This window comes from Mesoplodon densirostris, chromosome 6 (assembly GCF_025265405.1).
Source record: "Mesoplodon densirostris isolate mMesDen1 chromosome 6, mMesDen1 primary haplotype, whole genome shotgun sequence".
Taxonomy (NCBI): domain Eukaryota; kingdom Metazoa; phylum Chordata; class Mammalia; order Artiodactyla; family Ziphiidae; genus Mesoplodon; species Mesoplodon densirostris.
In genome coordinates, this window is record NC_082666.1 from 121,384,028 (window position 1) to 121,456,116 (window position 72,089).

Sequence of the window (72,089 nt, forward strand, 5' to 3'; positions counted from 1 at the left end):
ACATGACATTTACTATGCATATTAATTTGTGGGAAGTAGGATAATGATAAAAAAAACCCTCCAAACTTGTCATTATTCTATCAAGTCAAAACTTCTACTTACAGTGAAGAGGTCTTGGAAAAGGAGAAAAAAATTCAGTAAAAGCATGGAAACATAGCATCCTGATGTAAAAAAAAAAAATCTTAAGAGATCAAATAATCTGATATTCCCAATTTATAAATAAGGCACTGGGGCCCAGAAAATAAGTGATTTGGCAGAGGTAGCAGAATTAGTCACAGGTGAACATAGAGTTCCTGATTTTGAATCTAGTGTTTTCAATGCACTTAAAACACAATTAATGGGCTGAAACTAGCTTCTACAAAAAGAATTGCAAGTTCCCCTTAATTAGTGTGGTTTTGGAGTACTTTATAATGATATTTCTTTTAAAGTCAGACAGAAAATGCTAACCTTTATTCCAGTATTTCTGTGTGAAGTTTTTTGCCATTTCTATTGTAATTTGAATAAGATTTTTTTTCACTTCATTCTCTTTATTCACTTGAATTTACTGACCCTTTTCTTCATGTTTCTCTTGGCAAAGGACATACAAGAATAAGCATTTTGAGTCTGCAGAGTGTGCCGCCTCTCGTTTCTGACTTAGAATATATTCTTTATCATCTGTCGTGCTTCCTGGGCCTCCACTATTGTGAATTCACTCTGTTAAGTCCTTAAGGAGGGGTGAGGGATTGCTCTCTAAGTTGCTGGCTAGGAGAGAGGGAGCAGGACTGAGGGAAAGAAAGAGAGAAGGAAGCTCAGGAGGGCAAGTCTGCAGGGGTACCTGGATTGTGAGGGAGGTCACAGGGAGAAAGTGGACCTGCGCTTCACAAAGCTGGGAGGCCCCCAAGACACGTACTCCTGCTTCACCGCTTGTTAAAGGGGGATCCTAGTAATGATAAGGACTGGACACAAGAATAGAATCTACAACCTCCAAACCCCTCCCTGAAACCAAGATGGCATTAGATTGGAGAACCTCCTCTGAGAGGTTGCTTCACTAATTTGCAGCTAAGATATGAGGGGACAGAACATTCTCATATTTGCCTCATTTTTAAAATCTGCTTTTGTCTGATAAGCAGACTTCCCAGAGCCACTTTGACTGAAATCTGCTTCAAGGATCATTGTTTGTTTGTTTCGAAAGCTTTATATACTTTAGTGATGATGTTAAGTTAAACACAGAAAGTTGTGACCTGAGAGTGAGAATAAATTAGAAACTAGTTATATTATAATATTGCACTATTCCACTCTAGTCACTTGATAGAGTTTTACGAGAAAAAATAAAGTTTCTTTTCCCCTCAAAAAAAGCACGAGTGTATAAAAAGAACACAGAGCCAAGCAGAACTTTTATTTTAGTGTCTGCTTTTCACTTATTGATTATGGGTCATGAGTAAGTTCCAAAAATTTTTCTTCTTTGAAAGTTCCTGGCTGTTTCACCTGGATTAGCCATGGATAGTGTAATATCTCCAATCTTATAGACATGCTAGAAAGTTAGCTCAGCCATAACTAAAGGCATCAGACAAATGCCTTTAAGCCTTATCATTTAACATGACACCATAAATAATTGGGATTTCACAATTGGTATTTTAAACATTGTTTATTCTAGTTTCCACAATTTAGACTGTAATAAAGGCAAGCTCAATATAGTTCCAACCCATCACCCAATTTAAAACGCTCTATTTAACTGTCACTGTGAATGAAGCTGCTAAGTTCCATTTGATATGTGGATGAGTATTTGTTTGGTGATGGGTCAGATATACTGAGTACGCCCATCAGTCTTCAACTATCTATTGTAATAACCTGAAAGATTATCAGAAACTCTACTGGTAGAGATGATCATTTGGATTAAAGTTGTTTCAATTACGTTCAAAAGAAAAAGAAAGAGAAAAAGCCACTAGTTTGGTTGAGAACCACCTTGTTAGTGACTGTATATAACATTCCAAGAATCGAGCCCTGGGGATCTGAGGTATTTAGATACTGGGGAGGGAAGGATGATGCAACAAATGAGACTAAGAAGAAGCAGTGAATAAGCATGGAGGAGATCCACAAATGAGCTAAACTCTTCAAAAGGTGAAAGTCATCAACAGTGTCAAAGGTTGTAAAAGGTCAAGTTAGTGAAGATTGAGAATTGACCACTGGATTTGGCAAAGGTGCAGATCATCGGTAACATTGACAAGAAGTGTTTCATTGAGTAAAGGATAAAAAGTATGTTTGGAGTAATTTCAAGAGCAAATGAGGAGAGAGGAACTGTACATTCATCTTCCAAGAAACTGTGCTATTAAAAGAAGTCAGAAATGGAGTAGTAGCTGGGTGGAAGGTAGGGTGATGTAAAAGAAGAAATGCTTTTTGAAAAGATATAAAAATGGCAGCATATTTGTATATATACTAATTGAGAGTATTCAGTCTCGAGAAAGAACTTGCCAGAATGATGATATTGGGGCTAGGGGACAAGAAGAAACAGAATCCAATATATTAATGGTGGGTAGACCTTAGAGGAATGGGCAGTACATGTATAGAAACAAGAGAGAACTAGTCTGTTCTCTCTCTACATCTTGACAGTAATGTAGATGTGATCACTGAAAAAGGTGAGATTTTTTTCATCTGATGGCTTCTTTTTTCTCAGCTAAATAGAAAGAAAGCATGGTGATCAGCTGATACTAAGGGGAGATTTAGAGATTTGAGGTGAGAAGAAAGAGTATAAAATAGTCAGCTAAGAACTGGAGAATGAATAAACCAGGGAATGTAAGGTTGCCTGTCAGCACAGATTCATCTAACACACACACACCATCCCTATGAGGTACATGTTATTGATAATATTATACCTATTTTACAGATGAGAAAAAACAGCAGTAGAGAAATGTTTCCTGTTTTGCCCAAAGCCACAGAGTTAAAAGGTGGCAGGCAATTTACCTTCTGAGGCTTTAAAGCCAAGTGAGTCTTAATCCTAGCACCAATAAAAAAAAAAATGACACAATCAGATTTGCATTTTGAAAAGATCACGCTTGTTGGAATATAGCCAAAGACAGTCTAGGATATCCTGGACTAGGATGGAGACAGAAAAGTTGGAGAAAAGTGGATGGGATTTTTTAGAAAGTAAAATAAACATAGTGATGGGCTGATTAAAAGGGATATCCACAATGACTACTGGGCTTCAGACTTGCAGTGAGGAATGGATGATGACATCATGAACTAAGAGAACAGGCTGGGGGAGCCGCACTTTAAGTTTTGTATCTATTGAGTTTGTAGGGGTTTTGCACACTTCCGGTGAAGGTGTTGAGTAGAGAGTTGGCTGTAAAGGTCTATCGCTCAGATGACTGGAAATAGAAAGTGTGAGGCATATCGTAGAGAATTAAACCATAACTGAAGATGAGATGGATTTGGAACAAGTGTACAGTTAAGGGAAAAGAAGATAGGATAATACCTTGAGGAACTCCATAATTTAAAGGTTGGGTAAAAGATACAGCCCTCAAGTTGCCAGAGAGCTAGAAAGAAATTAAGAAGAGTATGTGTCAAGGTACTTCAATAGAATATTTCAAGGGGGAGGGTATGGTCAACAATACTGAGAGGGCAAGTAGATGAGGAACCAAAGTATCCATTGGCTATAGAAATTGTGAAATCATCAGAGATATTAGCTATATCAGTAGAATAATAAAGGCAGTGCAAGTGGGATGTGTTAGGATGAGTTGGAGGTGAGGAAATTGGCACAAGAAATATAGATCAACTTTGTGAGAAGTTTAACTTAAAAGGTAATGAAAGAGGGTGATGGTGGCGGTCTGTGGACTATAGGATTGAGGGTAGGATTTTGTGAAAGGGAGAGATTTTAGATTATTTAAATATCAAAAGATATTTAAAAGAAAGCTTCCCATGGTAGATTGGTTCCATTCATGGGAATATTATAGGGATAATCAATAATGTGAGATAGGGGAGGGGATAAAATCCCAGATAAGGGATTGTATTGCAAAGGGATCTCTCTTCTAATATAACAAGAGAACACATGCATATAGATAGGTTTGTACAGGTCTTCTGCACATTTTCCCATTAATGTTTTCTTTTTGTATTGATTTGAAAGAGCTCTATATTATAAGGATATGTGCCCTTACATTTTATTATATATGTTGCATACATTTCTGGAGTTTTTATTTGTCTTTTAATTGTAATTAATTTGTGATTTATGGCATAAATCAGTTTTCATAAATAAGTTTGGATGAAAGTGGTCAAAAGGTGCAAACTCCCAGTTATAATATAAATAAGTACTAGGGATGGAATGTACAACATGATGACTGTAGTGAACAGGGTTGTCTGGTATATCTGAAAGTTGTTAAGACAGCAGATCTTAAGAGCTCTCATCACAAGGAAAAATATTTTTTTTTGGTATCTGTATGAGATGAATCATTTCATAACATATGATGTCAAATTATTTAATGTACACCTTAATCTTATACAGTGCTGTAGTCAATTACACCTCAATAAAACTTGGAAGAAAAAAAAGGAAGTTATTTCCCTTCATTTCCCCCTCTTGCCCCAGTGACTCTCTGGGTTCTTTTATCGGGATGGGGGGTGAAATATTCATTTCGATTGTGTTTCATTCAGTACTCTAAAGACCATTATCCTCATGTTCCTGGCCCAGGCCTTTATTTAGCTAGGAAAAAAAGTTCTCAATACTTCTGTCTAGTTTTTGTATCAAATCTTCCTTAACAGTTCTTACAAGTGGCTTTCAGCATAGAAAGACCTTCTTCAATGAAAGTTTATATAAAGATTCTTCAATAATTTTTTCCAAGTCATAGGTGATTTTTTTCACTTTTGAATTTTTAATACATCTGGAATCATATTTATATTAGGCATAAAGTAGGGATCTCTGCCCAGCCCACCTCCTCCACCACCACCATCTCAGTGGTTGCCTTTAATTAGTACATGACGTCCACTTTCTAGGTTTTAGCCTCAAGCACCTCACAAATTGTGTAACATGATCAAGGAACACTTCCTTGTGCTGGATCAAAACTGCCTGTCTATCTGCTAGGGTCTTCATCCTCACTGCGGAAGCAAGGACCTGTGCATGTCTCTTCTCAAGCACATGTGCCCCACTTTTGCCAGAATCATTCAGAATGTTTCCCGGGAGTTTATTCTTCACGATTTTACTCATTTCTCAGATTAAAGGTATGTCATAATCTTTTTATGAGGGTTTTCTTATGATGCTATGAGGTAATGTCTCTCTCATCATTACGTTTAAATTGTAAATGATAAAAACATTAATATCCATTGATGACTTTGCTGAGAACATAGCATAGGATTTGGACTAGATTATGGCTAATCTTGAGATTCTACATGTTTATGAAATGCAGTATCACTCTTAAATACTCTGATGGACCGTGAGAAGGAGGAAGGAGTGGATTTTACTGAATATCTGCAAGGCAGCAGACACTTTTAGCCATCAGCCTCTTTGTATATTAACATGCTCAAAATTCTATGTTATTATCTCCACTTCACAGGTAAAGAAATTGAGACTAATATCTACAGATCAGGAAGATTAGATATGCTACTTATGGTCATACTGCTAATAAACTAGTAAAACTTTGGTTCAGATAAGAGCAGATTCCAAAATCCTATACTCTCTTCTCTACACCTCTCTGTAGTGGGGTTGACAGGGCTCACCTGACAGATGACTACCAATTTGATAGGTAAAGCATAGAAGATTATCTCAGTATCTAAAATCCCTTTCACAGGGGAAGGCCTTATATTAGCTATGAGAACTGTCGCTCAGAAAATTTCCTCCTCCTCCTTCCTAGTCAACTTCTCTCAAAACCTGTTCACAGAGGTTTCACTCATCATAGATTATTCTGTCCATTCTGGAAGTTTTTATAAATAGAGTTACACTGCATGTACCCTTTGTGTAAGGCTTCTTTATTTTAGCATTCCATAAAGAGATTCATTCATGTAGTTCATGTAGCAGAAGTGTGGTTCTTTTACTTTCTAAGTACTATTCCATGATGTGTATGTGTATATGTGTGTGTGTGTGTGTGTGTGTGTGTCTGTGTATATATACATATATATATATGTGTATATATACACAGACACACACACACACACACACACACATATATATACACATTACCATTTTTTTATCCATTCTATTGATGGAGACCTTGGCTGTTTCCAGTGTTTGGCTATCATGAGTAAAGCCTGAATGAGCATTCTTGTATATAGTCCTTTTATAAATATACGTTTTCATTTCTCCTTGGTGAACACCAAGGAGTGAAGTTTCTGGATCATAGGGTATGTATATGTTTAGTTTTATAAAAAAATTGTCAGATCATTTTCCAAAATACTGCGAACAATGTATGAGAATTCTAGTTGCTCCAAATCCTCTTTGTCGTTTTGTGTTCTCACCTCTTTTTAATTTTAGTTATACTGGTGGGTTTGTGGTGATATTTCATTTTGGATAAGTTTTCAGTTCCCTGTTGAAAACTTTTTAATGTGATTATTGACCATTTGTATATCTTTTGTAAAGTGCCTGTTTAAATATTTACCCATTTTTAATTGGGTTAATTGTCCTTTACTGAGTTGAAGATCTTCATATAATTTGGAGATTAGCCCTTTGTCAGATATATTTCTTGTTAACTGTTTTCTCCATCCTGTTACTTTTTATATTCATTTTCTTAATATTCTTTTAAAAAGTAAAATTTATAATTTTGAAGAAATTTCGATTTACTAAATTTTCTAACGTTTTCATGGTTTTGGCTTTTAGTTTTGGTCTATCATCTTGAATTTGTGTGTGTGTGTGTGTGTGTGTGTGTGTGTGTGTGTGTGTGTGTGTAATTTGAAGGTGGGTCAAGGTTCTTGGTTTTGCATATACATAGCCAGCCTCTTTTGTTGAATTGCCTTTCTTTGGATTGGATAGCTTTTGCACCTTTGACCAAAAGCAAATGACTATTTCTGAGCTCTCTATTTTATCCTGTTCACCTACTTTTCAATCCCCAAGCTATGACCACATTGTCTTGATTACTGCAGCTTTAAAGTAAGTCTAAAAGCCAGTGTGGGTAACTTCTACAATTTTGTTCTTCTTTTGCAGAATTAAAAAAAATTCTAGATCCTTAGCATTTCTCTATAAAATTTAGAAATCACTTGTTAATTTTTATTTTTTAAAGAGCCTGCTAGAATTTTGGTTGTGATTTTACTGAATTTATATATGAATTTGAAAGAACTGATATATCAACAATATTGAGTCTTCGTGTTGCATCTCTATATTAATTTAGATCTTCTTTAATTTCTATCAACAATGTTTTGTAGCTTATAGTGTACAGCTCTCATATGTCTTTGGTTAGATGTATTTCTACCTATTTAATGCCTGCAATGCTCTTGTAAGCAGAATTGATTTTATTATTTCATTTTTCTATTGGGATGTCTTAATCTATGGATTTATCTATTGTTTCATAGATTAGAGATTTTCATCAGCAAATATTGGCAGTTGTATATCTTTCTTTCTAGTCATTATTCCTTTTATTTCTATGCTTTATTGTAATGGCTAGGAACTCCAGTACAATCTGAGTAGAAATAGAAGAGTTGGCAATCTTACAGTATCCCTGATCTTAAGGGAAAAGTGATAAATATTGAATGATTAATATTATATTGCCAGTAGACTTGTCATTTGTGTACTTTATGAGATTAAGATAGCTCCCTGAGAAGCTCACTGAAAGCATTTCATCTGCATCCATTGAAATGTCCATATGGTAATTTACACTGATTGATATTTGAATGTTAAACCATACTTGCATCCCTGTGATAAAACCCTCTTTGCTGTTTACAGTTCACAAAGATTTTCTTAAGGATTTTGACACCATGTTAACGACAGATATTATTCTGCATTTTTAGTTTTGTGTGTGTGTGATGTCTTTGTCACATATTTAATATTAAGAGGTGAATTGGGAAGTGTTCTCTCTTCCTATATTTTCTGAAGAATTTTATTTTTAGATTGTTGAATAGAATTCATGAATGAAACTACCTGTGGCTTGAGGGGTTTTTTGTGTGCATGTGTGGGAAGGAGGTTTTATGATTACAAATTCAATTTTATTGAGAGGGTTATTCAGATTTTCTATTTCATTTTATGTCAGTTTTAAATTGTAATTTACAAGGAAAATGTATATTTCATGTAAGTTGTCAAATTTTTGGTATAAAGTGTTTCATAATATTCTCTGATTATTCTTTTAATATCTGTGGTACCTTTAACGATAACCTTTTTATAATTTCTAATATTGGTAATCTGAGTTCTCCCTCTTTTTTTTCTTGACAAATCTAAAGAGGTTTATCAATTTGTTGATCTTTTCAAATAACCAACATTTGAATTTGTTTATTATTGCTATTGTCTGTTTATTTCACTGAATCCATTTATTATCTTTATTATTTAATTTATTCTACTTATTTAGTATTTACTTTTTTATGAAAACATTTGATTTTTTTGTCATAGTATTTAAAATATTTAAAACCATGACATTTCCTTCAAGCATTAATTTAGATGCATTTCAAACACCCTGACATCTTTTATTTTTATTATCATTCCTTTCAAAATATTGTCTAATTTCTTTTAAGATTTCTTCTTTGATTCATGAATTATTTAAGAGTGGGTTATTTAATTTCCAATATTTGGTAGTTTTTACATACCCTTTCTCAAGCTTTGTATGATATCATTTTTAAAAACATGTATTGTAATTTGTTTTATGGCCAAACCTATGTTCTAATTTGTGAAACATACCTTGAAAAGAACATGTATTTTGCAGTTACTGGGTGAAGTGCTCTATAAACAACAATTAGGACAAAGTGGTTGATAGGAGTATTTAGATCTTCTATTTTTACTTATATTACTTGTTTATTTGTTCTGTCAACTGCTGAGGGAGGAATGTCTAAACATTCAATTATGATCTGGAATTGTTTATCTTTTCAATTTTTAAAATATTTTCTTCATGTTTTGGAAGCTTAGCTATTAGGTTATACACATGTACTATTATTTTTTCTTTATGGTGAATTTACTCTTTTATCATTATGTCATTATGGAATGCCCATCTTTTTGGGAACTGTATTCTACCTGATATCAGTACAGCTTAGCTCCGCATTCACATATTTACTGTTTCCATAATATACTATTTTTCATGCCAGCCTACCTGTGTCTTAATATTTAAAATGTGTCTCTTGTAAGATGGCAAGTAGTTGGGTTCTGCCTTTTTAGTAGATTCTGACAATCTGATTTCTAATTGGAAAGTTTAATCCATTAACATTTAATGTTATGAATGATATGGTTGTATTTAATATTGAATTTCTGTTTGCCTCTGATTTTGTTCCTCTGGATTTCTCTTCCTGCCCTTCTTTGGATCTTTGAATTATTTGATTTCTTTTTTACTCTTATCTACTGGCTTTTTGTTTATTTATTGTTTTTATAGCAATATTTCTCTGCTTTAGTTTAAAGCTTTTTTTTAGAGGTTACAATATTTACAGTTAATATTGTATAATTTCATGTAAAATGTAAAAACTTTGCAATCATTAAATTCTTACCTATGTATATATGATACATATATATTAATACATATTAACCCAACAGCTGTATATTTAGATAAAATATATACAGTATATATATTTATATATGATACATATACATTACAATTTTTTTGCATTAATTTTCGTGCTTAAGGCAAGAAGATTTTTACTTAGATAATATTTTCTCTAGGTTCTTCTCAAAATGATGCCTTGCTAAAACTGCCAGAATCTTTTACCATCTTTGCCAAACCAAGAAATCGAGGTAGAAAGGCTTTTCATGTGACTGGGATTGATTTTGCTTATTTGCTTTTAGCATAAGAGGATCTTGCTGAGAAGTGAAAGCAGCCTAGAGCCTTCACTCTCACATAATAGGTTTTATCTGCTAACTTTTTAGAATAAGTGAATCTCACTACCTCTCTGCCCGCTTTTCCAGGCAGTTCATAGCCTCAGATTACAGTGAGACATACTACTCCACAAAAGGAGAGCAGATAGGTCACCAAGCATCCTCAGATCACGGTATCTTATGGGACCTTCCTATGTCTCTTCTCTGAAACTATTGTTTCCTCGTATGATTTTTAAACCCCATCCTAGCTGTACAAGCAGCTTCAGAAAGTGTTACATCAGAAATTACTCCTGCATTGACTACTATCACTGAATGATTCTAGAACAGAAACTATGACACTCTGACATCTAAAGGAGATTGATCACTGCCTAACAAGCAAATCAATGACTGCTAATGTATTTTCATTTACCACACTGACTTCTATGTACCCCAAATTGGGTTAAGTCTGGAGGAAGGGTAAAGCAGGACACCAGAGAAGTATAAGGTACCATGATGGAATAGTAATTAATCTAAAGGATAAAACTTAAAGACATGAAACAAGTTTAAAACTTCCATCTAACTGACCCTTATGGGAGTCAAATCCTCTTGCCCTGTCCTTCTGATGCACCAACACTGCGTCCTCTCCTTCATTCTCCAAATGAATCTTTGTTCATTAATCATGAATATTATTCCAGTGGATATGAGTTCTATTTTTATATTAATTCCCCTTTGCAGAACATGCCACTGCAGCCTTCTAGCCAAGGATGACTTTATTCTCTTCTACTAAATGTATACTTTTAAACCATATTGCCTGTTTAAGGCAGCTGTCAACTATGAAATCTCAGTCATCATGCAATCTTTGTAAAATAGAACAGTAAGAAAACTGGGTAACATTCTTTTATACAATGAGTGGTTGTTCATCTGTGAGAGTCTGAGGTGCAGGACCATGGAAAGTGACACACATAGGCAGGAGTTGAACCTAAGGAACTGATGGAAAGAGAAATTATTTGGCGGAATCACCATGGATGGAACACCCAGTAGGGAGTAATAAAGATACCAACTTGATCGAAGCAGAGAGACAGGAGACAAAGGCACGAGGGGACCTGGTTGGAGAGTGAGACCTAATTTCTGTGATCATCAAAAATTTCGACTTTATTTCATAGGCAACTGGAGAAAATTTATAATAATAGCACAGGAGGGGTAGTTTGATAGGATTTTAAGATGGATTAAAAGAGTAATATTTCAAAGGAGAAGGGTTACATTTCTGAGGTTAGCATCAACTAATAGACTCTTAAATTTGTGAAAGAAGAATTCATACACTGCTTCAGACAAAGTAATCATGCAATTAAAATAAAAGGCTTCTAAAGTAGCTTCGAAATTTTCCGATGAAAGAATGCAATGAATGAATGAATGCATGAATGAATGCATAAACGAACATAAGGATAGTTTGTGAAAATGAAATAATGATGTATTATGAACATAAAATATCTAGATATTAATATTTCTATAATATCAATACATGCACTTATATCATTAGCCTCTTCATCTATTTTAGGATCACTGTTTTTACCAAGGATCCATCATACATGAATTTGATTCTGCTGCCAGTATCAGCACATGTAATGGTCTGAGGTATGTACCGTATCTTTCTACCTTTATGAGTTTTCCTATGAATTTTCAAAGACATTCACTTTTCTTTTCTTAAGACCTTTAAATAGAAAAATTAATGGAAAAAAGCTACTGTATATTTTCAGCATGAGGATCCACTCCAGCCCATTGTTTATGTTCATTTTTGACAAAAAGATGTAAAACGCAGCCCTAAGCAAGACAAGTTTTTCAGTATATGATCAAGGGACTCAGAGTTGGAAGGTGACTGGAGCTCATCCAGCCTGTCCTCTCATGTTACAGATCAGGATACTGACATCAGAGACTTGCTCCTGAACATTCATTTTGCTGGTGGTTGAACTCCATCCAAAAACCAGTCCTCCTAATTTCTAGGCCTGTGAATTCCCACTGCATCACACCACAACGCTTCACAGCTTTTTACTAAATTAGGCAGTGTTTCCAGACTCTGGAAAGTAAAAAATGTCAGAAGTAAAGCCTATATAAGTTGTCTCTAGACCTTGGGCTCAAGGACAAAGGAAGAAGATGTGGGGAGGCAGAGAGTAGGAGAGCAAGAAACCTGTATCTTCATTTTTGAGGATTTTACTTGAGTAGGTCCCAGAATTTTAAAGAATGAGAAACCCTTTAATGACACAATTACCACATAATAGTGTCTGTACCTTCATATATTTACTCTGTAATTAATGAGTGATGGACATGAATATTCACAAAATTTTTGCAAGAACTAAGACTTGCCAGAGGTCCTCAACCCCGGGTGGGAATTGTTACTCTACCTATGCTTCAAAGGAGAGATTGGGCTGTTAAACTTCTGAAAATCCAGATGAGTTGACTCTTAGAAAAGTTATTGAGTCAAAGGTTACATGCCATCTCCCCTCTTTGTCTCTCAGAATACCTGGCTACATGCTTACATGAGGCCTTGACCCTGCAGTTTCCCTTTCTTAAAAAGGCAAACTCCGTAAAGTGGAACAGAGAAGTATTGTGTAAGTAATGTAGTAGGAAAATGAAAGAGATCTTAAAGAGACACTGTATTCCCAACTTCCACAGGGGGTTCTTCAGGGTGAGTGACCAAAGGTACCTCATTGAACCAGTGAAATATTCAGATGAAGGAGAACATCTGGTGTTCAAATATAAACCTCAGGTGCAGCAACCTGCCAATTATTCTTGTACAGAGTTCAATTTTACCAGGACAGCTGTTCCAAATGACAATACTAAATCCATGGAAGACTCCAAAATGGAAGTGAGTGCCTTATTTTTAAATTATCTTTATCCCAAGTCAAATGCCTCTTACTTTCTTACTGATCCCAAGAGAGAGATTATGAGCCCAATTAATGAAGTGTACAGGCTGCCTGAATCTGACTCTTCATTGTTTGAAATCCAAAATGTCAAACTTTTGTTTTTGTTATCTACACAGAAAGTGTTCATTCCCTACAGCAAATCTCAGTTTATCTCATCAGTTTCTAAGAAGGGGGATATCTACAACCCTACATATAGATTTATAGTATTAGGGCTATAAGTGGTTGGAAAGAATGAAATTTACATCTTGAAATCTCTCTTAGATATTGTCTTTTCTTTCCTGGTCTTTCCTGCCACTTTTTTGGGAGGAGTTGTTGATGATAAGCCAGGTTATCCCCCTTTCATCACGCCAAATATTCTAATTGTTAAGGTGGAATTTCTAGTAGAATGAAGGCACAATGATAGTCCTCCATATTTTAGGCTTTTCTCTACTTGTTCATATCAACTTAAATCCCCTCTACATGTTAGCCTTTAAGATCTGTGAGTGTTTATCTTCTTCATATATCCATGGTGTAGACTGTGTCTGAAACTTACTAGATGCCTAATAGATGGGTTTTTTTGATTGAATATATCAATAAATAAATGATTACTTAGTTCAGAAAAGAATGACAGTCAAATATTTGAACAATATGCCTCTGGTTTATATTCAAGAGCATATGCATGTACCTCAATGCATGACACTGAAAGCTGAAAACTTAGAATTTCTTAGTATTGTGTTTTATAAAATAAAAGATCTATAATTAACAACTTTTATGTTTCCTTGGAATTGACACTCCCACAAAGGGAGATCGGGAGACAGAAGAGGAGTAGAAGGAATACAGTCACTCCTGTTGGCCAGTTATATGTCTTGCTCTCAACTGTAAATGGTCCTTTTATATGAGCTTACTTAGTAAGCATTTACTTTGTAAATTAAAAAAAAAACCCTAATTGTTAAAAACTGGATTCATGATTCTTTATTTATAATCCTTATTTTACCTGAAAGACTAAACAAAAAAATAAAAGGAAAATAAAATATGGAATGTTGTTTCAGGTTTACTAGAATCTGATGCATAGAACCACATGTTTTAATAATATAGTGGGTTTTATTTACCTACATTTCTAGAATTATTAGATATACTCCTGCATGTCAACTTCCAATAATACTAACATGTCTTACCTTGAAAATTTTAGCTTAAAATGTTAAGACAGGAGACATTGACCGTATTTCATTCAATTTTCCATAAATTTCCACAGTATGGAAAAAGAAAAGTATATTGAACTGTTCATTGTTGCTGATGATAACATGGTAAGTTTTCAGATAAACATTTGCTCCCCATTCATTCTTATAAAACTATAGTTGTGATTTTTAACAAAGAGAAAGTAGTATTTTAATCAGAATTCCATTCCAGGTTCAATGTTCTGTTTTTAGCTTCCCCAAACAGACATATATAAGAGATGATAATGTCCTTTGGCAGTATAGCAGACTAAGCCAAAATAGAACCTCCCTCCACATTATGAACATATGGAAATGATGAACAACTTCAAAAAATTGAAAATATGTCCACAATCTATAGTTGAGCTAAAAAAACACAGAAAATCTCCAAGTGCTAAAAATGAGGCAGAGAATCTCTATCAAAACAGTAACTAAAATTCAAAGGCATGGTGATACAACACACAGTATATAGAATATATTGCCTAAGGCCCAGAGCCACAAAGTGCTGTCCCATCTCTGAAAGGGAACTGGAAAAGCTCTCTAGTGAAACTGCAAAGAGAAAGGAAACGTTTTGTTTGTCTACCTGTAGCAATGGGCAGGGAAAATATTATGCATGGGAAAACAAAATCCTACGCCTGTGTCCTGCACTGATGTGGGGTATGACATACTTTTCTTTAGATACAGAAATGCCACGCCAAGCTTTCAACAAAAAAACTGATTAGAAATTCGGTAAACTGCTAGACTCCAAGTCAAAAATGCCCTATAATCATAATCCAAGGTAAAACTAATCACACGAGGAAGAGTCAACCAACATAATGAAAAGAAGAATGAGCTCTCCAAGAACTGCAAATCATCCAACGATATTTCAGATTATACACCTTACAGCAGAGTATAAAAAGATATACAACAACAACAAAAAAAAACATGGTTACAGGGTAAGAAGGGTTGTTTTTACTTCTCTATTAGAGAATTTTAGGATAAGCAGGGAAAAAATTCAACAAAAATAGAAAAGATTTGAACCACATAAATATAGGTTTGATCTAATCAATTGATGGATGTACACTGCAACCAGAAAAAAGACAATATGTAATCATTTCAAGTTCAAACAAAACATTTTCAAGAATTAAACTGACATTTTGCCACAAAGGAAGCAAAACAGATAGGAAAGGTATATACGGAGAAGATCACTGCTTTTTTTAAACCACAACCAAATTGGAAGGTATAACAAAAAAAATTGTTAAACTAGACTACAAAATGAAAATTGATTTGGAAACTAAAAGAAAAATACACTGCCAAATATTAATTGACTAAACAAGTCAAATCTGAAAGTATGAAATATTTATAATAGCAAAAAGAAAACATTAGTTGAGATAAATTTTTCCAGATGCAGGTGGCATAACCGTAATTAGAAGGACATTTGTAGACAAACATTTATATTAAAAAAGAATTTAATGAATTAAGAGTCTAACTGGAAAAGTTAGAACATAAACACAGAATAAAACCAAAAAAGAGAAGGAAAAATAATTTTAATAATGAGTAAAATTGATAAAAAGCACAAGACGAAAAGAAACAAAGTCAAATGCTAGTCCCTTGGAAAGATAAATGAAATAGAGGAACTTCTGACAATACTTATTAAGACAAAAATAGAAGTACAAATAAAATTAGAAATGAAAGAAAAACATAACTATAAATATAAGAAAGGTTATATATCATTAAAAAATATATGTACAACCTTGTGCCAACAAATTTATGAGCAGAAGAATGTAGTACAATGTTAAGAAGCTGACTTGAGAAGAAACAGGAAACTCCAAAAAGAATATAAGAAAGTTTTAAAGTTAAATAAGTAGTCCACAATCTATTGACAAATAACTAGGCTCAGATGAGTTTTAAGACAAATTACATCGAAATTTATTGTAACAGAAAACCCCATCTTTTATACACTGTTTTCAAGAATAGGAAACATTCTTCACACATTTCATAGTTATTGTAACGTTCATATTAGTTATCTACTGCTGTGTAACAAACTACCCAAAACTTAGTGTGGGTCATTTATACAGTTGCAGTAATCTGGTGGTTCCACTGGGCTGGCTGGCTGGTGTAACCTGGCCTTAGCCACTTGTCTGGTATCTAGTGTTGGGTTTGGCCCATGTGTCCCCAGTAGGCAAGCCTGTTCTTCTGGTATTATAGCTGGGCATCAAAACATCATGAGAGAGACCAGGCTTCAATGTACAAGAGCTTTTCAAGCTTCTGCTTATAGGACACTTATTAATGTCTTATTAACTAAAGTCATATGGCCAAGTCTAGAATCAATGGTTGAGGGAACCACACATCGGTGCAGATACCCAGAAGAGTGATTCCTTAAGGGTCATTACCATAACAACCTATGATGACACTGATAACAAATCCAGACAAGAAAGTAAAATTACAAGCCAATTTCACTCACAAATATGACTGCAAATACCCTAAAAATATTTGCAAACCCAATCCAGCACATATCAAAAGAAAAAGTGTGCAAAACAATGAAGGTTTATTCTAGTAATGCAATGGATTTGATAATTAAGAGGAAATTTATGGGCCTATCAGGAATAGTTTCAGTAGAATAGTGGCATTTAAATCAATGAGTAGTAGGTTGAGGAGTGGGTAGGAAATGAAAATTAAAGGGATTCTAATGTAATATCTTTGGGGTATTCAGATATTTAAGATAACAGGCGAGCAATGGAATGTTAACTATAGGATAATTGCAGCATTCAGAAAAGGCATTTTATTTTATTATACAAGAAGCTTGACCATTTGCATTTATCTCTACGGGATACCTTATGTTATTATTAAGTGTATTTTATTAGGTCTAAATTGATAATGTTGAGAACAAGTACAAATAGGGAATCCATTTGTAAGAAGAGAACAACATACAAAATAAGCTGAAGCAGGAAACTGCTTTGTCTTCTTAGCCTTTTCCTGGAGAGAAAGAAGGGGGAAACCACAATTTCTTGCCCCTCTCCATCATATCCCTGGCTCCAGGATGATCCTTGATTATATGCTCCTTAGTTTGTAGCCACCATGGATGTAGGAGTGCTGACAAAGTTGTTTTTTGCAATATAATGGTTGCTGTGGAGCTTTAATAAGTTTTGTTATGAATATGGACTCTCAAGAATACTTATCAATTGGTTTAATAAATCAACATAATGTAATATGTCTAATGTGAAGAGGGAACAGAGTTATAAAGAAAACCTTAAAGTAGTGCCAAGGTGAAGCATGACTTTTGAAACTGCTATATCCTATTATTTTATATAAAACATGTATTTCTGCATAAGTTGCCCAGATTTTTTAGCTCTCTGGACGGAAAGCCAATGAACTTTTTTCTTTGAAATATCTCATGATGTTGAATTTTTATTCAACTCCTATGATTAATGAGTATTGATCTGATGTCTATATTTCCAGTATCACAGGAATAATCACCCTAACAAACTGAGGAATCAAGTTTGGGGAATGGCCAATTTTGTCAACATGGTAAGATTTGATACAGTCTGAATAAAGCCAAAAACACAAATGGAAAGAAACTTTTAGGACAGATCTCTGATGGATTTTTGTAGTAATACTGATATTCAGACAGCACAAAACATAACAGTTCACCAAGTAGTCTAGCAAAATTCCACTGAAAAACAAATCACAGCAACAAATGGATCATAGCTCTAAGTTTTTGGTTTTCTAAGTAAATGACACTTAATATTTACATAAGTTTCAAATATTGGTCACTATCACAAAATTTATAAAGCAATGTACAAAGATTTGAATACCCATCATGAGTAAATCAAATCCACTATGTTAAATCACTCTTCCACGACCTTTGCATAGCAAAAAGTCTTTCAAGCTATAATTTATTGCCCATGTTTAGACAGAGAAATCAGGGGAAATATTTCTGTAAAATTCACTAAAATGATGAATTCGTCTAACATGAAATGAACTAGAATGCTGTCAAAGAAGCAAGACTGTGAATTATACACATCTTTTAAAGCTGACTCCTTCGGACCAGCTCCATTACCAGGATAAAGAGGCCCCAAAGAAAGACATTGTAAGAAATCGCTCCTTTAGATCAGTGTTTTTTTGTTTGTTTGTTTGTTTGTTTTTTGTGGTACGCAGGCTTCTCACTGCCGTGGCCTCTCCCGTTGCAGAGCACAGGCTCCGGATGCGCAGGCTCAGCGGCCATAGCGCATGGACCCAGCCACTCTGCGGCATGTGGGATCTTCCCAAACCGGGGCACGAACCCGTGTCCCCTGCATCGGCAGGCGGACTCTCAACCACTGCGCCACCAGGGAAGCCCTAGATCAGTGGTTTTTGCATTCACCAGTTGAAGGACATTTGATCTTTTTCTAGTTTTTTACTAGAATGTTTGGGGCCTGAATCAGACCTGAGTGCACTGAATGAGGCCACCAGTTTTGCTCCGCAGATGTGGGAAGCCACAGGCTGAACTCTGTTCAAGTTCCACAGTTGAATGGGCTATGTAGCGTCTCACAGTGAGGGTCCCTGGTCAGACAGGCTGAAGTCTATATTTATTAATGAGTGGGGCTGCAAATTAAATTCCCTGCTTGGGCACAGCAGGAGAAGCAGCCCTGAAACTGGTAAAGTTCTTTGTTTGTTGCCTTAACTCAAGCTGACCCCAGGTTTCCCAGCTGAATAGGATTACTGGCTTTGCTCACAAACTACTGGCTCTGTCTGCCCCTCTCTCAGCTTGAGCACCACTGGGATGCACATCTTTCAGGTGTTCTCACCAGCCCTTCGGGTCAGATGGGGCTGGAAAACACTCTCCACAGCGCGCGGGGCTGTCTCAGCCCCCTAGCGTGGGCAGGATGTGGAGGAATTGCTTCAGGGTACTCTCAATTTCCCAAACAGGATTGGAGGGGCTGAGAGCTACCATTAGCCCTGGATATAAATTAATCCCTTTCCTGGGCATAGTGGGGAGCTCCCACACCCAGTACTGGCTTTGCTCTGGGGGTGATCTCAAGGGCTGCTTCTCCTGTTTCTTATATCTTGCAATTGTCTTTATTACTCCTCTAACACTGACCCAAATATAAGACTCTCTCTCTCTCTTCTTGGGGCCCCATCTCCAAAATTGTTGCACATTGCTGAACTTTTACTAAAGATTTTCAGTTCAGACTGGGGGCTCATACCACAAACAATTTAAAGTAGCATAGTCTAAAAGTCCTTGACTCTTCCTGTCATATCTCTTCTTACTGGCCCTTTATCCTCCACACTCATTATTTCACTGCATCCTTTCTCACTTTACTTTCATGCCTTCACCTCTTTTGTCTCAGAAATTCCAAAGTTCTTCCTCTGCTAAGAAGAGTGAACCAACTCTCTCAACAACCTTCCAAATATGTATATCCAAACCCATCCAAGCATTCTGTAGATAAAATATGGCTTTATTTTATAGGATATTTTCTCACCAGAAGAGAATACATCCATAGAATAACAAATATGGTTCCCATTTGCACTTGAATCCAGTTTTATGGACCTAAAGCCCACCCATGAATGTAGAGAATCCAAAGGATAAAAAAATTATCTTGCTTGGTGGGACCTAATTCATAAGGTTTATTCCACAATACGATCAGAGCCAGAAGGAATGGACATCTAGTTAGGTCTGAGATCATGATTTAACTAAAGGTCTAACTTTATAAGAGTTTATGAGAACCATAGTTCTCACGGTTATGAAATGACTATGGGTCATGGTTATCATGTTGGCACATGAAATTCAATATATTCATATTATGCTGGTTAAGAAAAGTGAAAAATGAATACAAAGTTATTGTTATAGCAATGATGTGAATATTAAACTTCTTAATAATCAGTTACATTCTCTATTAATATTGTTGCGTTGACCTCTATTTCTGTTCCTAACTTAGTGTTCATAGTTTATCATTCATTCTTTCTTTCAACCAACTTTGTACTGGCTGTTATGAAATATAAAATTGATATAATACATAGTTCTTCATCTCAAAAGCATCATAATATTTCCTTAAACTCTTAACCTCTTTTGTCCTGGCATCAAAGTACCTATCAACTAGGTGTTTACAAAAGCAGATGGGAATAGGGGTGAGAAGCCTTGGGCTACAACTATTTCTGTCTGTTTTGAGGCTTTGAGCAATCCCCAATAAGATTTCTTACACAACAAAGTAGTTCCAAAAATCAAACATGGGGAACAAACATGAAAGCTAAGCTATGGGTTTTTGAAAACAATATCAACTTTCTAATCTGCTACAGAACAAACTCATAACCTCAGTAGAGAGACGAACAAAGAACATTCATTCCATTATGTGCCACTGTTCATAAATGCATATTTTCAGGTCAGGTATAATCTCAGAGCTTCAGTAAATTATTTATTTTAGACATATCCTGAGTCCAGCGTATGTAAGGATTATAATAGTTCAAGGAGAATCAGGTGTTTTTGGTCAAGTTTCTTTGCTAGTCATGGCAATTCACCCAGTATTCTGGACGATTCAGCTCTACATTCTGTTTCAATACAACTGTTTGTGAAATGAGGTCTGAACTTTTGCTTATGTACTTCACACATTAAAATTACTTTTTTTAGTGTGAAGGAATATAGTCATGATAAAGGATCCTTCTGCAACCTGACATTGTGAAAAATTATTTCTCCTTCGAACAGATTTATAAAACCTTGGACATTCAAGTGACATTAGTTGGCCTTGAAATATGGACAAATGGAGACAAAATAGGTATAGATTCTAAAACAGAAACTACCTTATTACGTTTTTCGGCTTGGCAAGAAATAATCCTTAAAAAATGGAAGAATTTTGATCATGTTACGTTACTCAGGTATGTCGCTGCTTTATTTTCCTGCATATCTTAGGTGGATTATTAAAAAAGAAAACAAAACAAATAAACCAAAATACTTTTTAAAGCAGCTGATTTTTGGATAAAAGTCACAGGGACAAAAATGTTATGTGTAGCTATATAGAAAATTTCCAGATGAACTTGTAAATAACCTTTCTTCCTAATAATGATTAATATCAGAAATGAAAACTTTGAAACATTCATGTTGCCAGGCAGAGTTGAAAATGTCATTAGGTAAGCAAAGCACCCTTAGAATCCATTTACTTATCAGCATCCGGTTTTAACTCTCTTCAGCCTTCCATGCCATGCCATTTCAACACTGCACTTAAACCCACCTTTCTGAGAAAGCACTTAATTTTCTGGACATTTTCCCTCAACAGAGTGTGTGCATCCAGACCAGCTCTTCAAGGGCATCTATACTTAAGATAATAGATAATTAACCTGATAAATTAAACCTGCCACAGCTTTAATGTTCCTAAGTAAAGGGTTGGATTTTTCTGTAATACTAGGTCATTAATTCCTTAAAAGAGGGGCTATTTTTACCGTTTTGTCATTCAAAATATCTAGTACACTACTCAGCCCATAGGAAAATGATAAATTATGGTGGAACTGATCTGACTTCAACTTTGTGTTTCACATAGTCCTGTCATCATAAGGAATGTTAAATTAGGGAAGAACAACTTTGAAGCAGTGGAGTCTTTTAGCATCTCTTTTGATGTCCTTAAAGCTACTATGTAAGAGTGGTACCCGCTTTAACTATTTCATCTACCTATATCACCAGTATTTCTCCTAAAGTCTACAAACATAGCCTGCAAATATGCTTTCTATCATTATCTAAATGTTAACTTTCAGTCTGAACTCAGGACTGTGAAGCTTCCAATGCCCATAGTCAGAGGTCAGGTTCAGCCCTTTGGCAGATGGATGAGTGAACCAGACCTCCAAATATCATTTCTGATTTTCATATCTAGGATGGTCCATAATACATATCTCCAGGGGAATAGTGGTTGGGTTCAGATATTCATGTACTACTGTGCCCCAAAATTATGGAGGTAAAGTAAAATAGTATCATGACCTTCACAGCAGGCAAGATTAGCTCTTTTGCCTATTCCTTGGATGTATGTCTTAAAATACTTAATAAATTAGCCTAGGAAAATTAATTTGGTATAAGTAGACAATCTTTTACTTCCATGTGCGTCTCTTACTCTGAGCAGTAGCTTCACACACCAATAGCATGTCTACAAATAGAGATGTGAGGGAGTGCTACTAAATGACTAACTGGGCATCATATTTAGAACTTCTTATGTTGGTTTCTTACATGTCTTCCCTCTATATTCACATAGATCTAGAAGTGATTGGATACTGTATATGATATCATGGTGTGACTTTTGGTTTTCAGTGACCATAAGCACAGTCAGAATCCAGATTGTGCTTTCTCTGGTGCTTCATCTCCATAGCTGATATTCTCCCAAGATCTCCAGAGTCTGGGAAGACCAGAATTCTAAGTTCTTCCAATATGCATAGTCAAATACTAAGACTTTAAAATGTAGGGACAGAAACGTATCAGTAGTGAAGAAAGAAATATAGCATATCTTCTTGATCAGAAAAGTTAAACACAGAAAGGGGTCTTCTAGCCTGACTAGCTTTCTTGTATTTGAACCATCTCTATTATACTCTACATATGGTCCTTCAGCCTATGATAGTTCTTTTTAAAGTGGTCCAAGTCTAAATGTTCTTCTTGAAAGCATATCAAATTTGGCTCCCTTTAATATACACATCTACATCTGTCTTTTTAGATAATCCAGGAATAGACCTATTTTCACATGACAAGTGTTTTAAATGTTTGATTCTACTTATCAAATCCTCTATGAGTTTCAATGGTTGATTAATTTTTTGTTTTAATTTTCAACCACGGCAAATTAATCGTGGTGTTGAGTCCATTCACTATGTTGCATTTTACCCTCTGAACACTTTAAACTTTTTTGGTCTTTTAAGTGGTTTTATCCAAAGTTGAGTGTAGGGCAAATTAAAGTCAAGTCAAATGGACTCTGACCTTATTATTATTTGGGGGGGGGAAAGTACTCTTTTATGATTTCAACTCAAGACTACATTGACTTTCTCAATGCCTATAAAATAACACAGGTTTAAAATGAGCTTCATATCAACCAAGGTCATCCTCAATTCCAGAACTCCAGTGCCAAGGCACTAGCATTGGGAGGGTTCACTGCACTTCAGTGTTTGTGTTAACTGAACTACGAGTTTATTTATATCTCGTTTATAGTGGAAAGTGGCTCTATGCACATGCACAAGGAACTTCCTATCCAGGGGGTATATGCCTGCCCTATTATTCCTCCAGTGTCATTAAGATGGGCTGTGTTTTATTTATGTTATATTACTTAACCAAAATGCTTACCTTAGATTTCTGTACTCTTCTGTGTCCTATTGAAAGGGACCATGTATGCATCCTGTCATACATTCCCACCAAAATGTCACAATGAAACTGTTATGTTTCCGTTATTAAATGGGAAATGTTTTATTAAAAACTATAGATAAGTAATGAAGATAAACCAGTGTTTTCCAGAGTTTGTATGAACGTCATACACGAATTAACCTACAAAGATTAGGAAAGCTCTTTTGCATATTAAATATAGTTATTTGTAAGGACATGTGATGTACATAAAACTTGATGGCTGGTTTAGCAAGTAAGGATAATTGTTCTTATGTGGAAAATATCATATCTAGATGGCTTTACCATTCACTTTCAGAAAGCCTAAAACCTACATACTGCTGACTCCCTTTGTTTATCTGATCCCTTACCAAGTCACTACACTTCTAGTAAATGCTGCCCAAATAACACTATCTAAGGCATTCTTTAAGATATCAAGGTTTGGGTTGATTTCCTGTAGTGTCTCTGCCTAATTGTTGTTATGCTTAAGCGAGTCTTGTAAGACCTTGAACTTAAAAGCCAGTACTTATTAAAATGACTACTTGATTTATTATTCCTATGGTTCTTTTTATGATTATGCCTTTGCCCATGGTAGTTTAGAAACAAAATTTTGCATAATAGAGTCAAATTAATCTAATATAGGCTGTCCACTTCAATTATGACATTATAACCCATCCAGGACACATTTTTTTTTTTTTTTTGCGGTACGCAGGCCTCTCACCGCTGTGGCCCCTCCCGCTGCGGAGCACAGGCTCCGGACACGCAGGCTCAGCGGCCATGGCTCATGGGCCCAGCCGCTCTGCAGCATGTGGGATCCTCCCGGACCGGGTCACGAACCCGTATCCCCTGCATCGGCAGGCGGACTCCCAACCACTGCGCCACCAGGGAAGCCCCAGGACACATTTTAAATGTCATATGAGTAAGATGAAATCACCAAATTAGGGGTGTTTTACTTTTACAGTAACCTGATATCCCACCCCTCTTTGGAAATTTAATTTTTTCATTAATATAGAGATTAAAGCATGAAATAGAACTAAGAACAGAGATAACTATCAACTCTGTGTTGGATTTTACATTACTGATCTTCTGACATTTTTCATAGTAGTAACTGCCTCTTCATGATTGTATAACATTATTGCCTAATGTGAGACTATAAATTGGAAACCCGAAACTCACATATTTTTATTTTTACTCCCTTTGAATATCTAGTAATATAAGACAATCAATAATGTTTATTTTATTGTGTAGGACTTTAATTAATAAATTTGAGCTGTTTGTAAAAATGAGTCTATATAAAACCAACAATGACTATTACTGCACCAAAAAAAAAAAAAAATTTCCAAGTGTTAGTGTTAGAGACATCCAAAAGGTTACTTGTCCAACCTCATTATATAACTGAAGAAACTAAGGTGCAAGAACGGAAGATAACTAAGTCCACGACCTCTTAGATAAAATACTAGTTAACCAGAAGCTAGAAACCAGCTCTCAACCACTAGTTCAAAGCTTTATATACTGTAGTGTACTATCTTATAGAAATTTCTAATGCACATCTTTTTTGGCATCAGGATCTTTTACCTGACCTAAATGCAATTGCAAGCAAAATGGCACATCAGTTGGGGCATAACCTTGGGATGCGGCATGATGATTACCCATGTACCTGTACTTTGGGAAAATGCGTGATGGATAGTGATGGAAGGTGAGGCTTAAACAACATAGAGAATATATTTCAATGTTGGGGGAGTGGCTTTGAGTAAAACTCAATATTGTAGGGACATATTGTTATTATCTGGAATTTTCCTAATATCTCCTGGGTAAGAACTCAGTAACTGATATCTAATTTTACATCATTATCTACATAATTAGTAATATTTTGGGGGGACCACAACATTCCACTCAAACGTCTCCAAGACTTTAAAAGTCCATCTGTATCCAATCATTGTATCAATAATAATGACATGGGAGTCAAAACAAAAGGAAGATGGAAGGGAGGCAAGTTTCAGCTTAAAAAGAAATATATCACATTCCTAAGATGTGTAAGAGTGTACTAAATATTAATACTTTGTTTCAGAAAATGTTTATAGAGAACTACTTTGTGCCAGGCACTGTGTTAACTAGTGCTTATTTTTAAAAACTTTGAACACAAGTCAGTCCCTGTACTGAGAAGCTTGTATTCTTGCATGGATGGTAGGCAAATATATAGATTATTTCAAGTGGGACAAATAAAAAGTGATATGGGAGCAGCAGGCACAATTGGTCTAAACCATGGGCTTCAGGAAGGATATTCTGGAGGATATATAGTCTGAGTATTTTCACTAAAATAGTATGTGTTGGCTGTGTTTCAATAAGACATTTTCTATAATAAAGAGCCCAGCTACTACTCTGCTGTAACAGTAAGACAAGAGTAAAAAAGGTAAATGGACCTTGAGTCTATCATTTACATATTTTTTGTTCTAAATTCTTCATAGAACTTTCATAGCTGTTCTACCACTATGCATTGATACGATTCATCTTTATTTTGAACTCATCCTATCTCTAGCATTCCTGCACTAAAATTCAGTAAATGCAGCAAAACCCAGCACCAGCAATATCTCAAGGATTATAAGCCGATGTGCATGTTCAATATTCCATTTTCTTATAAGTTAAGTGATTATCCATATGGTGGAAACAAGAGGTTGGATGATGGAGAAGAGTGTGATTGTGGCCCTGTTCAGGTATTTGCAAATGATGTTGCCTTTACGTTTACAAAGTGTAACCTCAGCTAGAACCTAGACAGGGATGTAGCCATTAATCAACCACGGCAATTCTTGTAAAGCTTTAAAAACTGTGCTTTAAAAAAAAAAAGGAAACAAGTTGTTGGTGCAGCCTCAATGCAAGGCTTCTTACCAAGTCATGTCATGATCTTGCTGGAGATTCAGAGCATCACATTAGCCTGGTTTACACAGTAATTGGCTCTTCTTGTGAGAAGGGCTCATAGGTGTCATTAAGTCTGATCTCTCATGCACAGTAGGAGTCTGTTCTACAAAATCCCTCACCGTCAGTCCATCGAGTTTTACTCAGGGTCTTATGAGGCTAGTCTATATCCCTGTTGACCAGTTCACATTATTAGAGAAGTTAATTGAGCAGAAACCTTCTAAACTTACACATATTTATGGCAGTCTCTGGTACATTTAGAATAAGCCTTGGAGGCATATTTTAAATTAATTCTTATTCTGCTTTTCTCTAACATAGGAGCTTTTTCTTTCAAGAGCTCATCATATAGGTATGTGTCCTAGATAATGACTTCTCACATTATCAAGTGCTCATAAATCACCTGGGCATATTGTTAAAATGTGGATTCTGATTCAGTAGGTCTGGAGTGGAACTGAGATCCTATTCCTACCCATCTGCAAGGCCGTCTAAGGCTGCCGGTCCAAGAACCACATTTTAAGTAGCTATGCTCTAGACAATGCACAATTCAAAATTCATTCTGGCCATGAAGAGACTCCAAGATCAGAGCTGAGGCAGCGAAGGTCCAGAGGTTACAGCTTCTATTTTTCAAATGTCTCAGATTAAATGGAAAGAGAATCCTAACTTTGGAAAGTGATGTTTTTGCCTATGTGCATTTTTTGGAATGGTTCTACAGTTTCATTCCAACACTTGAAGTACCTTACATGACAGGATGCAGACAGTATTTTGCAGTTTTAACTTTGTTTCAGCAGATAGGGTCTAAGTGTCCATCCTGTTATTATGATCTAACAATGCATTTTGTTAAAAGTTCAGCCCGAAATATTTAGCATCTTGAGGAAAATATAAAATCGGAAGTTGTATTATCTCACACCCAACATTTAGCATGAGAAGCAGCAGGACTCTTCCAGAGAACAGAAGTCATCAGGAGAATGGAAGGTCACAAACTTTGGGCTTTGTATGCTACCAGTGAGAATCATTAGCTGTGGAGTACTGAACAGCACAAGAGAAGGAAACAAAGTAAAAGTCCCAAACACCAGTTGCAAGCAGTAGTCTTTGTATACATTTCATAGCCAAGGACCATATATTTGGATTTAACTCTGAAAAACAATTATGGCTAAATTGCACAGAAGCACCACAGATTAACTCTTCAAACAGGAGCCAAACTACAAACCGCTTCTAATTTTTCATTTTTGATTATTGCCAGGAGCGCACTAATCCTTGTTGTGATGCACACAAATGTATGTTGAAGCCAGGATTTCGTTGTGCAGAAGGAGAATGCTGTGAATCTTGTCAGGTAAGATCCTTTGTTAGGACTGGGTTTCTCTGTTTTCAGTTTATTAAGTATACATAGAACCAAAGAGTCGTCTGGCCACTGGATGACCTTCCACCACTAATCCCAGATTGGAGCTAAGATTGCTCGTACCCAATATAGCCTCTTCTGAGATGCTCAGACTTCTAAATACTAAGCAGTGTTATGGTCTGGGGAGTGGAGAAGCAGGTAAGCAGTGCTTGGACTTTTAGGAGCGGAGTTATACGACTAACATGATTCTTGCTTTTTTTGTCGATCGTTACCAACCTATTTCACCTCAGCTGAGGGGGAAAATGGCATCCCAACAACAGTGAACTGAAAGGGAAAAGGGTTATCCTGGAATTGGAAAGTGACAGTGACTAGTAGCTGGAGATATATTCCTAGGAAAGATGACCAAAAGTCCAAACGCCTCTGTCTAAGGGTTTATTGACACTTCTTTCAGGCCACTGGATTGCGAACTGACAAAGGAAAGGAAGTGTGTTTTATTCATCTTCAAATCTTTCCAAAACCCAGCACAAATTAAATGCATATTGAATGGCTGAATGAGAGAGAATATTTCCATGTTGTGCCCTCCAGCAGTGAGAGCCTGGGTATTTTTTTAGTTCATCTGAAAAGATCTGATTTATTGGGAGTGGTGATTCCTCATTAGAGTCAGGCGTTCCCAGTTGTGCATATACGGTGGGGTGGGGTGTGAGAAAGGGATGTACTAAAGGGGTGAAGGAGGCAAGATGAACAGAACATATGCTTCATTTCTCCATTTTATGTCCATTCCAACTCTTCTCAGTGCTGCTCTAATACCAAATTTCAAAAACACCAACTTGTCGTTCCTAAAATTACATAAAAACCAAGAACGCTAATAATTCTCAGTGGAATGGAGAGGGAAGTCATGATCCATCCTTAAAACTTTTTTAGATAAATTAAATGGGTCAACCTCCTTACTTCCTCCTACTTACTGAACCTTTCCTAACCTATGGGTGTCCAAGATTCAATCTATTCGTTTTTCTTCAACAGTTGAAAAAAGCAGCGTCTATATGCAGACCAGCAAAAGATGAGTGTGATTTTCCTGAGATGTGTACTGGCCACTCTTCCGGGTGTCCTAAGGACCAATTCCAAATAAATGGATTTCCTTGCAAGAATGCAAAAGGCTACTGCTTCATGGGGAATTGTCCCACCCAGGATGATCAGTGCTCTGAATTGTTTGATAAAGGTGAGAGACAATTACAGTGAATGATTGATAAAGATAATAGCCGTTATTTCTGTTACTGTCCTTTAGGAATCTGGGGACAAGACTGGAGATAATGCCATTTGTGGCAGATAGTACCTGGCACCTTTCTGAATAATACCTTTCATATTCATTGACTTTACCGCTAATATTAATTGACTAGCTCAGTATGTGGGTTAAGGTATGTTTGTTTCTTTTTTATATCCATATTCCTTCCTAAAATATGCTCCCAAGCAATAGGATAGTTTTTAAGTTATTTATTTGTCCCATTCTGCTTCACTGTGACATGACACTGAAATTTCAATTATATTAGAAAAGTAAGGCATTTTATGATTTGTCATATTCATGCTTTCATTGTTTTACTTTTATCATACTCTTTTTGGGTCCCAGAGGCAAAAGACAGTTCTGATATCTGCTACAAGATGAATAAAATTGGAAATAAATTTGGATACTGCAAAAACAAGAAACACGTATTATTTCCTTGTGAAGAAAAGTAAGTGCCTTGTAAAGAAAAGTACGTGCCCTCTCAGAGTGTTTTGCAAAATCAGAACAGCTCTTGTTCTGACAGCTGCCAGCCTGTTTTTACTGAGGAGATTAGGAAGAAAGGGAAGCAAGAAGGGAGAGAGCACACATCCCTGATGGAATTAAACGGCATTTATGCTCTGTATTTTGTAACTGAAAGTCATGGAATACAAGGAGGAAAGATGGGAAAGATTTAAGATTCTTAGGAAGGAAGGGAGGAAAAGAAGTTACAAAAAAAGAGAGAAAGAAGCAAACAGAACGAGGGTGAAAATAAGTAGAAAAGGGGAGAAGAGGAAAAAAGAAGGAAAGCCATCAGAAGAAAGAAAGGTACACGCTGAAGTTGAAGACAGAATGGGACAATTGGATGTTAGATCTGACTTTTAAAAAGCATGTGCTGACCCCCACTTCTGGGTTTGTTTCTGACACTTGGCAAGGCTTTCTGTGTGCCCCCAAACAGGATTTGGACTGAAAACAACAATAATAAAAACCTAGAATCAAGTTCAACTTTGCTTCTAAATATAATCCTGAAAATGGGCAGTAGCTTAACTTCTCTCACTTCCAATTGCTGCCTAATCTGTAAAGAGGGGGTTATAATAATAGAAACTTCATAGATTTGTTGTGAGAATCAACTGATGTGCTCCACGCAAGAAAGAGTAAGAAGGAAATCTTAATATCCTGATTAAAGTTATGCTAATTCAAATTACTAATAAGAAATCTTCTCTTGTAAACTTGAGCTAATATTGCTTTCTGAGAATTACATAGATATCATAAAGAAATACAATCATTTTACATCTTTGTCTACTCTTCTCAGTTTCCAGGGTCAGGAAACAGGGTCCAACAGTTTACCCAGCCTCTCCTGGCCTCTGACAAGCCTGGTTTAGAAAAAAGTGACCGGGCCACTTCACTTCCAACCTAGTCTCTAAAGTTCTATTTTATTTCTGGTCCCAAGTGTGAGAATACTCTTCCTTTCCTTCAGAGATATCAAATGTGGAAAGATATGCTGCACAGGTGGGCAGCATTCTTCTGTCCTTGGAGAAGAAAAGATCTATCACCTTAAGAAGCCTCTGAGGCAAAATGCCACTGAATGCAAAACTTTTTTTTTTATACCACGATTCTAAGGATTTTGGCCTGGTTGCTCCTGGAACAAAATGTGGAGATGGACTGGTAAGATGAACGCCCTTTGTTTTATTACAACTGCTTGTCCAGTCACTTAAAACCTCATTGGATCCTATAAATGGTTCCAGAGGGCTTATATATGGGAATACAGAAAAAAACTCTGCAGTATTTTTTTAATTGAGCAGAGTAGCAAAAACACTATAGTAAATATTCATTTTGCTTAACAGTTGATATACAAATTATGAAAATATTATAAATGTGCTTAATTAGTGTCTAATAGTAGATGCTCAATAAAATTACAGACTGAATTTTTTAAAATTTATTTGACTATGAAGTAGCCATAGAATCTTCATTTCTTTTATTCATTCAGACGTATTTACTGGGTACATACTATAGTGCCAGTGTCTGTGCAGGACACACTTGATGTAAAGATGAGTGTACTTGAGAATTTCATAGATTAAATTAAGTGTATCACTACAATCCAACTCAACTGTTTTCATGGCGATGTGCACGAGTCCAAAGGAAGTGACTGACTTCACTTGTAGAACACAGAGTGGCATCTTCTGATGCCATTAAATGAGCGACATTTCAGCTCTGACTTTATGAACAACATTTTTCAACACACAGAAGATGAGAAAAGACTTTTTAAAAAGAAATATACCTTCATGATATGCAAAGGTACAAGTCTATGGCATAGACAGGTAGCTGACAATTTCAGAGTGACTGGCGCTCCGAGTGAAATGGCAAAAAATTAAATTGAACAGGTAGAGTGAAGCCTGATTGGAAAGGCTTTATCACTCCAAGATGAAAACGTGAGAATGTAAACTAAAACCAGTAGCCATCTCATCAAGGTTTATAAACACAAGAATATTTGAAAAAATATAACGCTGTAGAGAAAATCAGCAATTTTGCAGTTGAGCAGTTTCTGTGCTATGCACCACCCCCTGACACTGCCATCCACAAGCATTACAGTATCATTCATATAATGAGATAGATAAATGAATTGGAAAGTAAAAATTCAGCATGTAAAAGCAGAATCAGAATTTAATAATTTCACAGAGACCTCTCTTTCAAGTCCATAGATTTAATTATACAGTTTCCCATTAAAAGGACTAAATAAACATAAAAATGGCAAGGAGTTAATATAATAGCTGTGAAAATTTGGGTATGTGTAACAACCACAAACTAGAAAGTTCAAGGACATTCAGTAAGATAGAGTGTATGAGGCACTGGTTTGAAGAAAATACCGAATAATTTTCTACTCAATTCAGGTAAGGAAAATCAGCCAGAGGTAGAAAGCAAACGTATGACATCCCTTTCATAGAATGGCAGGAATTAAGCCAAGGAATTGATAGGGGAGCAGTTGTTAAGGAACACTTCGTGATTGTGCAAACACATCATGACCACGTACCACCACATAGAGTGCCTAATTCCTTCTAGAGAAATCTTAGTACAGAAGTGCACCACTCACAATGGTACCAATTCTTGAACCAATTCCTACTGAGGGAATCTATGCATAGCAAACGCTAGTCTGTAGAGGTATCACAAAGACACTACTGACAGAATTTGTCATTTTCATATTTATTCTGAGATACTATTTTTTAGACTTGAGGAACATTAAATGCCTAAAAACATTCTAGTTTCTCTTAGTAGTTATTCTTTCTGGGTAAATTTTAATTTGGCACAGGAAAAGAGGACAAACATATCCCATTACCCCTGGGTGCCCTTTTCCTTAGTTATACTGTAGAACTTACAACATAGATAAGAAAAAAAGATGAAAAATAAAAGATGAGAAATGGTAAGAGAGAAAGATAGTAGACTGCAGAGAGAATGAGAGTAGAGAAGAGAAGAAAGAGAGGAAATTAGCTAATTCTTTCATTCTCTACCAGACAAGAATTGCTCAAAAACTGTCTCTGTAGTTATCTCTTTATGAAACATACAGAACAGCAAAATCAAAATAAAATACATCTCAGTATTTTCCTTTAGTTGAGCCTGAAATACTTGAAGTGAGGTCTACATGGGTTTTAAAACAATGTTTCTCAGTGTTTAATCGTGTATATAGAAAACCCATTCTATAAGCATAGGGAAAGAAGATAAACAACAGACATAAGAGAATTCAGTACAGTGAACAAAGGAGACCAGTCTGAGATATCAAAGATGATAGTCTCTTATGAAACAGATGCATTTTTAAAAAGAGGAAAACCCTTTAGAAATAAGTTAAATTTATATTTTATACTTTAGAAGGATATTATATCTATAAAATGATATAATTTGAAATCAAGAAGCACTGACTTCAAAGTGCAAAATGAATCATGATTGCCTGTTTATATGCAATTTATGCAGTAAGCCATGGAATAGAAACTCCAGGAAAAAAAAAAAAAGGAAATTGGAAGCTAAACTTCTTAACACAGAAAAATAAGATAAGGAAAATTTTAAAAATAAAAGAAAATGAATAAAAGCAAGAGAAACAGTGCTAAGAAACCTGATACAGTGTTAACAGGAATTCTAGATAAAGGAAACAGAATAGAGGTAAAAAAAATGTAATTAAGGAAATAATACTCAAAAATGTCCCTGAGCTTAGGAATGCATAAAGTAAAAACTCAGTACTGGGAAAAAATCATAAAAATAAATGAGCATTTAGACTTACCTTCATACCATGAAGTCAACAATAAAGAAAATGTTCAAAGAGCACAAAAGAAGGCAAGTATTATTTTTCAATAGGAAAAATTATCAAGTTACCATCATATTTATCTCCAACAAAAAATGCTGGAAGATAATGCAGCGAAATCCACAGTTTTGGGAAACAGAAATATGGTGACCCTAAAACCATACATATAACCAAGCTATTATTCAGAGTGTAAAGTAATAGAACAACACCCTCACAACCTTATGATTAAGACAATTACAGTAAAATTAGACAGCATTTATTTTCTGAAAAGAAAAATAGTCAAGTACTCCAGCCAAATGGAAAATGAATTTAAATTGAAGTGATATCTGCACTTTCGTATTCACTGAAACATTATTCACAATAGCCAATGGAAACAATTTAAATGTCCTTGGACAGGTGAATGAAAATGTGATTATATATGTAAATATATATATACACATATATGTGACTATATATGAATATTATTTAGCCTTAAAAAATAGAAATCGTTTTTAACAACATGGATGAACTTGGATATTTCACTTATGCTAAGCAAAATAAGCCAGACACAGAAAGACAAATACTGTATGATCTCACTTATATGTGGAATCTAAAAACATTAAAGTCACAGAAGCAGGAAGGAGAATGATGGTTGCTGCGGATGGGGGTAGGGAAAGCAGAGAGACATTGGTTAAAGGATACAAACTCTCTGTTATAAAATGAATAAATTCTGGAGATCTAATGTAAAGCATGGTGACTATAGTTAATAATACCGTAATGTGTACTTGAAATTTTCTGAGAAGTAGATCTTAGGTGTTATCACAAAAAAAGTAACTATTTGAGGTGATGGGTGTGTTAATTAGGTTGTTTGTGGTCATCTCACAATGTATAAGAGTACCTAAAGTCATCATGATATACACTTTAAATATATACAATTTTTAATTGTTAATTATACCTCAATAGAGTTGGAAAAACATTTCCAGATGTAAGTTTCTTTTCTAAAAAAACAGGTAAAAATAAAAATCACAGTTGACAAATAAATGAGCTAAGATAAGCCAGGCAATAACCACAAGCAACAAAACAACAGTAATTTGGTCATAAAACTTACCCCCCAGGGGCTCCCCTGGTGGCGCAGTGGTTGAGAATCTGCCTGCCAGTGCAGGGCACAGGGGTTCGAGCCCTGGTCTGGGAGGATCCCACATGCCGCGGAGCAACTAGGCCCATGAGCCACAATTACTGAGCCTGCGCGTCTGGAGCCTGTGCTCCGCAACAAGAGAGGCCGCAATAGTGAGAGGCCCGCGCACCGCGATGAAGAGTGGCCCCCGCTCGCCACAACTAGAGAAAGCCCTCACACAGAAACAAAGACCCAACACAGCCAAAAATAAATAAAGGAGTTCCTTTAAACAAAAACAACAACAAAAAAAAACAATTACCCCCCAAAACGAGCATAATTTAAAACAAAAGTAATAAGTATAAATAAGAAGATTAATTGATTTCGACAAAATGCTCAACCAGCAACTGTGAAATAAACAATCATGGATCCTTATCAAACCAGAAGAAAACCTAATAGAAGTAATAGAAGAACTTGCTGCAATTACAGTGGTGGAATCTTTGATAGATTAACATTTGAAGAATTAATAAGGACATAGACATTATAATAATTAATGTTTGTATACAACAGTATTTGAACTGCAGTACACATTTCAAATAACCATCGAATATTTATAGAGGATTTCTTCTTCCACAGAAGATTCTACATGTGGTTTTTCACAATAGAACAAATGACGCAAATTCTAAGAGCAAGTAATTCTAATTCACCTTGGTGACTTCATTTCTAGGCGTGCAGCAAGGGTGAATGTGTGACTACTGCACAGGCCTACAATTCAACCGACTGCTCCTCTCAGCGCAATGAAAATTCTGTAAGGTTTGACTCCTTTTAAAATTAGTGCCTTACCAGTCATTTATTTACACAAGACTTCATTCCTGAGCCCATGTATAAGTGCAGGTGTACGCATGAGCGTGTATGTACGTATGTATATATGTATGTATAGTGATCTTTAAATCAAATATGCATTGGGGATCCATTTTTTTCATGTATCATCAATAATATTGATCCAAGGGCCTCCCTGGTGGCGCAGTGGTTAAGAGTCCGCCTGCCGACGCAGGGGATACGGGTTCGTGCCCCGGTCTGGGAGGATCCCATATGCCGCGGAGCGGCTGGGCCCGTGAGCCATGGCCGCTGGGCCTGCGCATCCGGAGCCTGTGCTCCGCAACGGGAGAGGCCACAACAGTGAGAGGCCCGCATACCGCAAAAAGAAAAAAAAAAAAAAAAAAAAAAAAAAAAAAAAAATAATATTGATCCAAAAGCCAAACCAAGTATTATACATAGATAATGCTGGTATCGCAAGTATATGTCTTATCATTGGACTGGTAATCTAGAAACCCAGGAGCTTACATACGAATGAAGTTTAAACCTGAAGTTTAACATTGGATCTATCATAATTTCACTTACAGTTAAATTACACCAATATCAACATTAGCCTAAAGCTTCTGAGAAAAACAATAAAAGCAATTTTTTTCATTCATTTAACACTGTCCAATACTAGCAGTACCTAGCAGTTTGCATGTGTGGGTAATATCTTTCCTAAGCCAAATTTATCAGTAACACGTATATAGAGTTATACTCTTTCAACTATTTTACATATATATTAAATAGTAAAAGCTTCAAAACAACATCAAAAGGTAAGTACTATTTCTATGCCCACTTTTAGAGACGGCGAACCAGTCACACTGATGGTACGTGCAAGGAAAAGCTGAGAATTCAATACAGAAAGAGTGTGTGTTCTTAACCATTACACAACGCTCTTTGATGGACTAAACATTATACCATCACTTTTCTCCCACGTTAATATTATCTCACTGTTACTAAGCCTAGTTAGAGTCTCCTCTTTGGCTATGACACATCCAGCTCTAGCTGGGCTGTTCATCTAATAAGATTTATGGCTTCTGGAAAAATAAGTCAAACTATCTGGCTCATCTGGTTTTGAATTTGTTGGGATCATTCTCTTCTTCCAAGGCCATCTTCAAAGATAGCTGCTCCTTGTATTTTGTTTGCTTATTCTTCCCAACGCTGATTTTGGTATGCAGTTTAGTTAATTAATCGATAAAAAGTTCATGAGTGTGTGGGTGTGTGTATTTTGGGGGGGGTGTGTTTGATGTAGAGCTGGCACTAAGCTAAATGAGCGGCGAAACACGACTTACATCAGCCATTTGATGAATTATGAGTTATGGCTCTTCCAGGTGGATGACGGTGAACTTGAGTGCCAGTGTGAGGCAGTACAGGCATCTGCGGAATGGGAGGAAACCTTAAATGTCACCAGTGAGCATATCCTAGATTAACAGAATATCTTTCATGTATCAAAAGCCTCGCCCGTGAGAATGCTTTTTGCTTATATTCTAAGTCTACTACACATTTGTTGTATTTCTGTATGGATCTGTATGGTCTTCTTGGTACGCTGGATATTTAAATACCCAAGTTTGAATTTACTAAAATTTCTTTTTAAAATGAACGTATCGCCTTCTAGTTAAATTTGGATGAGTTCTTCTAAGAACCCGTAACACAGTAAGGCCTTTTCTATAGTCAATAACTGATAATCCAACTTTTCCTGCTGACTGTGATTCCCTTAAACACAATGGAATCTTGGGGGGAGTGTTCATTGTTAATACAGATAATAATTTGTGCAATGTTTTGGCCTTTTACTTTATTTAAAAAAATAACCCGGGGGATTCCCTGGTGGCGCACTGGTTGAGAATCTGCCTGCTAATGCAGGGGACACGGGTTCGAGCCCTGGTCTGGGATCCCACATGCCGCGGAGCAACTAGGCCCGTGAACCACAACTACTGAGCCTGCGCGTCTGGAGCCTGTGCTCCACAACAAGAGAGGCCACGACAGTGAGAGGCCCGCGCACCATGATGAAGAGTGGCCCCCGGTTGCCACAACTAGAGAAAGCCCTCGCACAGAAACGAAGACCCAACACAGCAAAAATAAATTAATTAATTAATAAACTCCTACCCCCAACATCTTCAAAAAAAGAAAAGAAAAGAAAAAAAAAGAAATAGCAGAAAATTTCAAATTAGGCATGAGCATGAATTTAAAATAAATAAATAAATAAATAACCGGGGCTTCCCTGGTGGCGCAGTGGTTGAGAGTCCGCCTGCCGATGCAGGGGACGTGGGTTCGTGCCCTGGTCCAGGAAGATCCCACATGCCGCAGAGCAGCTGGGCCCATGGGCCATGGCTGCTTAGCCTGCATGTCTGGAGCCTGTGCTCCGCAACGGGAGAGGCCACAACAGTGAGAGGCCCGCGTACCGCAACAACAACAACAAAAAAAACGGTGGAGGGAGAATTACAGCCCTTTAAGGAAGGAAGAAGCAGAATTGTAACAGCTCAGTTAAATGTTAATATTCCATTGTCCTAAAGCTGATGTCCTGGCTGAAGTTCATGTGTTTTAATGTTACAGATATCTCCACCCTGGTGGTTGTGCTCATCCTGGTTATTACTGGTGCTGTGGTTGTCATAGTATTAATTCGTTACAAAAAATGTATTAAGTTGAAGCAAGTTCAAAGGTATGTCTGTATTCTCTGTGTGTTGAAGGGGACCATGACTGAGACTATGTAAGCTTTATGGCCATAGAGATGGGAGAAAAGTATAAGCCTCTTACTGAAGACCAAGAAAGAGTAGTAATAAGTCAAGCTTTTACACACTTCGCTTTCATTGAAATGTTTATCCCAGTGACTCCCAAACTTTAGCACACTGGAATCAAAAGAGATTTAGGATTGACATACATATACTACTATATATAAAATAGATAACTAATGAGAACAGACTGTATAGCACAGGGAACTCTACTCAATGCTCTGTGGTGACCTAAATGGGAAGGAAATCCAAGGAAGAGGGGATATTTGTATACACGTGGCTGATTCACCTTGCTATACAGCAGAAACTAACACAGCATTGTAAAGCAACTATACTCCAATTTTTTTTAAAAAAAGGGATTTAAAAAAATACTAAATTTGATTCCTCCATCAGATTTAATTGTTATAGAGTGTAACATGATTATCAGTCTTTAAAAAATCTCCGAGATGATTTAACATTAACCACAGGCTTACCTCATACTTTAGCTGGTATCAACATTCAATTCCTTTCTTGACAGCCCACCGAGAGAAACCCTAGGAGTGGAGAATAAAGGATACTTTGGTGATGAGCAGCAGACAAGGACTGAGTCCATCTTACCTGATAGTCACCCCCTACATGTAAGAAAATATCATTTGCACTAGTTAATCAATTTAAAAAGTAGTTGTAGGTATGTCTGAAGTGGAACTATCCCTAAGCTAAGTGAGGTGGGAAATGCAGAATAGTCTAACATGATTCCACACCAATAATCTTCAGCTGACAGGTGGCGAAGGAGAGGATGGCAGGACTCAAACACACCAAGACACTATTTCAGAGCAGAATATATTGGTTAAATAAAATACTAATTTGTGCATGACTGGAAAAATGTACAAGCATAAATCATATTCTGGGATATAAAACAAATCTTAATAAATTTAAAAGAACTGGGGTCATACAAAATATGTTCTCAAAATAAAATTCTATTAGAGATCAGTATCAGAAAAATACTGGGAAAAATCTTTTTCTCATAAAAAATTTAAAATGTACAACACTAAATGATAGTGTTAAGAGATAAATATTCGGGGGTAAAAGTATAATCACATGCAAGGAGGAGGTCATTATTTTAAGTTGGGAAAGTGGCTAATTTTGGGGGAGGAAGTGGGTGACAGTAATGATAGGAAACTTGAAATGGCAAAGTTTTATTCCTTAATCAGTGCAGTGATTGCAAGGATATTTACCTTAAATGGTTCATTAAGCCATGAATCTGTTTTGTGTGTGTTTTTTATCTGTATTGTATTTTCCCAAGAAGTGACTAAAAATGAATAAGGGCAACAATGCCAATTGTTAGTGGGGATATAGAGAGTAAAAACTCTCATAAAAGCTAATGAAACTTTAAATGGTACAACCAATAGGTAAAATTCATACTATACCCTAAACATGATCATACGCATTCCCTGTAATCCAGTAATTCCTGTCATTATGAACACACCAAACAGAAATGTGTACATGTGTATATCGGAAAACATCAACAATAATGTTCCAACAGCATTATTTGCAAAAAGTGAAAATAATACGAATGTCCAATGACACTACAGAGAAGGAAAAATGAACTACTGACATTTACAACATACTATTGTATGTGATATCTTACTGTCACATACTCTTTGACAGCACACCAAACCCAAAAGCAAACTGTATGATTCAACTTATATAAATTCAAACTGACAAAACTACTCTATGGTACTAGAAGTCAGGGTAGTCGTACCACAGGGAAGATTTTCAGAGGGAACGGTAAAGTTTTATGTTTTGATCTGGGTGGGGTTCGGTTACCCATAGGTGCTCATTTTAAAAAATTCACCCACCTCATATTTTCTGTTTGTACATTTCTTTGTGTATCTTTTACATTAAAAGTTTATTAAAATAACACCCATAGCAATATATGAAAACCTAATAAAAAAGCTGACAATCCTGTAAAAGTCCCTGCAAGCAGTGGCTTGTTCAGCACCTTTAACAACAGCTATGATTTCCAAAGCACTTGACTCAGTGGGGAAAAAAAAAAAATGTGAGTGCTGGTTAGGAAGCTACAAAAGCATCCTCTTAAAAAAGTTAACCAGTGAGGAAAGAATTTGCGATAATATACCGATGAAACTGCCCACTAGGACCTAAGTCTTGAAGGAAGTATGAACTGATCATTGTTAGATGCAAATGCCAATGAAAATATAACGGTGCTAGTATTTTAAAATTAGGATTTTTTTGGGGGGTTAGTGGTAATCTTGCTCCACGGCTCCAGAGATTTTGAATGCTTTACCCCAACTCTCCATGTCCCATAAGCCCTGTGCTTTTTACTGTACAATATTACAGAACAAGCTCCACCCTACCCCCAGGAACACGTATATGACATTACAGTAGAAAGGCTTTTACTGAACTTATCTTACTTATGTCTGTATAGTTACCCTTTCTCTGGTAATATGGTTTATCATTTTTATCCATTCATACATTTTATTATGCCAGTGGTGACCCAAATAAAACAAGTCTTCATTGTCCATGCAAATGAAAGGAAAATACTGTGTAATAATTTTTTAAGCTTACACTGAGATTTTCTGATATGAAAACACAGGATGCTAATATCAGGTTTAAATAAGAAACTGAATGTAGATGCACTTAGTACTGTGTTTGGTATATATTTAGCACTTAATATGTGTTAAATATCTACTATGCCTCATGCACTGTCACAGTAACTTTCCTAATTACATTTTCTTTAAATTAATGTGCAAAACAGTTGCACTCCCAGAGAAAGGATTCAGGTGGAGTTAGCCTGAGCATATGATCAATGATAGATAGTCACCAGAGGTTCAAATAGAGCCTGGGGCATATTTATATTGAATACAAAATCCTTAAGGGCTTTTTGGATTTTTAGTTAAATGGGGGAACTTAGAAGAAGAGCTTAATAAATATTTGTTAAATATATGAATGAATTTAATTAACCATATAGCATAATATATTATAAATGTAGATTGTATAGGACAGTTTGGGTCCTTGAATCTCTTGTTTAGGTTTTTTGTATTATTTGTCATAAAGTTATATGAATAATAATGATTTAGCTCACTCCTGTTTGATACATTAGTTACCCATCAAAGGCCAGTTCTCAGCAAAATTGTGGTTTGGAAAAGATCTGTGTTTGGTGTCCTTTCCCAGTTACATTAATGATATTTGGTTAGCTTTTCTGTCTGGTACCCAGTGCCTCTCCTAGGTCCTGTTTCCACTGAACCATGCTGCCTGGTTGTATTAATGTCCACTGGGGGTTAAAAGAAAGCACTTCAAAAAGGGTAACTTCAGCAGGGTACATCTGCATTACAATAGTAAGTTCTGGAAATCCTCAAAGACTTCCAAGGTCCAAAGCGATTTGCCTGGTTGTGGAATTTCAGGCATGCAGACAATTAGAGACTCTAAGATTTGGAAGTTAACAGACTGACCTTGAACTACTCATATCATAACATGTAAAGAAACTCCCACTCTTATATGTATGCTTGATTTACAGATAAGTTGTTAGACTCATCCATCACAAGAGAACAACCTAGGCAAGAATATTGTCTCCGTGTGTTTCAATATTTGTACATTTACTAGGACTGTATCCTAGAGACGACTAGCAAATGTATTTTGTAGGCTTGGAAAATAGTCATATTTGTTTGAGCCCTAACTGCAGGTCAAGAGTATCTCTTTTCATCAGCCAAGACCTGCAGAGTCCTTGGTGAGACTTCCAACCAGTTTCTTGAGTCCACGCTACATCACGCTGGTATGGTGCCGTGGCTCTTTTCTGTTGGCTGTGCTAGTCTGTGTACATTTCACTAATAATCTTGGTGCCACTTAACCACTCATTGGTTCCTTGAAATTTTCCAACAATATAACATGGCTCTCTGACTTGAGGCAGAAACAGGAACTTCCTACTTCTCAGCAGGGCTGGGATTAGGGTGATGAAGAGCACAGTGGCTCTTGTAAGTACACAGTCAGATACTGTCATTATTTAAAATATTGACTGTGCTCATGAATTCTTGGGAATTAGTTCTGATTTTTTTTAAACAACACATTAACGTATTATTTATTGTGATCACAGAGTTTGTTTGTACCCCTTAAATGTTGCTCCTGGGACAAATGCCTTGCTCACCTCGCCCTGGTCCCAGCCCTGGTTCTCAGGGGTCAAACCCAATGACAGCTTCCAGAGAGGCCTTGATCAGCAGAGGGCTTTCCACTAACTGAGGAGGTGTCTTCCCTGAATAAATATTGATGAGAAAGAAACAAATTGGCTAAATCAGCCCACACATGCACGAGAGACATGGAGCCAAAAAAGAGATATTACCAGGTTTCTAAGAGCACCTGTACCACTGGAATCTTTATCTACACGTGTATCCTCAAGGTCACACAGAACACTTCTTATTCAGAACTGGACGCCAAAATCACCAAGATTCTCAACTACATCTCTGTAAATTCGGCAATTCTCATTACGCATCGTTCAATGGCTAGACGGGTGTGATTAAGGGAGTGTTGTCTGTGGCTCCACAGAATCTGCCTGTCACACAAAAGGGTCTCAGAACGTGCTGTACAGTCAGGGTGGCACGGAATGAGCATATCTCCCCATGCCCTGCTCCACCAGCACAGTCCCTTTTTATAAATTGGTTTTACTGGGATTTCAACTGAGATTTTTTTTTTGAATGAAAGCTCTAGTACTTGAAAAATGTTTGGCAATCTTCTTACCAAATATATTGTTGGAGAGAGTTACAACCAGGATAACAAGGAAACATGGCTTCTGATAAAACTTCTTAGGACGTCCGGGGAAGATGGCGGAAGAGTAAGACGCAGAGATCACCTTCCTCCCCACAGATACACCAGAAATACATCTACACGTGGAACAACTCCTACAGAACACCTACTGAACGCTGGCAGAAGACCTCAGACCTCCCAAAAGGCAAGAAACTCCCCACGTACCTGGGTAGGGCAAAGCGGAGAGATTCCCGCACAGAGGATCAGGCCGACCGGCACTCACCAGCCCGAGAGGCTTGTCTGCTTGCCCTCTGGGGAGGGCGGGGCTGGAAGCTGAGGCTCGGCTTGGTCGGAGCGCAGGGAGAGGACTGGGGTTGGCGGCGTGAACACAGCCTGCAGGGGGTTAGTGCACCACACCTAGCCGGGAGGGAGTCCGGGGAAAAGTCTGGACCTGCCGAAGAGGCAAGAGACTTCTTCTTCCCTCTTTGTTTCCTGGTGCGCGAGGAGAGGAGGTTAAGAGCGCTGCTTAAAGGAGCTCCAGAGACCTGCGCGAGCCCCGGCTAAAATCGCGGCCCCCAGGGACGCTGGGGCTGCTGCTGCCGCCGGCCAAGAGGCCTGAGCGCAAGTGCAGGTCACTGTGCACGCCCCGCTTCCGGGGAGCCTCTGAAGCCCGCCACTGCCGGGGACCGGGCATCCAGGGACGGCTTCCACGGGAGAACGCACGGCGCGTCTCGGGCTGGTACAACGTCACGCCGGCCTCTGACGCAGCACGCTCGCCCCGCCTCTGGGCCCGCCCCTCCCTCCCCCCCCCCCCCCCCCCCCCGGCCTGAGTGAGCCAGAGTCCCCGAAGCGGCTGCTCCTTTAACTCCGTCCTGTCTGAGCGAAGAAAAGACGCCCTCCGGGGACCTACATGCAGAGGCGGGGCCAAACCCAAAGCTGAGACCTGGGAACTGTGAGAACAAAGAAGAGAAAGGGAAATCTCTCCCAGCAACCTCAGAAGCAATGGATTAAAGCTCCGCAATCAACTCGATGTACCTTGCATCTGTGGAATACATGAATTGACAACGGATCATCCCAAATTGAGGAGGTGGACTTGGAGAGCAAGATTTATGATTTTTTCCCCTTTTCCTCTTTTTGTGAGTGTGTATGTGTATGCTTCTGTGTGAGATTTTGTCTGTAGATCTTTGCTTCCACCATTTGTCCCAGGGTTCTATCCTTCCGGGTTTTTTGTTTGTTTTAATTAATAATTATTTTTTATTTTAATAACTTTATTATATTTTATCATACTTTATTTTATTTTACTTTATCTTCTTTCTTTCTTTCTGTCCTTCCTTCCCTCCTTCCTTCCCTCCCTCCTCCCTCCCTCCCTCTTCTTTCTTTCTTTCTTTCTTTCTACTTCTACTAATTCTTTCTAGCTACTTTTTCTCCCTTTTATTCTGAGCCATGTGGATGAAAGCCTCCTGGTGCTGCACCCAGGAGTCATTGCTGTGCCTCTGAGGTGGGAGAGCCAACTTCAGGACACTTGTCCACAAGAGACCTCCAGGCTACACATAATATCAAACGGAGAAAATCTCCCAGAGATCTCCATCTCAACACCAGCACCCACCTTCACTCAACGACCAGCAAGCTACAGTGCTGGACACCCTATGGCAAACAACTAGCAAGACAGGAACACAACCCCACGCATTAGCAGAGAGGCTGCCTAAAATCATAATAAGTCCACAGACACCCCAAAACACACCACCATACGTGGACCTGCCCACCAGAAAGACAAGATCCAACTTCATGCACCAAAACACAGGCACTAGTCCCCTCCACCAGGAAGCCTACACAACCCACTGAACAAACCTTAGCCGCTGGGGACAGACATCAAAAGCAACAGGAACTACGAACCTGCAGCCTGCAAAAAGGAGACCCCAAACACAGTAAGATAAGCAAAATGAGAAGACAGAAAAACACACAGCAGCTGAAGGAGCAAGATAAAAACCCACCAGACCTAACAAATGAAGAGGAAATAGGCATGTCTACCTGAAAAAGAATTCAGAATAATGATAGTAAAGATGATTCAAAATCTTGGAAATAGAAGAGACAAAATGCAAGAAACATTTAACAAGGAACTAGCAGAACTAAAGATGAAACAAGCAATGATGAACAACACAATAAATGAAATTAAAAACACTCTAGATGGGATCAATAGCAGAATAACTGAGGCAGAAGAACGGATAAGTGACGTGGAAGACAAAATAGTGGAAATAACTGCTGCAGAGCAAAATAAAGAAAAAAGAATGAAAAGAACAGAGGACAGTCTCAGAGACCTCTGGGACAACATTAAATGCACCAACATTCGAATTATAGGGGTTCCAGAAGAAGAAGAGAAAAAGAAAGGGACTGAGAAAATATTTGAAGAGATTATAGTTGAAAACTTCCCTAATATGGGAAAGGAAATAGTTAATCAAGTCCAGGAGGCACAGAGAGTCCCATACAGAATAAATCCAAGGAGAAATACGCCAAGACACATATTAATCAAACTGTCAAAAATTAAACACAAAGAAATCATATTAAAAGCAGCAAGGCAAAAACAACAAATAACACTCAAGGGAATCCCCATCAGGATAACAGCTGATCTCTCAGCAGAAACTCTACAAGCCAGAAGGGAGTGGCAGGACATAATTAAAGTGATGAAGGAGAAAAACCTGCAGCCAAGATTACTCTACCCAGCAAGGATCTCATTCAGATTTGATGGAGAAATTAAAACGTTTACAGACAAGCAAAGCTGAGAGAGTTCAGCACCACCAAACCAGCTTTACAACAAATGCTAAAGGAACTTCTCTAGGCAAGAAACACAAGAGAAGGAAAAGACCTACAATAACGAACCCAAAACAATTAAGAAAATGGGAATAGGAACATACATATCGATAATTACCTTAAATGTAAATGGACTAAATGCTCCCACCAAAAGACACAGATTGGCTGAATGGATACAAAAACAAGACCCATATATATGCTGTCTACAAGAGACCCACTTCAGACCTAGAGACACATACAGACTGAAAGTAAGGGGATGGAAAAAGATATTCCATGCAAATGGAAACCAAAAAAAAGCTGGAGTAGCAATTCTCATATCAGCCAAAATAGACTTTAAAATAAAGACTACTAGAAGAGACAAAGAAGGACACTACATAATGATCAAGGGATCGATCCAAGAAGAAGATATAACAATTGTAAATATTTATGCACCAAACATAGGAGCACCTCAATACATAAGGCAAATACTAACAGCCATAAAAGGAGAAATCAACAGTAACACAATCATAGTAGGGGACTTTAACACCCCACTTTCACCAATGGACAGGTCATCCAAAATGAAAATAAATAAGGAAACACAAGCTTTAAATGATACATTAAACAAGATGGACTTAATTGATATTTATAGGACATTCCATCCAAAAACAACAGAATACACATTTTTCTCAAGTGCTCATGGAACATTCTCCAGGATAGATCATATCTTGGGTCACAAATCAAGCCTTGGTAAATTTAAGAAAACTGAAATTGTATCAAGTCTCTTTTCCGACCACAATGCTATGAGACTAGATATCAATTACAGGAAAAGAGCTGTAAAAAATACAAACACATGGAGGCTAAACAATACACTACTTAATAACAAAGTGATCACTGAAGAAATCAAAGGGGAAATTTAAAAATACCTAGAAACAAATGACAATGGAGACACGGCGACCCAAAACCTATGGGATGCAGCAAAAGCAGATCTAAGAGGGAAGTTTATAGCAATACAATCCCACCTTAAGAAACAGGAAACGTCTCGAATAAACAACCTAACCTTGCACCTAAAGCAATTAGAGAAAGAAGAACAAAAACATCCCAAAGTTAGCAGAAGGAAAGAAATCATAAAAATCAGATCAGAAATAAATGAAAAAGAAATGAAGGAAACGATAGCAAAGATCAATAAAACTAAAAGCTGGTTCTTTGAGAAGATAAACAAAATTGATAAACCATTAGCCAGACTCATCAAGGAAAAAAAGGGAGAAGACTCAAATCAATAGAATTAGAAATGAAAAAGGAGAAGTAACAACTGACACTGCAGAAATACAAAAGATCATGACAGATTACTACAAGCAACTCTATGCCAATAAAATGGACAACCTGGAAGAAATGGACAAATTCTTAGAAATGCACAACCTGCCAAGACTGAATCAGGAAGAAATAGAAAATATGAACAGACCAATCACAAGCACTGAAATTGAAACTGTGATAAAAAATCTTCCAACAAACAAAAGCCCAGGACCAGATGGCTTCACAGGCGAATTCTATCAAGCATTTAGAGAAGAGCTAACACCTATCCTTCTCAAACTCTTCCAAAATATAGCAGAGGGAGGAACACTCCCAAACTCATTCTACGAGGCCACCATCACCTTGATACCAAAACCAGACAAGGATGTCACAAAGAAAGAAAACTACAGGCCAATATCACTGATGAACATAGATGCAAAAATCCTCAACAAAATACTAGCAAACAGAATCCAACAGCACATTAAAAGGATCATACACCATGATCAAGTGGGGTTTATTCCAGGAATGCAAGAATTCTTCAATATACGCAAATCAATCAATGTGATACACCATATTAACAAATTGAAGGAGAAAAACCATATGATCATCTCAACAGATGCAGAGAAAGCTTTCGACAAAATTCAACACCCATTTATGATAAAAACCCTGCAGAAAGTAGGCATAGAGGGAACTTTCCTCAACATAATAAAGGCCATGTATGACAAACCCACAGCCAGCATCGTCCTCAATGGTGAAAAACTGAAACCATTTCCTCTAAGATCAGGAACAAGACAAGGTTGCCCACTCTCACCACTCTTATTCAACATAGTTTTGGAAGTTTTAGGCACAGCAATCAGAGAAGAAAAGGAAATAAAAGGAATCCAAATCGGAAAAGAAGAAGTAAGGCTGTCACTGTTTGCAGATGACATGATACTATACATAGAGAATCCTAAAGATGCTACCAGAAAACTACTAGAGCTAATCAATGAATTTGGTAAAGTAGCAGGATACAAAATTAATGCACAGAAATCTCTGGCATTCCTATATACTAATGATGAAAAATCTGAAAGTGAAATCAAGAAAACACTCCTATTTACCATTGCAACAAAAAGAATAAAATATCTAGGAATAAACCTACCTAAGGAGACAAAAGACCTGTATGCAGAAAATTATAAGACACTGATGAAAGAAATTAAAGATGATACAAATAGATGGAGAGATGTACCATGTTCTTGGATTGGAAGTATCAACATTGTGAAAATGACTCTACTACCCAAAGCAATCTACAGATTCAATGCAATCCCTATCAAACTACCACTGGCATTTTTCACAGAACTAGAACAAAAAATTTCACACTTTGTATGGAAACACAAAAGACCCCGAATAGCCAAAGCAATCTTGAGAACGAAAAATGGAGCTGGAGGAATCAGGCTCCCTGACTTCAGACTATACTACAAAGCTACAGTAATCAAGACAGTATGGTACTGGCACAAAAACAGAAAGATAGATCAATGGAACAGGATAGAAAGCCCAGAGATAAACCCACAGACATATGGTCACCTTATCTTTGATAAAGGAGGCAGGAATGTACAGTGGAGAAAGGACAGTCTCTTCAATAAGTGGTGCTGGGAAAACTGGATAGGGACATGTAAAAGTATGAGATTAGATCACTCCCTAACACCATACACAAAAATAAGCTCAAAATGGATTAGAGACCTAAATGTAAGGCCAGACACTATCAAACTCTTAGAGGAAAACATAGGCAGAACACTCTATGACATAAATCACAGCAAGATCCTTTTTGACCCACCTCCTAGAGAAATGGAAATAAAGACAAAAATAAACACATGGGACCTAATGAAACTTAAAAGCTTTTGCACAGCAAAGGAAACCATAAACAAGACCAAAAGACAACACTCAGAATGGGAGAAAGTATTTGCAAATGAAGCAATTGACAAAGGATTAATCTCCAAAATTTATAAGCAGCTCATGCAGCTCAATAACAGAAAAACAAACAACCCAATCCAAAAATGGGCAGAAGACCTAAATAGACATTTCTCCACAGAAGATATACAGACTGCCAACAAACACATGAAAGGATGCTCAACATCTTTGCTCATTAGAGAAATGGAGATCAAAACTACAATGAGATATCATCTCACACCAGTCAGAATGGCCATCATCAAAAAATCTAGAAAGGAGAGGGTGTGGAAAAAAAGGAACACTCTTGCACTGCTGGTGGGAATGTGAATTGGTACAGCCACTATGGAGAACGGTATGGAGGTTCCTTAAAAAACTACAAATAGAACTGCCATATGACCCGGCAACCCCACTACTGGGCATATACCCTGAGAAAACCATAATTCAAAAAGAGACATGTACCAAAATGTTCATAGCAGCCCTATTTACAATAGCCCAGAGATGGAAACAACCTAAGTGTCCATCATCGGGTGAATGGGTAAAGAAGATGTGGCACATATATACAATGGAATATTACTCAGCCATAAAAAGAAACGAAATTGAGCTATTTGTAATGAGGTGGATGGACCTAGAGTCTGTCATACAGAGTGAAGTAAGTCAGAAAGAGAAAGACAAATACTGTATGCTGACACATATATATGGAATTTAAGAAAAAAAAACGTCATGAAGAACATAGGGGTAAGACAGGAATAAAGACACAGACCTACTAGAGAATGGACTTGAGGATATGGGGAGGGGGAAGGGTAAGCTGTGACAAAGTGAAAGAGCGGTATGGACATATATACACTATCAAACGTAAGGTAGATAGCTAGTGGGAAGCAGCCGCATAGCACAGGGAGATGAGCTCGGTGCTTTGTGACCGCCTGGAGGGGTGGGATAGGGAGGGTGGGAGGGAGACGCAAAAGGGAGGGGATATGGGAACATATGTATATGTATAACTGATTAAATTTGTTATAAAGCAAAAAATAAAAAAATAAAAATAAATAAAAAAAATAAATAAAACTTCACTTATCCTGAACTATCATTACCTCACCCCACCCCCATCCCCTCCATTCCCTAGCGATTCACAGTCTTAGGTTTCTCATGGATCAAAAAGAGGTGGTCTGTGTGTATATGTGCTCATGTGTATGTGTGCCTATGTGTGAAATCTGGTTTGGTTCCTGACACAACAAAATGTGTTTATTATAGAAACCTGCAAATAAAAAGCCAAGAGGAATCGCAGATCCCAATCCAAGTGCCAAAGTGGTAGGTTCCTGTGACAGACGGTTCCCTCCTTTTTAAATTTTTCAAAGGCTAGCCTCCTTTTGTGTTCTTTGTCTACTCATTGATTGGAGAGATCCTCTGTTCTTATCAAAAGATAAGGAGGGTTGAAACTGTTTCCCCTAATATGCTTAAATTTCTAACTGATACTTCAGCAGTGCATGTTTTACTCCAAGAGTTTTCAACCTGACTGAAGGAGCAAGCTAGAATTCAACAGTGTCAGAGTCTGAATATATTTTGGAAATAACAACAAAAACAAAATTTCTTTCTCAAACTTTTCTTGGCTAGAGTATGCATACCCATGGGTTCTCATGAGGTATTTTAAAGGACATAGCAGTACTGGTAATCATAGAAAAGGTATCCTTTCCAATGGAACAGTTTTTTTCATGATAACTTTGCCCAAGTTTTCACTTACAAATCAGTAACTGACTATGCCCGAGGGATGATTTCACTTTTGAATTATTATGTCTAATGTCAGAAAATTTATCAAAAAAATGTGATTTTTGCCAAAGGGAGACAAAATGAGCATTGTTTGGCTACATTTCAGAGTTTTTGTTTTCATTCCTTCATTCATCCATTCAGTGACTTTTGTTGAGTCCCTACAATGTACTGGGTTAATGTGAAGCTTTCCCCAAGAAAGCATTCTTACTAGAAATACTGCCCAATACACTTTCCCTGTTGGGATGGAGAAGGAAAGACTTTTCTAATGGTCCTTCCACTCCACAAGGATGAACCTGTCTCATACTGGGGAGTAGAAAGAGATAGATGCTCCTTAGTGCAAGCAAACTGGCTTCTTGTATTGAAAAATAAAATGATTTTCTTTCTTTTGTGATAGGCTTGTTGATTTTATTTTATAATGATGGCTTAATTAGCCATGGCTAAGGCGATCTGGGAAAATGTGAATAAATGAAGTACAACAGAATCCAGAGAGGTTACTGTAATTAGTAGATATAAATGAAATATAACATGCTTATAGATTTTGCAGAAAACAATTTACTTTTAAGCATCTCTTTTTATTTAGAGCTTGAAATTGGATATCCAAAATGGCTGTGCAAGGCTAGGCTGAGGATTCTGGATGTAAGATCTTCTTAACCTTCCCTAGATGTTTGCTACACATATTTCTGGTAGTTTTTCAAATGTTTTTTATCCGGACAGAAAACGGTGAAGAGAAACAACATCTTCTGTAATATTTACCTGTAGAATGGCATAGACATAGGCTACCAAAAAAATCTACCATTTTTCAAATGCTCCTTAGCTTAATACAAAAAATAGTCTTCTTGCTCTAGTATTTTCTTACAAAATATTAATCTAATTACTTTTTAAAAAAGAGTCAAAACTTAGAGGATAGTAAATTACAACACTGAGTCTAAGAAGTAAAACATCTCTTATAACAGGTTATTTCTTTGGGAACATAAAAGTACTTATCTTAATTTGAACCTGACATAATTGCCATTAATTATGGTTTAAATGAACATCTCTCCTGCAGAGATGCCAAGGAAATCGGTACAGGAAACATCAGATTCCACTAGTTAATTAAAAGGTAGACAGGGCTTCCCTGGTGGCGCAGTGGTTGAGAGTCCGCCTGCCGATGCAGGGGACACGGGTTCGTGCCCCGGTCCGGGAGGATCCCACATGCCGCGGAGCGGCTAGGCCCGTGAGCCATGGCCGCTGAGCCTGCGCGTCCGGAGCCTGTGCTCCGCAACGGGAGAGGCCACAACAGTGAGAGGCCCACGTACAGCAAAAAAAAAAAAAAGGTAGACAGTGAAAGAGGGAAAAGAATAGTCACTTTCACTACAAAAATCCTTCTTAAACTTGTGGTGGCAGCCAAAGAGGACATGAAATGCTCCTGTTAATTCTAACTGACTAGAAGTTAATTCAAAATTCCTTATTTTTTAGACTTCCTTAAGAACTTGACAGAAAAGTCAGAGCATTACAAAAATTTCAGAAAATTGACTCCAGCAGAGAAGAAAGACAATTCCCACGAAGGGCTTTTGAGATCCTTACGATATACGGGTTTGAACACTTCCCGTGCAATTTCTGCACTGTTTCCTTCCCTTCCTGTCAGTTGACGGTGATGTGCAGGATTGTCCTTGGAATGATTTCAGCTCCTTCTTATATGGGGGCTCCTCAAAGTGTTCTCATGTGTTCTCTATTTTCTTTTTTGTTAACTGCTAAAACTATCTGCAATTATTTTTTCACTTACTGAAATAAAGTTTTCAAGGGCTAACTGCAAATTTTCTGATTCAATGAAATAAAGACTGCAAATCAAAGAAGAAAGCTGATGGTTCTTGGTGAATTTCTGTGGCCCTGCTGACTGGTTGATGGGAGGAGTGAGTGAAATCAGCAAAGGACAGCAGTGACTCAGCACTTTGTACCTAGTGTGCTTTCAAAAAGCATCTGTTTTTCTAATCAAAGCTATTCCTTTAAGAAACAAAACTGGCACCTTGGATGGGCAATGCATTCATGCACCAAGGGCATTTACCAGCCTGTGGTAATGAAATAAGGTTTCACAGTATATATTGATAGGTGTTATAGATTTAATTTGTCCCATTTTCCAGAGTGACATGAGTCTGGTCTTGGTAGGAGATACAGAGTCTGCCTCTGTGCTCTGGCCTCCACAAAAGTGCCTGTCTCCTGTGTATCCTCCACAGGATAAGTTGGACACTTAAAAGAGATGATGAATATTTACCTGATTAAAATAAATCTTTATCTGTTAAAAAAAAAAACAATACCGATAAAGCTATGCTTAATGCAAAATATACTAATTGAAATATTTTATGTAAATTTTTGAGAAAAGAGAAATTCCATATCATATACACTAGCCTCATTAAAGCAAACAATAATCCTCATGTCCAAGACAAATATCATATGATATTGCTTATATGTGGAATCTAAAAAAAAAAAAGGTACAAATGAACTTATTTACAAAATAAATAGTCACAGATGTAGAAAACAAGCTTATGGTTGGGAGGGGAAGCGGGGGGAAGCAGTCGGCAGGGGGAGGGTTAAATTGGGAGACTGTGATTGAGATATACACACTACTATATATAAAACAGATAACTTATAAGGACCTACTGTATAGCACAGGGAACTCTACTCAATACTCTGTAATGACCTATATGGGAAAAGAATCTAAAGAAGAGTGGATATATGTATATGTATAACTGATTCACTTTGCTGTACACCTGAAATTAACACAACATTGTAAATCAACTATAAACAATTTTTTTTAAAAAGACAAAATGAAGGGATGTTCACATATCCATATTTGCCTGAACAATACGTGTTGATGAACAATATACATTTTGGTGATATTCCCCCTTTAAAAGAATCATTTTCTTGATTTTTGAATAATAAAAACCCAACTGAACTTTGATGATGCTCCCAGCCCAGGCACAGATCAAGGGCAGAGGTCCAAAGGTATATCGGCTCCCAGAATTTGAGCAAAACCGTTGCCCAAACCTCTGACCTGTGAGTGATACAGAACCAAGGAAACCCATAGAAATCAGTAAAATATAAAAAGAAGTCAAACTGAGCAGAGACATGAGTGGCTGTACATTGCAGGGGGTAGAGGGCAGTTGGGGGATAGATTCTGCAGTTTAACTTCCCACAAAATCACTTTAAAAAATTCTCCAGGGCTTCCCTGGTGGCGGAGTGGTTGACAGTCCTCCTGCCGATGCAGGGGACACGGGTTCGTGCCCCGGTCCAGGAAGATCCCACATGCCGTGGAGCGGCTAGGCCCGTGAGCCATGGCCGCTGAGCCTGCGCGATCGGAGCCTGTGCTCCACAACGGGAGAGGCCACAGCAGTGAGAGGCCCGCGTACCGCAAAAAAAAAAAAAAAAAAAAAAAAAAAATTCTCCAAAAAATAAATCAGAATCCGTATTTGTTATAATATATTGTCTAAATGCTACAGTGCCAAGGAATCTCAAGTATATTTTTACATCATTTCTTCCAGGAATGCAGTGATGGTGACCCACACGAAAACAAAACAAAACCAGCATTGCCAATAGCATCCATTACAGTCCTGCCTCGGTATCTGTGGAGGATTGGCTCCAGGACCCCCCAAACAAGACTCCTCCCAAGCTCAAGTCTCTTACATAAAATGGCAAAGTATCTGCATATAACCTAAGCATATCCCCCCAGTATACTTTAAGTCATTTCTAGATTACTTATAATACCTAATACAATGAAAATAGTAGCTTTGTAAATAATTGTAAATAAAATGTAAATGCTATGTAAATAGTGGCCGGGATGTGGCAAGTTCAAGTTTTGCTTTTTGGAACGTTGTGAATTTTTTTAAAAATATTTTTTCATCCTCAGTTGGTTGAATCCCTGCATGCAGAACTCATGACTACAAAGGGATGACTGTATTCTCAAATATCAACCAGCTCCATATACCCAATTTGCCTTTTTCTCAAAGCATCTGTACTGACACGAAATTGTGGAATTTTAAAAAAAGCCACACCTTTTAGCACACACATGTGCTAAAACTGGGAAATATATTCTAAAGAAAGCTAATAACCTCCTTATAAACATGCATATGTATGTGGCAGGTCTGTGTGTACCTGACAACCCATCAATGAAGTTCTTAGAATGGTCACTAGGTGGCGACATAGGAAACTAAATCTCCTGTGAGCGGGCAGCTCGCTGGACGATTTCATCCCTTTGTCGGACACCACCAGGCCGTCAAAATCATGACTTTAAATAAACTTACTAAGAAAAGTGTTAAAGTCCTGTTCTTGATTATTAAGGAGGTAACTCTGTGAATTTAGCCAGACACAACTTCCTGTCTGCCAGGGTCGTGGGTTGAGGTAGAAAAATAGGGATCATTATCACTGAACAAAAGGGGAGCTGGGCTGGCAGCCTGAAAGCTACGATTGGAGATTTTAAATTGGAAAGACAAATACTATTTACTCTCAGTTCTGCAATCCAGTCTTCTTGAAGCTGACCTGTCAATAGTCCCAAAAAACCCAGTCTCCTGAAGACTCCTGTGAGATTTTGCTTTTGTTTTTAAATTTTGTATTATCTGTGTACTTATTTTTTAGAAGGCCAGAAGATTAGCCACTTCTGCCGTGGAAACTTGAAGAGCTCCTCCTTTTCCAGGGACACCTAATGGATAGAAAATGTCAGGAAAAGCCACAGCCTGTGTGACTTACATGACTTTTTGGTGGACCCTTGGTGACAACTGATCATCACCAAAGACTGAGAAATATTGATTAGACTCCTGAGCTTATTGGAAGCTTCCTGATCACTTTCTAGCTGAAGGTCAGGCTTTTAAGAAACTCAAAAGCTGTTCTGTAAGGAAGTGGCTGCCTCGTGGCCTTGACAGAATCCATTAACATCTTTCTCCAGGAAAAGCGGTAACCGTGAGCTATACGTAATGGATATTGATTGCTAAGGAAAGAAGATACATATAACTTTAAACCTCAGGGGTCTCCAGGAATGAAAGACATAGAAGAAGATGTCTTCAGCGTCACCCGAGTGCTAGCTCAGAAGAAATTATGCCAGAACTGTCTTAGAGAATCTTAGATAACTGAATGTAAAACCCAGTGTTCTTGCCATGGATACCAGCAATTTGCTACAAGGAGAGCAAATACAGCATTTACTGAGTGCACACTATTTGTTAAGCATTATTGTAAGCACTTCATATGTATAATTTCATTTTAAAATTAAAACAATTCTGAGTGAACTAATATTATTATTCTCATTTTATAGTTTGAGAAAATCAAGGTCAAAAGTCAAATAATCCACCGAAAGAGAGACAACTGATTCAATTACATAGTCAGGACATCAACCCAGGAAGTCTAACTCCAAAGAGTATGCTTTCAATCACTCCCACGCTGCTGGTGTAAATATAATTTTGATTATATTATAGGGGAAAAGCAGAGGTCTCCTCCAAATTCAGACTCCTGGAAAGGAAATTAATATATCTCACGCCCATTCTCATTTTCCATCCACCAAACTTCCCAACCTTTGCAGCCACAGGGACAGTGATTCATGGGTTAACACAGCAAGGAAAGAAAAGGGAAGCCAGGCAGCAGTCACCTCCTGATTTAGCCGATTTACCCTAGTTGAGATGCTGTTGTCCACAGAGAGCTGTGTTTGGGGATACAGCTGAGGCTTTAATACCTTTCACCGTTCTCCTGGCCACTCCCTAGGGGGTGCTTGTGATCCTGGAATCTTTTCTGTGTTTTACAACTACTTCCGGTTCTGGACGATGCTTTCTCAACAGAACGGGGCTCTCCCGGCGGGACGTTTTAGTTCAGTTTAGCACATGCCTGGGGAACTGTCTGGTGCTGCCTCCACCATCTGTGTTCAGGGAAGGAAACCCAGCGGAATCATTGACACTTAGCAGCTGATGGGTCACGGGGTGGCAGCCATCAATAAAGAGGCAGAACCCTCTGATGAAGCCTTCTTCCTTGCTTTAATAAAAAAAAAAAAAATGCCCCAGATGAGTGGTCACCTTTCACAGGTAAGGAAAGAGAGGGTATCTGTACTGCACCCTTTCAGACTCCAGGCACCTGCTAGACCTTTACACACTTCTCCTGGGATGTCCACTGCAAAGTTCTGTGACACCTATTATTTTATAGACAAGGAAACTAACGATAAGTGGTCCCCAGACATACAGCTGTAAATGGGCCTCAGACTAAAACCATGATCTGAACTGTTACCCATTCCAGTTTTGAGGCTGGAGTGGGTAACAGTCAGGCACCAATGTAACAACAACATAACAGGTCGCCGGTGAATGACCTAAGGGTTTATTCCTGGGGAACGCGACTTTGATCTAGAAAGGGGCTGCCCAACGAAGTGCAGTGGGTGGGCCTGGGTTCTGGCCATGAAGCAACAGATATCAATTTCATTTTTCACATCTTCTCCAGGTTCTTCAAAGTAATGATTAGAGGGAAGAAAATATTCAAAGGTCTGTCGTCATTCCAACAGGACTCAAAAAAAAGGACTCGCTGGATAGGAAAACATGAATGATTTTAGGCAAATCCTTCAGCATTTAAAAATCATTCTCATCCCATATTTAAACTTTTCCATTCCTCACTTTATCAAGATCAGCCTCTTGATATAAAAGTTTATGATGATGACCCAGGAAAGGTGACATTTTTTTAAAAAAAGAAGAAATCTGAGGTCCTGACTCTGGAACATGCTTCCTCAGGTCCACCTGGCAAAGTAGCTGGAGATTAGTTTGATCTCAGAAATGTGTGTGATGCTCTCTCTGAAGAGGGACTTAGATTAAGATATTATTATCTACTGCAGTCTTTAGGCTGCCGAGGAAAGGAAAAGACATGATCTTCCGAGATCGGTTCAAGATGGAGGAGAAGAAGGACTTGCTCTCACTTCCTCTTCCGAGGGCACTGGAATCACAACTAACTGCTGAATGATCATCGACAGGAAGAAACTGGAAATCACCAAAAAAGATACCCCACATCCAAAGACAAAGGAGAAGCCACAATGAGATGGTAGGAGGGGCACAATCACAATAAAATCAAATCCCATAACCACTGGATGGGTGACTCACAGACTGGAGAACACTTATAAAATAAAATAAAACTAAAAGCTGGTTCTTTGAGAAAATAAAATTGATAAACCTTTAGCCAGACTCATCAAGAAAAAGAGGGAGAGGACTCAAATCAACAAAATTAGAAATAAAAAAGGAGAATTTACAGCAGACACCGCAGAAATACAAAGCATCCTAAGAGACTACTACAAGCAACTCTATGCCCATAAAATGGACAACCTGGAAGAAATGGACAAATTTTTAGAAATGTATAACCTTCGAAGACTGAACCAGGAAGAAATAGAGACTATGAGCAGACCAATCACAAGTAATGAAATTGAAACTGTGATTAAAAATCTTCCAACAAACAAAAGTCCAGGACCAGATGGCTTCACAGTTGAATTCTATCAAACATTTACAGAAGAGCTAACACCCATCCTTCTCAAACTCTTCCAAAAAATTGCAGAGGTAGGAAAACTCCCAAACTCGTTCTATGAGGCCACCAACACCCTGATACCAAAACCACACAAAGATACTAAAAAAAAAGAAAATTACAGACCAATATCACTGATGAATATAGATGCAAAAATCCTCAACAAAATACTAGCAAACAGAATCCAACAATACATTAAAAGGATCATACTCCATGATCAAGTGGGATTTATCCCAGAGATGCAAGGATTCTTCAATATACGTAAATCAATCAATGTGATATATCATATCAACAAATTGAAGAATAAAAACCATATGATTATCTCAATAGGTGCAGAAAAAGCTTTCAACAAAATTCAACACCCATTTATGATAAAAACTCTCCAGAAACTGGGCATACAGGGAACCTACCTCAACATAATAAAGGCCATATACAACAAACTCACAGCAAACATCATTCTCAATGGTGAAAAACTGAAAGCATTTCCTCTAAGGTCAGGAACAAGACAAGGATGTCCGCTCTCACACGACTATTCAACATGGTTTTGGAAGTCCTAGCCATGGCAATCAGAGAAGAAAAAGAAATAAAAGGAATACAAATTGGAAAAGAAGAAGTAAAACTGTCACTGTGTGCAGATGACATGGTACTATACACAGAGAATCCTAAAGATGCCACCAGAAAACTACTAGAACTAATCAATGAATTTGGTAAAGTTGCAGGATACAAAATTAATGCACAGAAATCTCTTGCTTTCCTATACACTAGTTATGAAAAATCTTAAAGACAAATTAAGGAAACAGTCCCATTTACCACTGCAACAAAAAGAATAAAATACCTAGGAATAAACCTACCTAGGGAGACAAAAGACCTGTATGAAGAAAACTATAAGACACTGGTGAAAGAAATTAAAGATGATACAAACAGATGGAGAGATATACCATGTTCTTGGATTGGAAGAATCAATATTGTGAAAATGACTATACTACCCAAAGCAATCTACAGATTCAATGCAATCCCTATCAAATTACCAATGGCATTTTTTAGAGAACTAGAACAAAAAATCTTAAAATTTGTATGGAGACACAAAAGATCCTGAATAGTCAAAGCTGTCTTGAGGGAAAAAAACGGAGCTGGAAGAATCAGACTCCCTGACTTCAGACTATACTATAAAGCTACAGTAATCAAGACCGTATGGTACTAGCACAAAAACAGAAAGATAGATCAATGGAACAGGATAGAAAGCCCATAGATAAGCCCACGTACCTATGGTCAACTAATCTATGACAAAGGAGGCAAGGATATACAATGCAGAAAAGACAGTCTCTTCAATAAGTGGTGCTGGGAAAACTGGATAGCTACATGTAAAAGAATGAAATTAGAACACTCCCTTACACCATACACAAAAATAAATTCAAAATGGATTAAAGACCTAAATGTAAGATGGAACACTATAGAACTCTTAGAGGAAAACATAGGAAGAACACTCTTTGACATAAATCACAGCAAGATTTTTTTTTGATCCACCTCCTAGAGTTATGGAAATAAAAACAAAAAGAAACAAATGGGACCTAATGAAACTTAAAATCTTTTGCACAGCAAAGGAAACTACAAACAAGATGAAAAGACAATGCTCAGACTGGGAGAAAATATTTGCAAATGAATCAACGGACAAAGGATTAATCTCCAAAATATATAAACAGCTCATGCAGCTCAACATTAAAAATACAAACAACCCAATCCAAAAATGGGCAGAAGACCTAAATAGACATTTCTCCAAAGAAGACATACAGGTGGCCAAGAAGCACATGAAAAGCTGCTCAACATCACTAATTATTAGAGAAATGTAAATCAAAACTGCAATGAGATATCACCTCACACCAGTAAGAATGGGCATCATCAGAAAATCTACAAACAACAAATGCTGGAGAGGGTGTGCAGAAAAGGGTACCCTCTTGCACTGTTGGTGGGAATGTAAATTGATGCAGCCACTATGGAGAACAGTATGGAGGTTCCTTAAAAAGCTAAAAATAGAACTACCATATGACCCAGCAATCCCACTATTGGGCATATACCCTGAGAAAACCATAACTCAAAAAGAGTCATGTACCCCAATGTTCACTGCAGCAGTATTTACAATAGCCAGGACAGGGAAGCAACCTAAGTGCCCATCGACAGATGAATGCATAAAGAAGTCGTGGTACATATATACAATGGAATATTACTCAGCCATAAAAAGGAACGAAATTGGGTCATTTGTAGAGACATGGATGGATCTAGGGACTATCATACAGAGTGAAGTAAGTCAGAAAGGGTAAAACAAATACCGTATATTAATGCATATATGTGGAACCTAAAAACACGGTACAGATGAACCGGTTTGCAGGGCAGAAATTGAGACACAGATGTAGAGAACAAACGTATGGATACAAAGCGGGGAAAGTGGCGGGGTTGGTGGTGGTGGGATGAATTGGGAGATTGGGATTGACATGTATCCACTAATATGTATAAAATGGATAACTAATAAGAACCTGCTGTATAAAAAAATCAATAAAATAAAATTCAAAAATTCAGAAAAAAAAAGAAATGGTCTTCCATGTAGCACACTGAGCACATTTGATGCCTCAGTACTGAGGCACTGCCAAGCAATTCAGAATAGAAATCAATTCATCCCATCTCATTAATGATGCTTTGGTGGTTTAACAGGTTTCTATGCTGAAAATCTCACCAGCTGGACCCTGTGCCACTCAACATCCCACCTTCAGAACTGAATTATCAGACACAAGGCCAATGTAATGTCATACTCCTGCCTGGGTTCACTTGGATCTTCAACTGAGAGAATGCTCAGAAAGAAGAGTGAGAAATCTAAAGAAGAGTGGATATATGTACATGGATAACTGACTCACTTTGCTGTACAGCAGAAGCTAACAAAATATTGTAAAGCAACTATACTCCAATACAAATTAACTTAAAAAAAAGGAAAGACGGGGCTTCCCTGGTGGCGCAGTGGTTGAGAGTCCGCCTGCCGATGCAGGGGACACAGGTTCGTGCCCCGGTGCGGGAGGATCCCACATGCCGCGGAGCGGCTGGGCCCGTGAGCCATGGTCACTGAGCCTGCGCATCCGGAGCCTGTGCTCCGCAATGGGAGAGGCCACAACAGTGAGAGGCCCGCGTACCACAAAAAAAAAAAGAGTGAGAGAATGAACATCATTTCCGGATCACAGAACAGGCAAAATATGACCTTCTTCACTAGGAAGTCCCCCACTCAGTGACACTTCTAAAAGCAAACAAGCAAAAACTAGAAACAGAGACCAATAATCCTTGTAAATTTCAGAGGGAAAAAAATGGCATAAAAATAACAAAATGAATCCCAAATATGGATTGATAGCATTTAGGTTCTTCTTGTTTCATTCTCCATTTACTTCATTATTCAACAAGGATTCATTGCACACTGGCTGTGTTGGAGGTATGGTTCTAGGGACATGAAGATATACAGGTGGATAAAGCTCTGCCCTGAGAAACCCAACCCTCAAGGGAAAGCAAAACAGGCCTCTACATGGATGGTCATAAAATAGTGATGAAAGGCACCAAGGAGAAGGCAGTAGAGGGGGTTGCCCAGGGGAAGGAAGGGGAGGTGTGTACTGTGTGGCCGAGTGGAGAAGCCTTCAAAGAGGCATGTGAGGCTTCCCTGGTGGTGCAGTGGTTGAGAGTCTGCCTGCCAATGCAGGGGATGCAGGTTCAAGCCCTGGTCTGGGAAGATCTCACATGCCACAGACCAACGAAGCCTGTGCACCACAACTACTAAGCCTACACTCTAGAGCCCATGAGCCATGATGATTGAAGCCCGCGTGCTTAGAGCCTGTGCAACAAGAGAAGCCACCGCAATGAGAAGCCCGCGTGCAGCAACGAAGACCTGATGCAGCCAAAAAATAATTAATTAATTAATTTAAAAAAAAAGTTATAGTGTAGTGAAATTTCAAATCACCAGTTTTAAAGAGAAGAACTCAAAACCTCAGAGGCAAGTTATAGGTTATAAAGTGGAATCAAAATCAGGGATATCATTATATTTCTCAATACTGTATAGGAGGTTAGGAGAAAATAGATCAATGCCTTCAAATACTGAGGGAAAATGTTTTTCAAACTGGAAGTCTAAACTCAGCTAAAATAAGTATGAAGGTAGAATAAACATTTTCACCATGCAAGCTTTCAATATTTTAGCTGTTATTCACCTACTGGAAGTTGGTAGAGGAGGTGCTCCAAAATGTAAGAGAATAAAAGGATAAAGAAGACAAAAGATTTGAGGAACAGATGATTCAACATAGTAGAAAAGCAAAGGAAATTTCCCAGATGTGGGTGGAGGGAGGTCCCAGGATGACTGCTGTCCTAGGGAGTCCCAGAAAGTCGCTGGTCAGATGGCAGAAAGGATAGAAAGCTCCAGAAGAGATGTCCTCAAGAGGAGATAAACAAAAACACAATAGTGGACCTGGCTGAGAACAAAGTGTCTTTACCATCCTGAGATGTGGTTTCCAGTTCTTCTGGAGCAGTGGTTCTCAGTGAGGGTGATTTTGTTCTTCAGGAGACATATGACAATGTCTGGAGACATTTTTGGTTGTTCCAACTAGATGGAGGTGTTAGAAGGAGACCAGTGATGCATCTAAATATCCTACAATGCACAAGACAGCCTCCTGCCCTTTACCATCCCATCCAAGGATTATCAGACCAAATTATCAATAGATCCAAGGTAAAATAAAACCCTGTCCTGGAGAGTTTAATACAAAAATATTTTAATGGGGCTATTTGAAATCCAAGGAAAAAAATGTACAAGGAAAGAAATGTAATCACATATACTGTGTTGTTCAACTATGAGCGGTATTTAAAACAACTATGCTATACCTATTTTGGAACGATTAGGAAACAAGTGGTAAGAAGAAGGAGGTAAAAGAGTGGTGAGTCTTTATCGTTCTTAGATGGAAGATGGTAGATAATTCCTAAAATTGACAAATGTACCAATGGAAACATAAGTGACTTATTTAGAAATATGGAGGTATCTGGTAGTGGAAATAACTTACAGTACTGGTTGTTTAGTGTATAGTGACTGGGAAAGTATGGGGCAGAAGCTCTTATCTTTCATTATAAATCTTGAATATCATTTGATATTTTAAACTATATGTATGTTTCATGAAAAAAAATACCTTTAATGGACATAAGGTCTCTGTTCATCCTGAGACCCAGTAATCTAATTCAGAAATTAGACTTCTGGTTCATGTAAGTGAGTAAATAACTTAGACAATTTCAATGAAAATGTAATATTTTAATTTTCTGATTGAGACACCAAAAGATGCAATTTTTCTGATCTTCGCAATAAATTTTCCTTTATATTTCAAGTTGGTTTCCCCCAGTGGAGAATTCAGGCTGGGCAGACTAAAGGGAGTGTAGAGAGGGGTTGATTCAGCAAGCACCAAGATGGTTCCATCAACATCCTGCCAGAGGGACAATGTAAAATTGTGATTAAGAGACATAATTGAGCCTGATCCAAAAAGACATGTGCAGAGTGGGTCCTTAAACTGCAATACAGGAAGCATCAAGAGCCCACATATTGCAAATCAACTGGAATTGGAGAGCTTGGCAATTTGGAGAGAACTGGCTGGAATGAGAAGACTAGGAGGTGTCCTGGAATAACTAGAGAGGTGGGAGCCCATGACCGCCACTAAGGTTGTGTAAATTCTCCATATACATCAGCATCTGTGAGTTCACCCAGTAAAGAGGATGGAGCAGAGAAGAATGTCAGACTATCTCATGAAAGGAAGACTCAAAAATTGAACAAATACACAAAGGGTAAATTGTTCTCTTACTGCGAAATTCGATGCATGACACCTGTAAACCATCCTAAATTAATGAAATAGATGGGATTACCACTCTTCAAGTGATCAAGACAGAACCCTGCTTTGCTGCAATGCTGAAACAACATCATTGGATGACAGTGTCACTAGAAATCTGATTGACTTGACAAAGCATCCTGCTTTTGACTAAGAAGTCTAGCATTGAGGGCTTGTTTCTTCTGGGTAATGGGTTTACTTACCTCTTTGCCTTAAGGGGCACTGCTAACATAGACCTGTTATAATCAAGTCTTCAATAATACACAGGATTTTTTTAAGTGATTTACTATTTTAATTAGACGTGGTGGTGATTAAACTATCTTACATTACACTACAGTAGTTAGAAGATGACAGTGCAGTATTCTTATTACTGAGAATAATTTTTATTAGCAGATTCAGAGGATGCACGCATGTATAAGTAGAGATGGTTTTTAAACCATCTCTATGGTTTAAACCATATGGTTAAACCATATGGTTAAAACCATCTCTATGGTTGTATGTTTCCAAACACAACTGTGAGATTATCCAGAATCCACGATGTATGTAGAATAAAAATATAGAATTTAGAAATGGAAGATGCTTTTAAAATTACTCCGTTCCACTCTTTCATTTGTCAAAGAAGATGTTCAAGCCAAGAGAGGTTTTTCTTTTCTTTTTTTAAAATTTTTCACTTTGTTGTAAAATCCTCAAGGTCTGGAATAACTCTATAAATGATACTGGTTAGAAAAATGTTGCTGCATCTACAGGTGACATTTCCCATTTGTAATAAGGTCATTTGTGCTTTACTCTTCAGTGACTGAGCCCACGGCTTTGCCAACCACCAGTGCGCCAGAGATGGCTGAAACTAAATTCCCATCCGGGAAATGATAGAGGTAGGTTTCTTTCCTGCTCTAAAAGCTTATAGCTCTTCTTTAGCAGCTGGCCTATTTGTCGAGCTGTAGAAAAATCTATCTTTCATGAAGGAATTTCATTTCACAGATTCAAAAAGCAGTTCAAGGCTATCAAAGGTCATTGGGCCATTTTCCTCATTTTTTTTCAGGTGAGGAAAGTGACACCCACAGAGCCTGGGGGACTGGCTAGCTAGCAACCAGGTGGAACTAGATCCTTCCACACCTAGCACGTGTCCTGGATTGCTTCCACTGTACCATGTTTCTTTGATACCTTCTCCAATGTAATTCCACCATCAATAATGAACTTGCAATGACCCATTATGGAGCAGTTTCAGGAAGAGTTCCATCTACTTATTCAATGTCATTCTGGGTCCCCATGGATTTTTATTCCAAGCAGAGCAGCTAGGATGAGAAAGAATGAGACTCCATCAGGGTTTCCTCTTCTTTTGTGGCAACTTTATTGAATGCACCACTTGCTAGCCTGTCTTCTATTGAATGCTCTTTGCTCTAGTGATTTAGCATTGAAAACACTAGGAACATTTGTAAGATAGATATTCTGCTAGACACTTTGCCTGTTATCTCATTCAGTTCTCACATATCTCTGAGGGGCTGTGTGTACGTATGTGTGTGTGTGCATGGGTGTGCGTGATTACCTTTATTATGTAGATTACAAAACTGAAGCTCTGAGAGATTAATCTGTCCAGGTCCCATACCTAGAGAGTGGCAAAGCTGGAGGTAAACTCTGGTCTCTCCAAACCCAAATCCATGCTCTTTTCACTGCACCAGTTTCCTCACTGAATGCATCAATTCTGTCCCTAAATTAAGTAAAAGTAGTATTTGTTTCCATGCAAGGTTTACAATGAACAGAACTGCACTTGAATTTATATAGCATTTTGCATTTCCCAAAGGTTTGGCATCCTTTTTTATTGCTTGCTCTATGGGGAAAATGTTTATAAGTGATTTTTGCAAGTCATGATGGTTAAAACAAAAAAGCAAGGAGTTAGGGCCCTGCGTAGCGATGGTTCCGGCATTCTGTGCCGTAAGACCCAAGGAAGGATGACAACTTTTAAAGTTCCCTGGGTTTTGTTAATGTCCTAGATTGATAAGCCCATCAGTTTCAAGTCCAGAATTGGTATAGGATTGATTGCCAGGGCCATTGAGGACTAAACTACCAGGTCTCTCTATTAAAAAGCAAAATGAAAAACATTACAAAGATGGATTTGGGAGTCACAGAGAACTCATGGTTGTGATCTGTGGAAGTCTTGTTACCACCACTGATACATCAATGACTCCATGTAATCTAATGAGCCATCATAAGCCTTAAATCACCTAACATTACAAATCCACTGGGGTGGGTAAGCAGGAGACAGTGTCACTGTGTCACAACACTTCTGTGCAGTGGCCGATACAGTGACTGCTTTCCCACCCATTTCCTTTGGCGCTATTGATTAGGCTGCATGAATTTACATAAACACAGCAGAGAGAGTAGTCTGGTTTATACTGCAGTGACCTCTACTTAGAAACATCAATTCTCCAGAAACTCTAGCCTCATGGTTCCCAGAACTGAAAACTTGAGAATAGTATATTTAAGTAAAATTGAGGTGCTGCAAGGTTGAACTAAGATGTGGGAGTTAGTCTTCCCACCTACCTCCAGCTACAGAAATAGACTACGCAAGATGATTTAGATCATAAGCGGAAAGAAAAACAAGAAATGGAGTACTGACACAGGGACCCTACCAGCAGGCATGAAAAAGGTGCAGCAACAAATTCTTCTGTGAAACATTGTGGCTAAAATCTATGGGGCTGGCACTTCCCTGGTGGCACAATGGTTGAGAATCCGCCTGCCAATGCAGGGGACGCGGGTTCGAGCCCTGGTCCGGGAGGATCCCACATACCGCGGAGCAACGAAGCCGGTGCACCACAACTACTGAGCCTGCGCTCTAGAGCCTGTGCTCCGCAGCAAGAGAAGCCACCGCAATGAGAAGCCCGTGAACCGCAAGGAGAAGCCCGTGCTCCACAACGAAGACTGTCCCCGCTCACCACAACTAGATAGTGTGTAGCAACGAAGACCCAACGGAGCCAAAAAATAAATCAATAAATTTTCAAAAAAATCTACGGGGCTGCAACTCAAGTCTAAGGCAGGTGCTAGAAAAATCTGAACTTGCTCCTTGTTCTGCACTGATTTTTTTTTGGAGTAATATTAGACACAAAATCTGAATTTGGGTACCTATTTCCACATCTGTAGTTTGGGGCATATATCTTTTTGACCTACTGGCATATCTTATTCATGTAGAGCACAGCAGTTTTTAATTCATAGATGACGCTAAAGTTAGCTTTATTGAATAACTTAGGATTTGGTCTTCTGATTGCCTGTAGCATGCGACATCATTAAGAGACAGCATAGTTTGGTGGTTAAGTATATGTAGATGGGACTCATAAACCCTGTGTTTGAACCTTAACTACACTGCTTAACACATGTAAATCTGGTCAAGTTCGGAAATCTTTCTGGGTCTGATTTTCCTCAAGTGTAAAATATAACAGTACCCATCTCATGAGGAAAGGAGCTAATACATGTAAAGAAATTAGGACATATCCTGCACATAGAAAATGTTAGTACATGTCAGCAATATTACCATGTTAAAAATAGCTTCATTAGCTCTATGAATCCTTTATTCTATTTATAATTTCTATTAAAGGTATTTATGAATACCAAAATGCCCAGTGAAGAGCAAGGGAAAGTGAAGGCAACGATGAATAAACAAAGAGCAAGAATAAACATCTTACACATCCCAGATTCCCCAGGTTGCTGTCATGTCCTAGAGTACAAACAAATCAAAGCATTTTAACAATGCACTTTCATAAAATACAATGCATTACTCATTAACTCAGGAATGTGAAAATGAAAGGCATCTTCTTACAACTGGGAAAGAGGACTAGAGGGCAGGTTTGCTATCTAATTCCCTTGTTTGAATTCAGTATTACTGTTTGCATTCTTTCTCTGGGCATAAGATGTTTATCATAAACTTTGTCTTTGAGGCCGTTAATTTGCTGGCTCTTCCTCCACATGTATACTCATAACAGTCCCACTGGGGAAGCACTGTTTCAGATTCTACATCTTATGCATGACTCAGAGGTTTACACATTCCACTGAATTATTTCCAAAGGAATGAGGCAATAAAATTTCTAATTTTGTCTTTAAAACACATAAGTAGGGCTTCCCTAGTGGCGCAGTGGTTGACAGTCCGCCTGCCGATGCAGGGGACACGGGTTCGTGCCCTGGTCTGGGAGGATCCCACATGCCGCGGAGCGGCTGGGCCCGTGAGCCATGGCTGCTGAGCCTGCGTGTCCGGAGCCTGTGCTCCGCAACAGGAGAGGCCACAACAGCGAGAGGCCCGCGTACCGCAAAAAAAATAAATAAAAAAAAAAATAAAACACATAAGTAATCTATTTACAATGAGACCTCCTTGAATGAACACGGTTGAAACCCTTGACAAGATCATGATCCTGAGCCCCTTCTGCCCTAGTCATGCAGTCCTAACTATAGCTCGTGGGCCTATCATGCGAAGACTCTGGGCCAAGTGAGACGAAACCAGAGAGATCTACAAGGAAACTGGCTGCCACTTCGGGGCTCAAGTATTGGTCTTACTTCATCAAGCCCAAGGTCTATTTTTTCTGTAGTTACTCACAAGCAGCTGCTTGTAAATTGTGCTGCGCTCTTGCATTAACCTCTACTATCAGTTTCCAGACTACGGGCCTGGGCTTCTGTCTCTGTTTCCAGATTTTCACTCCAGTTCCAGATGGCATTGGAAATTGAAGCTGGAGCCCAACTGAAGTATGTAGGCCTCTGACACACAACTGAAGCCTCACTGGCATTTACTTTGGGGATTAGATTTGCTTTCTCTACTTCCTTTGTTGGTTTCTATTTTGTTCTAAGGCAAATGGACCACCTGCAATCATAATGTTGATTTCACTTGACTAGGTGTATCCCCACTACTTAGAAGTTCTCCTTAGTTTGCACCATCCATCAGATCAGATTCTCTTGTGTTGAAATGACAACCCAGGTCAAAAGATAATTAATGTTGGGCCTCCCTGGTGGCGCAAGTGGTTGAGAGTCCGCCTGCCGATGCAGGGGATACGGGTTCGTGCCCCGGTCTGGGAGGATCCCATATGCCGCGGAGCGGCTTGGCCCGTGAGCCATGGCCGCTGAGCCTGCGCGTCCGGAGCCTGCGCGTCCGGAGCCTGTGCTCCGCAACGGGGGAGGCCACAACAGTGAGAGGCCCGCATACCGAAAAAAAAAAAAAAAAAAAAAAGATAATTAATGTTGCTTGTAGATACACTCATCCAGGTTTAGGTATGCTCTCAGAGGTTAGTACTACATTTGGGTCTGTTGGTTTTGGCCCAGTGTGTGTCTACTTACTCTGCTCCCCACTGAGCAGCTGTAGGTGATTTATCATGTCCCAGGGCAGAGCCTCTTGTAGCCATGCTTCATTAAACATTAGAATTAAACACATGTTGGGCTTCCCTGGTGGCGCAGTGGTTGAGAATCTGCCTGCCAATGCAGGGGACATGGGTTCAAGCCCTGGTCTGGGAAGATCCCACATGCTGCGGAGCAACTAGGCCCGTGAGCCACAACTGCTGAGCCTGCGCGTCTGGAGCCTGTGCTCCGCAACAAGAGAGGCCGCGATAGTGAGAGGCCCGCGCACTGCGATGAAGAGTGGCTCCTGCTTGCCACAACTAGAGAAAGCCCTCGCACAGAAACGAAGACCCAATACAGCAAAAATAAATAAATGAATTAATAAAAAACTCCTACCCCCAACATCTTCAAAAAAAAAAAAGAATTAAACACATGTATATGTATATATGTGTCTATGTGTGTGTATGTTTACACATATAAGTACGTACACACATATGCAGTCTAGGTCACTATTTTCTCATGAATTCATATGCCAAATCCACTTTTAAGTCCTTTTCTCATTCAATAAATATTATTTGAGCAACTGCATTATGCCAGGTACTGGAAAATAGAGGAAGAACTAAAGATTAAGGAGATATGGTCCAACACAAGAAGAAATAGAAAATCTGGATAATCTTATGTATCTTAAAATATTAAAACTATAGTTAAAAAAAAAATCTTCCCACAAAGCAAACCTCAGGTCCAGAAGCTATACCAATGAGTTCTACCAAATATTTGGTAATTAATTGTGTTAATTATATACAAATTCTTCCAGTGAATACCAAAATTCTTCCACTGAACAGCAAAATGAAAACTTTTCCCCAGTTTATTTTATGAGAGGAGAATAACCCTGATGCCAAAACTTGAAAAGGACATTAAAAAAATGACAGATTGGGCCTCCCTGGTGGCGCAGTGGTTGAGAGTCCGCCTGCCGATGCAGGGGATACGGGTTCGTGCCCCAATCTGGGAGGATCCCATATGCCGCGGAGCAGCTGGGCCCGTGAGCCATGGCCGCTGGGCCTGCGCATCCGGAGCCTGTGCTCCGCAACGGGAGAGGCCACGACAGTGAGAGGCCCGCATACCGCAAAAAGAAAAAAAAAAAAAAAAAAAAAGACAGATTACTCATGAATAAAGTTGCAAAATTTAAAAGCAAAATAGATTCAAATAAAGTTAATCCGTATATAAAAAGAATAATACATCACAATAAAGTTGGGTTTACACCAGAAAGAAAAGTTTGATTTAACATTAAAACTTAATATAAATCATATTAACAGACTAAAGAATAAAAATTACACAATCATCTTGATTTATACAGAACATCATTTGATAAATTTAGCATCCATTTATGGCAAAAATTCTTAGTTAAGTAGCAATAGAAGGATGTTTATTAATCTGATTTAAGGCATCTACAAAAAACCTACAGCAAAATGTATCCTTAATGGTAAGAAATATGAAGCTTTACCTCTGAAATCAGGAATGAGACAAGAATACATCTTATCACTAATTTTATTTAACATTGTATTAGATGTCTTGGCTAGCACATTAAGGCAAGTAAAAAATATATATATATATATGCGGGGCTTCCCTGGTGGCGCAGTGGTTGAGAGTCCGCCTGCTGATGCAGGGGACACGGGTTCGTGCCCCGGTCCGGGAAGATCCCACATGCTGCAGAGCAGCTGGGCCCGTGAGCCATGGCCGCTGAGCCTGCGCGTCCGGAGCCTGTGCTCCGCAATGGGAGAGGCCACAACAGTGAAAGGCCCGCGTACCGCCAAAAAAAAAAAAAAAATTAAGACAATGTGTAAATATAGATAAATAGGAAAAAACAGTAATACAAAAAATGAAGAGTTCAGAAGCAGACCCACACATATACTGACACATGTCAGAGCAGTGGCAAAGGGTAGTCTTTCTCTGAATGCTGCTGTCTTTTGATAGCCTTCTGGGAAAAGATGAATGAACATCTACCTCTATCTTACTCCATATACAAAAATCAGTTGTTGGTGGACTGTGACCTAATTTTGAAATAATAGAGAAGATAATGTACAAGAATGTCTTTATAATATTGAGGAAGAGAAAGCTGCCCTTATGCAGGAGACACACACACACGCACGTGCGCGCGCACACACACACACACAAACATCATTAATGATAAAGGAAAAGACGGATGAATGGAATAAAATTAGCAATTTCTGGTCATCAAAATATACCATTAGAAATGTCAAAATACAAGCCACACAATGGGAGAAGATACTTGAAAAACAAAGTTTAAGAGCATTTGCAGTACAAATTAATAAATGACTCCTACTTATCAGCTAGCATATAGACAGATAATTGGATAGAATATCAGGCAAGAATGCTAAATAGGCATTCACCAAAGAGGATAACCAAATCACCAAACAGCAACAGACACATGCAAAGGTGCTCAACCTCATGAGTCATCAAAGAAATACAAACTGCAATGAAATACTACTTACTCTCCAGAATGACTAATATTAAAAGACTGATAAAAAAATGTTGGCGAAGAGACAGAACAACCGAAACTCTCATATACACTGCTGGTGAGAATGTAAATTGGTATAATTATTTTGGAAAACCCTTCGGCAGTCTGCTAAACATATATCAGTGTGTGTGTGTGTGTGTGTGTGTGTGTGTGCATTTTACAATCCAGAAATAACACTCCCTAGTTTAGGTCCAAAAGAAATACATGCATACATGCATCTGAAAACATGTACAGGGATATCATAGCAGTATCATTTTTAATTTCAAGTGATTGAATAACAGAATATATTAAATATATTGTGGTATATTCATACAATAGAATACTACAGAGGAATGAAAAATATGATTTACTGCTACAAGCAGTATTATAGATGAAGTCACAGGCATAATTTTGAGTAAAAGAAGCCAAACACAGAAGAGCGTATGCTACATGACTGTGATTATGTAAAGGGCAAAACCAGGAAGAACTAAGTGGGAATAGTAGTAAGAGTGCCATCTGGGATGCAGATAATGTTCTATTGCAATCGCTCTGTGCAAAGACATTTTCACATTTTATATCTGTGCACTTATTTGAATGTACATTACATTGTAATTACCTGTTATTAAAACATTAAAATATGTCCTTGCAAATTTCATGTGGGGACTACAGATTTACAGATAAGACATGATCTTTCC

General features: G+C 37.9%; 1 protein-coding gene across 1 annotated transcript; it reads left to right on the forward strand.

Annotated features, from left to right (window-relative positions):
* Positions 1 to 5,129: 5,129 nt before the first annotated feature.
* ADAM7 (ADAM metallopeptidase domain 7) lies at positions 5,130 to 42,226 on the forward strand. The gene is given in 22 exon segments (XM_060100535.1): positions 5,130 to 5,181; positions 7,033 to 7,039; positions 9,941 to 10,037; positions 10,039 to 10,062; positions 11,424 to 11,500; positions 12,536 to 12,729; positions 14,017 to 14,069; positions 17,415 to 17,483; positions 20,635 to 20,804; positions 23,101 to 23,194; positions 24,831 to 24,961; positions 25,802 to 25,976; positions 27,416 to 27,505; positions 28,532 to 28,727; positions 29,133 to 29,235; positions 30,241 to 30,358; positions 30,360 to 30,428; positions 34,866 to 34,946; positions 36,328 to 36,406; positions 37,547 to 37,652; positions 38,240 to 38,339; positions 42,110 to 42,226. Coding segments are annotated over 22 exon segments (2,202 nt in total).
* Positions 42,227 to 72,089: the final 29,863 nt, after the last annotated feature.